The sequence below is a fragment of the Setaria viridis genome, chromosome 8 (genome assembly GCF_005286985.2).
Source record: "Setaria viridis chromosome 8, Setaria_viridis_v4.0, whole genome shotgun sequence".
NCBI lineage: Eukaryota > Viridiplantae > Streptophyta > Magnoliopsida > Poales > Poaceae > Setaria > Setaria viridis.
The window spans coordinates 40,572,874-40,638,917 of record NC_048270.2 but is presented as its reverse complement, the minus strand read 5'-3'; the positions used below and the strand labels follow the sequence as shown (position 1 = coordinate 40,638,917).

General features: G+C 45.6%; 4 protein-coding genes and 2 long non-coding RNA genes across 6 annotated transcripts; all 6 read right to left on the bottom strand.

Moving 5' to 3' along the window:
* Nucleotides 1-5,469: 5,469 nt before the first annotated feature.
* Nucleotides 5,470-7,557, bottom strand: LOC140220332 (uncharacterized). The gene has a single exon (XM_072290352.1). It carries the CDS (start codon nt 7,555-7,557, stop codon nt 5,470-5,472), a length of 2,088 nt encoding a protein of 695 aa, XP_072146453.1.
* Nucleotides 7,558-11,235: 3,678 nt separating this feature from the next.
* Nucleotides 11,236-15,740, bottom strand: LOC140223657 (uncharacterized). Its single transcript, XR_011899015.1, has 4 exons — nt 15,603-15,740; nt 13,181-15,035; nt 12,485-12,556; nt 11,236-11,547 (listed from the first exon to the last, which is right to left on the bottom strand). It is a non-coding gene; the product is annotated as an uncharacterized lncRNA (long non-coding RNA).
* A 1,235-nt stretch (nt 15,741-16,975) lies between these two features.
* LOC140223656 (uncharacterized) lies at nt 16,976-19,219 on the bottom strand. The gene is made up of 2 exons (XM_072295719.1): nt 17,225-19,219; nt 16,976-17,151 (listed from the first exon to the last, which is right to left on the bottom strand). The coding sequence occupies exons 1-2, from the start codon at nt 19,126-19,128 to the stop codon at nt 17,127-17,129; spliced, it is 1,929 nt and encodes a 642-aa protein (XP_072151820.1). The 5' UTR covers nt 19,129-19,219; the 3' UTR covers nt 16,976-17,126.
* Nucleotides 19,220-40,585: 21,366 nt separating this feature from the next.
* On the bottom strand, nt 40,586-42,673 carry LOC117834683 (uncharacterized). The gene has a single exon (XM_034714212.1). It carries the CDS (start codon nt 42,671-42,673, stop codon nt 40,586-40,588), a length of 2,088 nt encoding a protein of 695 aa, XP_034570103.1.
* A 3,678-nt stretch (nt 42,674-46,351) lies between these two features.
* On the bottom strand, nt 46,352-50,856 carry LOC117833992 (uncharacterized). The gene is made up of 4 exons (XR_004635642.2): nt 50,719-50,856; nt 48,297-50,151; nt 47,601-47,672; nt 46,352-46,663 (listed from the first exon to the last, which is right to left on the bottom strand). It is a non-coding gene; the product is annotated as an uncharacterized lncRNA (long non-coding RNA).
* A 1,235-nt stretch (nt 50,857-52,091) lies between these two features.
* On the bottom strand, nt 52,092-54,335 carry LOC140223654 (uncharacterized). Its single transcript, XM_072295715.1, has 2 exons — nt 52,341-54,335; nt 52,092-52,267 (listed from the first exon to the last, which is right to left on the bottom strand). Exons 1-2 carry the CDS (start codon nt 54,242-54,244, stop codon nt 52,243-52,245), a joined length of 1,929 nt encoding a protein of 642 aa, XP_072151816.1. The 5' UTR covers nt 54,245-54,335; the 3' UTR covers nt 52,092-52,242.
* Nucleotides 54,336-66,044: the final 11,709 nt, after the last annotated feature.

The window sequence follows — 66,044 nt, the reverse complement described above, 5'->3', positions numbered from 1 at the left end:
CGGCCGATGTCCCCTTGAAGGAGGGATCGGATACTAGCAAGTTTGGCTCGGACGTCGTCAGGAATGGAGCTCAAGGCGACTTGGCGGGAAGCGACTTCTTCATCGTCGGAGAGGGCAACCGCAAAAGAGAAGAGACTGTTGTCGGGGGTGTCTTGTTCCTGAAGATAATAAAAAGGAAAAATGAATCGGCTGGGAGTAAGAGCAAATCGGCTGAGCAAAGCCGGAATGTAACTTACCGCTTTGAAAAGAATTTCTTCATGTTGCATTTGGGAAGCCGTCACACCTTGCTCAGGGGCTTGCGCCATGGGTTCGTCAGAAGAGGAAGATTCCACAACGATCGGTGCGTTGCTTGGACTAGCTCCCTGAGAAAAGACCGGTGGTTGAGGAGCACTTGGTGTGCCGATGACCTGTGTCAGAGAATTGAATAAGTATATTATGCAAATATCAGGGAAAATCGGCGAAATAGTGCTATACCTCAACGGACGGAAGCGGGGGCGCGTCAATGGCCGACTGGGCTGCTGCCGATTGTTGAGTGTCCATGGGAATACTCTGTACAGTCTAAGATAAGGGGGGTTAATATCAGAACAACAATCGGGAGGAATGAAGCTTGGGTTTACCTGAATGGCCTCTAACAACAATGATGCGGCGGCTGCCCCAGCTTGTGCGACGGCTTGGGTATCGGCATCTTGGATGACCTGAGAGGGTGGTGCGGCCGGAGTCTCTGCCAATACGAGCACAGGAGGATCCGCCGATTCTATACGAGCTTGGACTCGGCGACTGGTCTTCTTGGTGATCCTCTTCTAGACTTGTTTCGATCGGCCGGCAATCACGTCTACGGACGGAGCATCATAGCCGATGAGAGGATAAGTGGTGTATGGATGATGATGCCCTATTATCCGACCACTCCGGCTGTGTGTTGGGGGCGTGCGATTCTCGGCCTGAAAAAAAATAAGTAGAACCATTAGTATTCAATCACGTTAAGAGGAGTAAAAATCGGCCAAGGAAAATACCTCGGCGTTCGGGTCGATGTTGGTTGGATCCAGGAGGTTGCAGTATGCCGATGCCGAATTGCAGAAGAGAAATTGCTTCCAATCGGCCCACCAGAGTTTGAACGACTGGACAGCAAAGGGAGCTACTAGCCAGTTGTTCGGGTCAATGGTACTGGAGGCCGGAATCCGGTCTCGTAACCGACTGTAATCCAGACCAGATGTGAGCTCATCTCTATACTTGATTCGGCCAGCAAAATACACTTGAATCGGCAGCTGACCCATGCCGAACTGACGTGCTGCAACGGAAGGGTTGTAGAACTCATACGTAGGGGCATCCTTCCCCGAGAAGAAGTTGGCTGGCAAGATTCCTAGCTTGATTAACTCATCATAGAGCTCTTCATCAAATCAGCCAGTGGTCGAGTCAAAGCAGGTTGGGAGTTCAAAGACCGGGTCATCCCGCTGATAGGGGAACCAAATGGTTGCATCTTCATTAAAGCCGTTATAGAAGCATCGAAAGTACTCGGCTACCTTTGTAGCAGAATACGTGCAACCTGGGAAAGTTGATGTCGCTTCACCAAAGGACATGCATCGGCGACGTTCGGTAGGGTCTTCTGCCGATTCGATGTTGGGGAACATCATACGGTCCACCCTCTGCTGAGTGATCTCGCTCATGTAAAGGTTCAGCCATAAGTTGATGAACCACCAGGGTCCGCCTGGATTTCTGATTGGCTCTCCCTTGGATAGTCTGATGCCGATTTGATGGAGCATGTGGTACGCCGCTCCTAGCAAATGTTTCCCAAGAGGGACATGGTTTCCCCTGGACAGTGCCTCAGCTAAAGCCTGGGTATTGGTTGACGGGCCGGCGGCTCTTCCACAAAAGAAATGTTTTTCTAACCACATCATCAAGAAGGCCGTATGTTCCCTATTCTCAACAGATCCGGTTCTTTTATTGCTTCTGATGAATCCCTTCCACCCGCCGATTCCCCTTGTGTCCAGCCGATGTGACGTTGCGGCTAAAAGGTGGAAAGGTGTGTCCGGGGAAGAAATGTCAAGGCCGGTCAACAGGACCACATCGGCCAGTGTTGGGGTCATAGGTCCGTGCCCAAATAAGAAGGCATTAAGTGCATCAGACCAAAAATAAGAAGCCGCTATTACCAACGGCTCATTTTTCTCCATCTGGGACAAGGACAGGTTAATGCACTGGCCGATTTTGAGCTCTTCCCATGAGATGCTCTTCGACGCGGCTACCCGTTGGTACCACTCCCTCCAACCTGGGGTTTCATTCGGCCAGGACCTAAAAGTACCCAACCATTGATCTAAGTCCATGTCGGACAGTTTGAAGGGTATCCTGTGGGTTTCCAAATTGATAAGCTCTATTGGATCTGGGTTCCCCATAGGTCTGAGACAAATAAGGCTGGGATTTCCCGTAAGATGGATGGTAATGCGATGCCTAACTGCCTAAAAAAGGAAAGGGGGGTGTAAAAAAAGTAAGAAACAGATCTAAAGTAAATACATTGCCGATAGAAGAAGGATTCGGTATTAACCTCTGGGATGAAGTTCTGTGTGGTCGGCGTGGTCGCCGGTGCAGATACAGACGATGAGGCCGTGATAGGGATCGCCATTGGGATCTCCGATGAAGCTCCTTCTTCTGCGCTGGAGAGTTGCCGGAAGGAGCCGCCATTGGAGGAGAAGGGAAAAGTAACAGGAGGATGGGGCTAGAAGGCTTCGGCGGCGAGGGAAAGATGCTGAAGAAAGAAGAGGGCGCGCGCGCTGGGAAAGAGAGACGTGAGCTTGAAGATGAAGTGCGGGGTGAAGCGCTATTTAAAGGATGCCTGAAGGAGGGTAAAAATGGAATTTTTACCGCGCCGGCGTTTCGAGTTTTTCGGGAGTAGTGGTTGTCGTGGGCGCCCGTTTCAAAAAGGTTGTAATCATCAGCTGGAAGACCGCGAAACGGAAGGATATTTTCATTGCGGCTGTTTCGGAGGGGAGGTTATAAAGAATTTCGAAGTGAAAAACTATGTTTTACTCCGAAGCTGGGGGGCATGTGTTGACGCCAGATTTCGTCACTAGTAAAATCGGCGCCAAGAAGAGAGGGAATCGGAGAAGCACAGTTGGGAATCGGTCGAATGGTGGTACAGTGCGAGATCGGCCGGTGACTTCTGTCTCGCTTCGGATTCGAACGGGCTGGGGTCCCAATCGGTTGCCTTCTGCCGATAAGGATTCGGCCGATTAGGAGCTTGGCTTAATTGGGCCTGTATGGGCTTGGAAAGGAATAAAAGGATAAGGGGGAGATCAGCCCATGAAGCATAGAGTAACCAACCTAGCACAAATCGTGTTTGTAAATATTCGTTTTCTGTTTGAATTAGGGATAGAATTCTAGTCGGTTAAGAAGTCATCTGTACGGGGCTATAAATAGCTACCTTTGTAAATCTGTAATCATCAACAAATCAATACAACCAACTACTTTTTCCTCGCACTTACTTTCAAGCAGGCGACTTCGCCAAATACTTTCTCTTTTCACGAGTTCGTACGGGTTGGCAGGGCTGCATCAACTTGATCTCCGGCCGATCTTGTAAGTTCCGCTTATCGAGTAAATCCTAAGCTTTAACTTCGGGCGCATCGCTGTTGTTTCGTTTAGATTTATTCACTAGTTATTGATATTTATTAGAATTATAGGTTTTACCTGTCTTTCTAGTCTTATCACCAGTTATCCAGCTAGGAATCGTAGTCTCGGCTTTCCTTACGTTCTGCTATTTTATATATTGCCGATTAGATCTATTCCTAGTGTCGTTACCCTAGCATTGTGCCGATTACTCCAGCAGTTTTCTTTCTACAAGGCTACAGTGATCGGCTGCCCTATAGCCGATTTGTTTATTACGGCAAAATCGGCCGATTCGCTGATAAGCTTTCTCGAGATCGGAAACTTAGCCGATCGCGATTTCTGGACCTGACACGTATTCTTCCTTGCCAATCAACAGGTCAGATTGGCTGGCACGCCGCGCGAACCGCACCAGGGCAATCACCCGAACAGGAGTTAAGCAGATTCTCCCGGGTCGTGTGTCAGATGCTGAGGATTCGGTTGACCGATTTCTAGCGCCAACAGCATCATACGTAACAAGTTGTGTGAAACCTTCTCAATTTTTTACGCAGCCTCCACATATGATATCATGAGATCTTGACAAATCTCGTGATTTTCAGACTTCGGGAGATCATATGGCGTACACTATGCACGACCTGGTGCTTGACCTGGCAACATTAATTGTGGGTGATGAGTTAATTGTTTCTGATGTTTAGTTTTGTAGTAGTGAAGTACTGGCCCATGGCACAGTGAACAAAGGTGTAAAGAGGTAGTTAATTAAAGATTAAGTCCATTCAGTCTCAGGATTAGGTGTAGACTTCTGTGAGGTCAATGTATCAAATTTCAGTTTGGTTATAAAGTGATCATTCTATCACATGATGCATAGGCTCAAGGTCTTGCAAGTTGTGCTAAAGTTGCAAGTGGGTACGAAAGGAACATGCTAAAATTCCCTTCAGACATGGAATCATAAACAAGTTCTAGATGGAATTATAACACACGAGCACTCAGATGCTTTGCTGACCTTACTAGTGTTGCATAGCTATTGTGACCTTTTCCAGTCCATTTGGGGAAGAAAGCTGCATCGGGGGACAATTGTGTGTTGTTCTTTGTGTTTCCACCTCATATCACGGGTGTGCACTAGTAGATAGCTGCCCGAGACAGCAAGTTTTTCACTATGAAAAAAGGTGGCAATTGGCGTCCACTAGTAAAGGACTCACCTTCCATGCGCCCCCTTTTATCCCGGTTTAAAGTTTGCTCGTGACTAAGGGGGAGGCGCCACATTAGGCTAAAATGGGGTGGAGCTTTAGTCCTGGTTGGTATTGATGATAACCGGGACTAAAGAGGGGGCTTTAGTTTCGGTTGTAATGACTATAGTAATTCTTTCCCTATATTTTTGCAACATAATACTAGCAATCGTAATGACTATAGTAATGACCACCTAAGACGCACGCACGTCCAACAACCTGAACATGCACTCTTTGTAACACCCCATCCTCCAAAGCCGCACCGCCCATCCCTTCTGAGGGGCGGGCACGCGTATACATAGTACTCTGTTTACACTTTCGTCCTCGCTTCATGTAAAAGGGTTAACCTAAAGGTGCTATGGCTGGTTGACGAAGGCTTATAAGTTGGCTCCACCCTTGATAAACTAGCAATGTGGTACTAAACATGCGCACCTGTACTCATGGGCCACACTGGGCCAACCAAATTGGGTCGGGTGTCACACTCTTCTTAAGCAAACTTGCGGTAATTACATACTCCGACCCTGACCAAAATCCGACAACAGACACCACATGAAAAGAGATACAGACACACGACATGGATACAGATACAGACCCAACATGGAATGTTACAAGCACTAGATATATATAAGGACTGCTACGTGTGCACTTGTTGCAGAGGTCACACAACATGCTTTGGCTCTGTAGGGCCTCGCTTCAGCACACCGGCATGCGTGAGCAGCGCCCAAATGTGCGTGATGAACTCCCCTCCTTTTGGAAGAACTTCCAGGTGCACCCGGGCATCATCAGACGGTGAGATATACAGCATCATCTCCGCCCAGAAATCAGAGAGGACCTTCCACCGCAATTTCGAGTCTTGTATGCCTTCAATCTGCCTTGCAAGCTGAGCGCCCTTTGCAAGAAGCGGAGCTTCATCGTCATTACCGTCATTGGTGCTAATCTTCAATAGTTTCTTACACCTGCTCTCCAAATCATTGGCCCCTTCGAGTAGCCCGCCTAGTCGCTGCCATTGGTCGCCTTCTTTATCAATTGACTGATCAAGTATGGCTTCCGATATAGAGTGGTGGTCAGGTAAGAGGTCAGGTGCGAAAGCAAGCAGATGCATGCAGTACTTCGATAAAGTGGAGGCTGTTCTAACCGCCTTTGCTTTTTTGCCTTGTTTATCCAGCTGGTGCTCACTCAGTGTTGTAGCAATGTGCCAGACAAGAATGGTGCGAGTCACCGCTCCGACGGTAGCATTAGCATCACATGCCCATGAGAGGCCATGGACGCCATTCTTTTGCAGCGATGTTACGCCGTTCGTCAGGACTCCATTGCTTGCTAGTAGGGAATCAATGATGGCTTTCTTCACATCTTCGGACAGCTTCACTGAATTCTTGCTTCCCTTCATGGCCTTGTCCAGCAAGCCCAGTGTACCATAATGGAGACAACTCATAAGCTTACTTCTGCGGCCAAGATTTTCCAGGAAACAGTACTGCCCAAGTCTGCCCTTCCATGGGCGAAACGCCTTCAACATCAAGAGAAGACGTATGATCATCTCGGAGAAACAGCTTGTTTGGAAATAAGGTGCGGCGACGTAGCTCCGTATCAGTGCCACCTTAAACCAACCTGAGGCTATGTACAGGTACAGCTGGTATACCTCCAGGAATGCCAAGACAACCATTATGACTATGGTTTCAGACATCAGACTGCGCTTGCCATGATTACTGCGATAACGGTCGTCCTGATACTTGACGTCCAGGCAGGCTACTGTGAGCCACGAGCATAGGGCAATCATGATGACAGGCAGACAGAGAGCCAGGTATTTACCCTTTTGGTAAAGGTAAGAGTACCTTGTGTAATACATGTCATGGACAAAAACAAGCTCCTCCTCAATAACCCTGAAGGCCCGCAGATGTGGCTCGTCCCCGGCGAGAAGGCCTTTGAAGACGAAGTCATGGGTTTTCTGAAGCTCTGCCTTAGAGAGCTTGAACCCATCAAACCTTCGGTTGAGCATCTTTGAGAGTGCCATAGAGAGGCACAAGTCCTTGAGCGCATTACCCCGATCATCGGTGAGCAGATTCCCCTTGCACTGCCAGATCTGGTCCACGGTGGTAACCTTCAAGTCTTCCTGCTCGTACCATGGTGTGCGTCCACGCCGGTTGATGCAGTGTTTCTCTCCAGCGACCATGTACCGGCAGCCTTCCATGGTCACTGGATCGAAGGGCACCACCTTATACCGCATGTATTCGGTGATCACCCTCATGTTCTTGCCGAGGTAGGACTTGCTCACCATCCTCATGGATGCTATCATCACATATGACTTGAGGATGATAACAAACAGGATGGCCGAGAGCGGGTACCACAGGTAGTGCGCATCGTCCTGCTGCTCGAAGTCAAAGGCAAACAATATAATGATATACACCAGCAAGACACCTTTAAAGAGTTGTTTGACGTAGATGCTCTTCCAGCTGTTGATGTCGTTGAGGCGGCAAGCCGTGAGGCTGTCCGTGCTGCTGAGGAGCAGAAGCAGGAACACAGCCCACACGGTGAAGTCCATGTAGTAGATATCGGAAGACTGCATCCGCCCAATGGTGTAGCCCACCAAAGGGTAGGAGAGAGTGTAGACTCCCATCACGATATGATGGAGGAGGCCGTGGCTCAACGGCCGGCGTAACGGACCAAGTATATGCAAGAGGAACATGGCCACAACGGCCAGGTACACAAAAGCTTCCACAACATCTGTATTATCGTCGGCACAATGCCGCATGGGCGAATCGTCGCTTGGTTGGGGACTCGGTGCCAAAACCATGGCGGTGGAGTGGGCGAGCCTAGTTCTCTACCTCACTCTAGTGAAGAGAGTACACAGTTTGGAGTCCCGGAGAGCCCTGAGGTCGTATATATAGAGCTCAAGAAAAAGCATAGCTTGGTGCGTGGTGGTTGATCCGGGGGCGGGGACTCTGTCGAACCACATCCGGTGGTGGTTGATGCACACTTAGCCAGAGCTCTTAATGATGTTAAGGGAGCTAGCTAGCTCGATCAGTAGCTCTGCAGCAACAACATAGCTAAAGATTAAAGTCTTTCAACTTAGTTAATTAAATAAACTTGCTCATGGCACAAGTTGAAGCCACCCTTCAACTTGAAGAGATGCGTGGAGCATTGATTCCAAAACGCTCAATTTGTTAACGCTGTACTTGCTCGTGGAAAAATGCAATGAACCTAGGTATAGGTGGTACTTAACCTTGTGATTAGGTGTAAACTAACCATAGATCAAGGTATCAAATTCAGTTTGGTTACATAAAGTGCTACCTATAGTGGCATTCGATCTATCGCATGCATGATTTGGGTATAGACTTGCGAGGCTCACTGATCGGAGGCTCTCGTAGCGACTCAGGGCTTGAAGACTTCACCGTGCAGGTAGTTTCGTTAGAGTGACCATGACTAGACATGCCTTTTGGAGACTATATGGACAAAGCTAGATTTAATCTGATGATATTACAAAGATGTAATAAAGTACTATACACACACACACACAAAATATTGATGATTTTGGCGTTCGAGATGTCTTTACCGACCGTTGTATATGCACGATGACTTAATATTTTTATCACTTCAACAACCTTATACATACAAAACTATCCGTATGTCCATCAATCATTCCAAGACGTAATACTATATGTGCCATTAATCAAACTGCAAATATAATACCATATTGAACCAGTACTGATGGGGTGGTATTTAAAGGTTAAGTCGATTCAGCCTCAGGATTAGACGACGACTTCTGTGAGGTCAATGTATCAAATTTCAGTTTGGTGCTATAAAGTGATCATTCTGTCGCATGATTAGGTTAAAGGTCATACAGGTTGTGCTAAAGTGTGGCAAGTGGGTATATATGGAATGAACATCCTAAAATTATCTTCAGTGTCATGGAGTCTTAAACAAGTAGTAGAAGGAATCATAACACATGAGCATTAATTGTATTGCTTTGCTGACCCTACTAGTGTTTACTAGCTATATATCAAGGTCCATCCACAGATATACTAGGATCCAAATAGGGTTACTATCATCCGCCTCGTGGATATTACCCCAGGAAAGTTCGCACGAAGCAAATATATCAATAGGGTCTCCGACCCTCACAGTCGTCAATCTGTGCTGACCAGACCTGGGACTATGCGAAGGTTCATTTTAGACTTAACACGAAAACTCACACCTTTTGGTGTTTTTCATAAAAATCATTGTTTAGTGGAATGGCTGAGGCAACATGTCCATACAATAAGTCCACATTCCAAGCAGTGCCTCTTTCAGACAAAGCATGTGGAGCATTTGGACTTGGAAAAGGTCAAAAAGAGGAGAGCAAACAAGCAGGGATCACTGATAGCAGCAAGGATACTTGAGTTTTGGACTAGAGATGAGTGCTTAGTACCTTGCTAGTGGAATGAGCGCCCGGCTAAGACGAAGACGTTGACTTGGTGAAGTCATCAACGATTATTTGCAGAGCAGTTGCTTTTTGAAAAGCAACTGTGCCTGTACCTTACTTAATATATGCATAGAATTGCGAGGCCCACGGATCGCGTGCGCTAGTATGGCTCCGGAATCGAAGACCAAAAACACTCTTGCACGTTGCCAAAAGTGCCAAGTAAGCATGAAATTACCATGCTAAGATGCCCTTCACTCATTTGAATGTTAAACTGATTAATGTTACAGTGACACGGTGACTAAAAGACATACCTTTTGGAGACGCCTTGTTTTGCCGGCACCGAAAAAATTTAAACACAACGTTAATTACCGGACATATATACATTAATTTGGTTGCATCATCCAGAGACGGCATGCTGACATCACACATGCATGCTTGTGTAGTATACTAGCTAGTATTGTGTGGTAAGCATACTTATCTTTCCAGTAGGGCATGTGATGGTGACTCGTGCACATGAGCACTCGATTTCTTTCCACCCCACTTGGCGAAGACAAGCTGCAGGGGGTGGCCATGACCACTCGATTTTTATCCTTGAACGTGGCAATTGGCATCTATTTAATTAAATTTGCACTAAAAGCACCGTTCGGCAGGACTTTTTGCACATCGAACAAGACGTGTACGGACAATAATAAAACTTGTGTATTAAGCTCTCCTAAAACGAGAGTTTGTAAAGCCAACTTGATCACGTGCTTAATTATCAGGCAAAGACTTGGGAGGTCCACGGTACTAGGTCGTCGAATATAGAGAATGAGTACGTTTATATACACTTTCTTCAGTGAACGATGATGAGGAGACCGTGCGACCGTATCGACACAAGAACTTCCAAGAGCAAAACCATATATAATACACGCCATGGAAAGATATATGTATACATGAAATGGTACTCCCCCGCACAAATGTCTTTCCTGTATTCTTGAAAACAAAACGCAATAAGCAACAACGTTAGGCCACATCACTAACTAATGGAATCTATATTTTTCCTTTTAAATCACACTACTATATAAATGGACATCACTCCTCGTTCAGGAATGTGAACCGGTAGTGCATACGAGGAATCAATACCTTGGGGGTATTACTCGCAGTTCTACAACTGGGTATGAAAGGTAGTATCTCTCCCAGTTTATAGCAAGAGTAGGGGGTGTGATGCACCACACACTACTGGGGAATCCACCTTTAGTACCAGTCTCAAACCTGGTTGGACAACTTGTACTAAAGGGGACCCTTTAGTATCAAGCCACATAACTCGTACTAAAGTGCTCATTTAGTACCAGTTGGTTGTGGGGACCTCCCTCTGGATCAGTAGCTGATATAATCCTCATCACAGATTAGCATCAAAATAATAAAAGATGCATAAATTTATGGAAAAATATTTTTTCACCACTCCACGGTCAGAATAAATTTAGAACTAGAATGTCTAACTTGTATAATGAAATCAAGGTTGAGTACACTTATGGTTGGTACTTAGCATTGAAATTATATAAAATGAAAGGATAGTCAAGGAATGGGACACGAGGTTTGGTTTTATCAAGAAACTCATTTTATGCAAGTTGAGGTGAGTTTTGGGAGAAGCAAAGAAAAAAACACTTCTAGAGGAAGCACAGAGACTTCACCTGTTAACCAAACATAATCTTTTGACTTTGAAACTGGTATGGACCTTGGATGCTGATCGACATCTGGAGGACAAGGATTTGTTGGGACAACTAGTGCCACCAATGATCCTGAAGGACTTGAGTCTAGAAGGTTATAGTAGTCCAAGCTTTCCTGACTGGCTCATGGCAATTTTTCATCATCTCCCTTATCTTACTTGTATTAAATTGGTGGATCTGCCGACATGTAGCAACCTACCACCACTTGGACAATTGCCGTACCTGGAGAGCCTGCTTCTCTGGAATTTACCCAACGTTACAAAAATTGAAAGGGGTATCTGTGGTGGAAAAGGAGCGTTCCCCTAATTGGCAAAGTTCACAGTGGTTTTTATGCAAGGATTGGAGGAGTGAAATACTGTCACACCTGATTTTAAGGACAAAACCGAGTGCTTTCAATATATGTGCACCAGGATCAAGTTACACACATGTATGATAATAGTGAATAACAAAGACAGTGCTAAAACGAATAAAGGGAGTATTAAACATTATTACATGACCAAAAGTCTCAATAAGACATAAGCCTAATTATTACGCAGTGGAACTCCAAAGACGATGACGACACCACAGGCAGCTGACTGAAGAACTGTACGCCTAGAACTCCTCAAAGTCGTGAGATACTCCTCCAAATTAGCTTGGTCTGAACAGCGGTTTTGCAAGGGTGAGTACACTTATGGTTGGTACTCCACAAGTCGTGAGGAATAGTGTAGTGTAAGGCCAATCAAGGTATGGCTAAGGTGTAATTAGCATTAGCTTTTAATTAAGTTGGTCAAATTTTATTAGCAATTAGCTAAATATAAGTTTATACCACCCGAAATTAAACATGAGCATAAATAAAGTCAACAACATATGCATAAAATGACAACAATTTAAATCTATCTTCCGATAATATTATCATGTGAGGGTCCAGCCGCTCTTAACCGTGAGCACGGCTGATCGATCAGTTTTACACTCTGCAGAGGTTGTACATCTTTACCCACAAGTCACGTAAAAGTTCAAAAGAACTTTGGACCCAACCATGCGGTGTTTGCAAGGCACCATACTACACTTCCGAGGTGTGATTGCATAGGGACGCTACGAGGCCTTTACAAAGATTCATTAATCGGTGGTAACCCGCTAAGGTTTCGGTGTCTGGCGTGCACAACCTATCATAGGCTGCTAATGCAACAACTCAGTCCCCCCTCTTGCCTCATCACGAGTAAGATTACCCCAGACTAAGGTTTCTAATTATTCAGCCAAGACCAGAGCCATTTAGTCTTGTGGTAACACTGTTTTCCCGGGTGGTTCTCCATGTTCCGATTAAACATTTGTGATATTGTATTAACGGAAGGTACAACAGAAGTAAAGCAAGATTAAATGTTGAATTCAGTTAAACCACCATATCCCAAGTAAGCTCTAAGCATAAGCTACCCAACATAAAAGTAAACCTGGTTGGTTAAGGCAAAAGTAAATTAAATCTAGTCGAACCTTATTTGGGACCCATCAATTGAATCTTAACATGTGCATAGCATGGTTGTTGAGTACGAGAAAGTAAAAGTGTATAGGACTAAAAAGTAGTGATCAAGGGTACGACTTGCCTTCTTGGCCTTGCTCTTGCTGTTCGTACTCCTCGAAAGCTTGATCTCCAAATCCCTTGAACTGCTGAACGTCTACACGCGTCACACGAGCACATACAAGCAAACAAATACAATACATAAGAAAACAGTACACCAATCATAATTAAAAAGAGAAAACATGTTTGAAAATCTATTCTACGCATTAAAACGAACACACGGATATAAAGAACGTTAAAAACGAAGCTATAAAGCAAAAGATATGCTTAAAACAAGATGCAGGGGCATAACTGCGAGAAAAATTGAGATTACAAGGATCTGGTTTTAAATAGTTTTGAGCTGCGGGAGGATATCAACGCAAAACGCAGAAACTGCAGGGGTTAAAGTGCAAAAGCGCGGCTGCTGACTCGGCTGAATTGATGTGGACCGTCGGATGGCGATCCGGCGGCCGGCAGCTGCTGCGCTGACGTCAGCGACGGCGAGCGGCGGCGGAAAACGGCAGTTCGCCGGAATCGCCCGGGAACGCGCGACTGGGTGCAGATTTGAGCGAGGATTAGACCAGCAAATAGAAACGAGAGCAATGAACTCATTTGGGATGCCGACGGTGAGGACTTGGCGACGGCATAGGCTCTGGCAAGAACTTGCGGCAAGGAAAACAAATAAAATAAAACAAAACGCAAAACGCAGGGATGCACGGGCGATGTGTAGCCGGGTCTTCACCTTCCCGCGGAGCTTCTGGTGGAGGTGAGGACGACGAAGGGGTGACGGCAGCGCGCACAGAGGAGCTCGAGCGTGGCGGCAGATGCTTCGGGTGGCGGCGCAAGGAAGCTGTAGATGCGAAAAAGCTTGCGGTTTTGGGGAAAAAGGAAGTGGCGGCGGCCTTTTGTACCAGCCCTGGCGAGTGGGTCCGCATCGAGTCGGACGCGGGCGCGGCACGCACACGGTCCGGGCTTGAGTCCGATTCAGAGAAGCGGCGCTGGAGGAACGCGAGCGATTTTGCATGCGAGCGGAAGAAAACGCTGCGAGGAAGATGACTGCGGGCCCTGCTTGTCTGCGGCAGGAGGAGAGCTGCGAGCGAGAGGAACCTGGTCACGAGCTGGGCCGTTGCCTTCGAACTGGGCCGAGGCAAGCTAGTTGGCCTGCTGCTGCGGAAAGGTGCTGGGCCACGAGCAGGGCACAGCGTCGGGCCAGAAAGGAGCTGCTGTTTCCGAAGCAGAAACAGGAACTGACGGAAAGCCAGAAATCAATCGGAGACTGAAACTGAATGCCCCAGACTCTGAACTTCGGAAAAAACAGGACAACCAGCCAACTGACAGAAAAATAAAAAAAAACTTAACAACCCAAAAGCAGTACACAACCACAAAACCAGGCCACAAGACTGAAAAAGCTTGATAGGAACATCTGGCGACTGACAACCAAAAAGCTACAGAACTGCAACTGAAGAACTAGAGAACAGATAATTAACTGATTGAACTCTGAAACTGAAACACCCAAGAGCAGGAAGCTGACTGACAGAAAATTCAATACAGCAACCCAAGGTGAAACACAAATCCTTCTTCAAGCATTCAACAAAGAGATATGCAACAGAATGAATGCCCAATAAAATCCTATATTTCATTATTAAATTAGAAAAATGCTTGGATGTCTAGAAAAATGCAAAAATGACCTTACATGCCTTAAACAAGCAAATTGTTTCTAGCAAATTTTAATAAAATGCAAAGTTGTAATTTTTGGGTGTTACAAATACAACGTGCCCTGGCAAAGATGGCGTGGAGGAGTTCATGTTCCCTATGCTAGATGTACTCGGGGTATTTGAATGTCCAAAGTTGAGGTTGAAACCATGCCCACCCAAATGTCGTCAGTTCATAATATCAGAAATCGACCATGTTATATCTTCACTGGAGGTGGTACAAACCAGCAGCCATCGCTGCAACTCTACTCCAACCACACCACCAGCTTGACTATCAGCACGACAAGCCAGCACTAGAGTTTCAGGCTGTTTCACCACTTCCCTGCCCTCCGGAAGTTGAATTTCTCGTTCTGTTCAAATCTGATGAGCTTGCCGGAGAGCATACAACAACTCTCCTCCCTTCAGTCACTCGAGTTGAAATATTGTCGCAGCATATCAGCACTGCCAGAATGGCTCAGCAACATCTCCTCTCTCAAAACACTCATGATTACTCGTCTTTGCCTACATGTATAGACCTAACATGCATCGGAATATTAATTATTGAGGCAGCCCGATGGACAATCAATTTCTAAGCTTGGGGAAGGATGAGGACGTGGAAGTCGTCGTGGACTAAGAGTAGTGGATAAGGACGACACGAGGACGACCGAACAGTGGTGCGAGGACGAGCGAGCAGCCGGCAGCATGGGCACACCAAGGCACTCACCTATTTTCTTTTTACAAAACTATCAATGGACACGTCGTTTATAACTGAATAAATCAGGTTCCACCATAAAGAATCTTTTCAGCTGACTATACGCTCAAATCGCTGCGAGGACGAGCGAGCAGCTGGCGGCATGGGCACGACATGCATGCAGAAGGGTGGAGCGTCCCCTTCGAGCAGCAATTCTGCATGATAGGTTAAAATGGCTCAATAAATCAATCAAATCATGAATAGGAAATACACTGTAATCAATCACTAGCAGCCAGGAGAATGAAAATTAAAGGACTGCATGCATCCGAAGTTTATTGTTGACAGCAGCTTGTGTGCTTCCGAAATTTGCCAGGAAGTTAGGAATAGTACCACAGAGATTCTTGAAGGAGAGGTCTAAATATGCTAAAAAAACACTGGAGGGACCGGGTAGCTTGCAGTTGCCATTGTATTAAAATCCTCTCCATTCTACCTCACATTTACTCTCGATTCTCCCTCACATTCTACCTCAAAATCCTCTCCATTTTCTACTTCACATTTTAGCAACTATACTATCCATCTCCATTCTACACATCAAGTTGTTTTAACTCATACTAATCATATATAACAATCAAACTATCCATTACATCCTAGCTCAAAAACATGTATAAATACAAATCCTCTTCATTCTCCCTCTTTCTAGCAAGCAAACTCATTCTTCTCCCTCTCGAAAATATAAAACAAAGCAAAACAACAATAAATAAACGGAGGATGAAGTAGCTAACCTTCACAAAACTTTGGATGAGTGAAATCTCCATGGAAGTGAGGAAAAATATTCGGGCAGCACCTCCCCTAGGCTTGCTTCGGGAAGCGTCTTTGTGGAGTGGACTGGCTCGGGCTGGAAGAGGAAGAAAGGCCTCTATCTTAGATTTTATGGGGGGATGAGCTTTTATCCTAATTTAAATTCCAACCAGGATAAAAAGGAACATCTTTTGTCCCGGTTGGAAGTTTACTCCCGGTTGAAGCCTCCAACCGGGATAAAAGCACCACCCTTTTATCCCAATTAGAATTACAAACCGGGAGTAAACCGGTTGGAGCTTCCAACCAGGACAAAGCGCTACCCTTTTGTCCCTACCAACCGGGAGTAAACGTTTACTCCCGGTTGGTTATTCCAACCATGACAACAGGGTGGCGCCGTCGGTGGCTGGATAGCTGTTACAACTGGGACTAAAGGGTCACCTTTATTTAGTCCCGGTTGCAAATATCAACCGGGAGTAAAACTCCGTCCCATTCCAACCTACCGTGACGCGTCCCCTTTTGTCCTGGGCCAACTTTAAACCGAGATAGAAGGGGGCGCATGGAAGGAGAGTTCTCTACTAGTGTCTTCTAATTGAATAAATATGTGCACATTGTTGGCCAATTTAGTCTGCGTAGAGAACAAATGATTATGCATGGAGAATGCATTAGTCTATAAAGTGAAAAGATAATTTTACACCGCGAATGTCCAGATCACCTACAATAAGTTCATGTCGCGAACAAGAAGTCCACGTCGGGAATGATGACAAACATGATCCTCCTGCACAAGCGGAAGGTGAAGGGCCATATTCAGACGCCAATCCAGCTCTGACCCTAGGTCCCATATAGCTGCTAGAAAACAGTGAACCAATGCACATAGGTGGTTGGCTGAAGGCCCAAGATACCAAGGTCCGGCGCTTGAAAGCTTGTTCCACGAACATGTGTACGAGGCCTACACAGCCCTCAGTGGATTCGCTGATGGAACCAGTACGTACGTGCTTCGAATCCAAGTGTGCATGAAACCTCATGCCGGTGTGGTAGGGTCAATCTCTGCTACAACAGGACCTGCTCGATTCACAGACGAACAAATACAACTGAGAGGGAGTGGATTTTGTGCTGCGATGAAGCTGCAGCGTTTTCGGATTTCTTACTGTTTATTATTTGTGCAACATAACTAGCAATCGTAACACGATTCTCACCAAAATCTGACAACAGACACGACATGAAAAGAGAAAACAAACTCGACAGACTTATTAGACATGGATGTATTGACTGATGCGTGTGCACTTGTTGGATAGATCAGACAACAACATCCTTTGGTTATCATCTAGGGCCTCGCTTCAGCACACCAGCATGCGTGAGCAGTGCCCAAAGATGCGTGATGAACTCCCCTCCTCTTGCAAGAACTTCCAGGTGCTCCCGGGGATCGTCGGATGGCGAGACGTACAGCATCATCTCAGCCCAGAAATCAGATAGCACCTTCCACCGTTTTGTGGAGTCTTGTATGTTATCAATCAGTTGCCTTGCAAGGTGAACGCCCTGCGCAACGAGCCTTGTTTCATCACCAACACATTCAACATCAGTAGTGCTAATTTGCATTAGTATGTCACACCTGCCCTCGATCTTCTTGTTCTTTCCCTTTATCTTCTTGTTCTTTCCCTTGATCTTCTTTTCCTTGGCCTCTTTGAGTAACTTGCCTGCTTCGTCGATTGACTGATCAAGTATGGATTCCGATATGGAGCTGTGGTCAGGCAAGAGGTTAGGTGCAACAGCAAGGAGATGCATGCAGTACTTGGATAATGTGGAGGCTGTTTTGACGGCATCTTCTTCTCTGGCTTTTTTATCCAGCTGGTGCTCGCACACCGTTGTAGCAATGTGCCAGACCAGGATGGTGCGAGTCACTGCTCCGTCTGTTGCAGTAGCATCACATGCCCATGCTAGAAGACCATGGACGCCATTGTTTTCCAATGATTGTAACCCTCCCGTCAGGTAGCCCTTGCTTAGCAGTAGGGAATCAACAACGGCTTTCTTCACCTTTTCGGACAGCTTGACTGATTTCTTGCTTTCCTTCTTGGCCTTGTCCACCAGGCGTAGTGTAGTATGATGGAGACAATTCTTAACCCTGCTTTTGCGGCCAAGTTTCTCGAGGAGACAGTACTGGCCAAGTCTGCCGTTCCATGGGCGAAACGCCTTCCATATCAAGAGAAGACGTATGATCATCTCAAAGCAACAGCATCTTTGCAGAAAAGGAGCGTTGACGTAGCTCCGTATCAGCGCCACCTTGAACCAACCTGAGGCTATGTACAGGTACAGCTGGTATGCCTCCAGGACTGCCAAGACAACCATTATGACAATGGTTTCAGGCAACAGACTGCGAATGCTATTATTACTGCGATTACTTATATAGCGGTCGTCGTCGAGATACTTGACGTGCAGGCAGGCCACTGTGAGCCACGAGCATAGGGCAATCATGATGACAGGCAGACAGAGAGCCAGGTATCTACCCTTTTGGTAAAGGTAAGAGTACCTTGTGTAATACATGTCATGGACAAAAACAAGCTCCTCCTCAATAACCCTGAAGGCCCGCAGATGTGGCTTGTCCCCGGCGAGAAGGCCTTTGAAGACGAAGTCATGGGTTTTCTCAAGCTCTGCCTCAGACAGCTTGAAGCCAGCAAACCTTCGGTTGAGCATCTTGGAGAGTGCCATAGAGAGGCACAAGTCCTTGAGCACCTTTCCCCGATCACCAATGAGCAGATTCCCCTTGCAGTGCCAGATCTGTTCCACGGTGGTAACCTTCAAGTCGTTCGGCTCCTTATACCATGGCATTTGTCCAGGCCGGTTGAAACATTGTTTCTCACCGGCGACCATGTACCGGTAGCCTTCCATGGTCACAGGATCGAGGGGCCCCAGCTTGCTGTTGTGAGCTATATACTGCATGTAATCGGCGACCACCTTCACGTTCTTGCCGAGGTAGGACTTGCTCACCTTCCTCATGGAAGCTATCATCACATATGACTTGATGACGATAACGACCAGGATGGCTGTCAGCGGGGGCCACAGGTATTTCGCATCCCCCTTCTTCTCCATGTCCTGGCCAAACCTTAGCATGATAGACACCAGCAAGAATCCCTTAAAGAGTTGTTTGATGCAGATGCTCTTCCAGTTGTCGATGTCGTTGAGGCGGCAAGCCGTGAGGCTATCCGTGCTGCTGAGGAGCAGAAGCAGGAACACAGCCCACACGGTGAAGTCGTTGAAGTAACAAGTGGTAGACTGCATCAGCCCAATGGTGTAGCCCACCAGCGGATAGGAGAGCGTGTAGACTCCAATCACGATGTGATGAAGGAGACCGTGGCTAAACCGCCGGCGTAATGGACCCAGTATATGCAAGAGGAACATCGCCACAACAGCTAGGAAGACCAAAGCTTCCACACCAGCTGTATTATCCTTACGGCAACCTTTCGAGGGAGGGGAACTTGGTGAGGGACTTGGTGCCCAAACCATACCGGCAGTAGCCATGGTTTCCTCCCCCACAATCTAATCAGAGTGGACTAGCCCCAGTTCTCTACCTCACTCTAATTAAGAGAGTACATGGTTTGGAGTCCAGAGATCCCTGAGGCCGCATATATATAGCTAGCTTAAGAAAAAAACATAGCGTCTGTAGACCATATCCAATAGAATGAAAGCCTTCTGGTAAAATCACGGTATAAATTTTTACGTGAAAAATTTACCTAGACTAAGAGGACCTTTAGTCTTAAATAATTAGTCCCAATTAAATTTTAAGACCTGTGCGTCTCTCCAACCGGAACTAAGGATCACTTCCACCAGTGGGCCTAAGAGATTGCTACTTTTGTTTCTTCCTTAACTGAAGAATGAAATTCCAAATGCTTAAATGCATATATCACCGACGAGTGCTATGGGCATCATGTCGACACGTCGACCGTACTAGTTAAGCTCCACATTGGAGCATAAGTGATGAAATTACTCATCATACCTCGAGTAGAAACCTCTGCAGGAACCTTCGTCAGTTCGTTCATGCTGGCAGAAAAGCAAAACTAGTAGGACTGTTGAAGGTTTGCCCACATATACCAAAATAATCATCCGTGGGCTGTTGACGACCTACCATCTAGCTAGACGCTGTTGTGGCGGGCACGAATGCATGATGGATATACGGATATGGCCCCAGCTCTATATCTTCCAAACTGCAGCCACGTGCTTTCAGTTATTTTAAGCAACTGGCAACAGTAAACAAGACATGGATATTATGATCGAGCTACCTTATAGTAACACAGTAGTATCAAAATGGCCAAGCATCACCAGGGTAGGATCCGCATGCTAGGTAGCGAGATGAAGATTCCGATACACTTGCTTTCTTCTCAGCGGAAGAAATTAAATTCAGTGAACACAAATAATACATAATGTGTGCATCATCGGGGCACGATGAAGGCGTACCACGGAGACGATCGACTAGCTTTGATCGTAAGGGCCCGCCTTGATTCGTTGCTTTAATTTTGGTCGAGGAGAACCACCAGCATGTTGCGCCATTATTCTATGGCAGTTGCTTGCGGGTCGCTACGCGTCCAAGACCTTGTTTAGTTGGTAAAATTGGGAGGTGCCAAATTACTGTTATAGCACTGTAGCACACTGTAGCGTTTCGTTTGTATTTGTGAATTATTATCCAAATATTGACTAATTAGGCTCAAAAGATTCGTCTCGCAAAGTACAACAAAACTGTGCAATTAGTTTTTAATTTCGTCTACATTTATTACTCCATGCATGTACCGCAAGTTTGATGTGATGGGGAATCTTCTTTTTGCATAGTGTCAAAGTTGGAAGTTGGGGATGAAGTAAACAAGGGGCAAGTGCGCCGGCCCCTTAATTTCAGGCCTTTCAAGGTTCTATGCTTGGTGGGGCTCTAGCTACTGTACGCTGTACTACAGTGCTGCATTGTAGCACATGCTGGTCCCTCCCTTTAAAGTTAATTGTCTGTTCTGTTGACCGACCTAGAGGCTAATTATAGCTTTCGATTCTTGCAAATGGAAATATATAATCACACAAATAAAGCTCCACCGCCGGCGTAACGGACCCCGTGTATGCAAGAGGAACATGGCCGGGAACAGGAAAGCTGTCACAACAGTTGTATTATCCTTGGTGGGAGGAGACTCGGTGGGAGACTTGGAGGAAAAACCATGCTGGGAGCGGCCATGGTTTCCTCCCTCCACAATCTTATCAGAGTGGGTGAGCCCTACTAATTCTCTACCTCACTCTAATGAAGAGAGTACACACAGTTAATTTGGAGTAGTCCCTGCAGAGCCCTGAGGCCGTATGCATGGATATAGCTTAAGAGAAAAACCATCGCTTTGAAGTTCCGCCTACAGGACAGATTAAACACAAGGAATATCCTTCGCAGAAAATGGAGAATTCTTGATGATTATAGCTGTGCCCTGTGTAGTTCTGGTATCGAGGAGACCTCAAATCACCTCTTCTTCACATGCTCTTTTAGCCAATGGTAAAATCACGGTAGACCAGTCAAATTGTTTGCTACTTTTATTTCAAGCAAACCAGCAAGGTGGCCTGCGCAAATATCCCAATTTGACGTGTTTTAACATTAAGCAAAAGACTAATTACGAGCATTACTGCGGACCAGATTGAATATAAAACTTTATCTGTTCTTTTTGTATTTGGAAATCAACTGCACAAGCATATCCCAATTTGACGTGTTTTAACATTAAGCAAAAGACTAATTACGAGCATTACTGCGGACCAGATTGAATATAAAACTTTATCTGTTCTTTTTGTATTTGGAAATCAACTGCACAAGCATAAAGTTGTTATGAATCCGTGTGCTAGGTAGCGAGATGAAGATTCCGATACACTTGCTTTCTTCTCAGCGGAAGAAATTAAATTCAGTGAAGCCAAATGCATAATGTGTGCATCATCGGGTCACAGTGAAGGCGTACCACCGAGACGACCGACTAGCTTTGATCGTAGGGCCTGCCTTGATTAGTTGCTTTTGGTCGAGGAGAACAACCCGTGATGGAGTTGGTTGCCATTCTATTGCAGTTGCATGCGGGTCACTAGTCACTACTCGTCAAAGTGTCTCCCTTAATTTCAGGCTTTCAGGCTTTGCAAGATTCTATGCAAGGTGCGTGGGGCTATAGCTACTGTACGCTGTACAGTGCTACACTGTAGCACATACTAGTCCCTTCCTTTAAAGTTAATTGTCTGTTCTATTGACTGACCTGTTGGCTAATTATAGCTTTCGATTCTTACAAATGGAAATAGTCACACAAAGCTGAACTATCGGCGTAACGGACCAGTGTATGCAAGAGGAACATGGCCACAATGGCCAGGAACAGGAAAGCTGTGACAACAGTTGTATTATCCTTGGTGGGAGACTTGGTGGGAGACTCGTTGGGAGACTTGGTGGAAAAACTATGTTGGGAGCGGCCATGGTTTCCTCCCTCCACAATCTTATCAGAGTGGGTGAGCCCTACTAATGCTCTACCTCACTCTAATGAAGAGAGTACACAGTTTGGAGTCCTGCAGAGCCCTGAGGCCGTATGTATATAGCTTAAGAGGGAAAAAACATCGCTTTGTAGTTCCGCCTCCAGTATAGATTAGACACAAGGAATATCCTTTGCAGGAAATGGAGAATTCTTGATGATTATAGCTGTGCCCTTTGTAGTTCTGGTGTCGAGGAGACCTCAAATCACCTCTTCTTGACATGCTCTTTTGGCCAATGGTATTGGCGTCTAATCCACATTTATTCCATTTGTACAGAAAGTATCTAACCAAAAGATTAATTATGTGCATTACTGTATCCAAGATTGAATGTAAAATTTTATTTGTTCTTTTTGTTTTTTTCGTGCTAATTTTTTTACTTCCTTATTGTGCATACTGATATTCACTACGCCAAAAATGATTTTTTAGTGACGGTTAAAACGTCACTGTAGACCCACCAGCAACCATGAGCCAACACAAATAGGACTCTGTGCTGGCGGGTGGATTACTATGCTAGCGGTGGTTAGGTGGCCCGCCAGCACAGCGAGTTTTGGAATAATAAAAAAGGCTGGTCGTCGTTGCTGCCACGCCCGTCGCCCGTACGCCGCCGCAGGCTATCGTTGCTGCCGCATCTGGACGCCCGTCGCTCCCTCACCCGTACGCCGCCGCACGTCCGCTCGAGGCAGCCATCATCGATGCCGCATGTCAGCTCCGTACTGGGCAGCCGTGCAGCGCCTGCTCAGAGGTGCATGTGAAAACGCTGGAGGAGACCATCGGCCGACGCACAAACCACGATGGGATACATGGACCCCGTCTTCTTCCAGTGAGCTCACCACGGGAGAGAGAGGGGAAGGGATAAGGACGCTTGAGATATTATTCCTTAGGAGAGATGTGGAAAAAATATTATTACTGGCGGGTGACATTATTGCCCGCCAGCACAATAACCCACAGTGGTTATTGTGCGGGCAGGTGCTCTCCGTTAGCACAGGAAACTACTGTGCTGGCGGGTGACAATCACGCCTGCCAGCACAATAATTTGCTGGTGCCACTACAAATCGATTCTGGCATAGTGATTATTACGAGGTAGCTTATGGAGAGAGTATGTATCAAAATGGCTAACAAGAAACGATGTTGTATTTGAAAAATGGCAATAAAAAACTTTTTTCTCGGCTGACGCAAATTTTGGGCTCAGTTGCACCGCAGTGACCACCGGAAAGAGTTGCTGATTGGTGGTGTCGGTAATGAAGTTCTTTGGCTCCGATGTATTTATAGACCTTTTAGTTAATTTCAAGATTTGTTATTATAGCTTTTTAGTTTCAAGATTTGTTATTATTTGGTGGTGTGGGCAACTAATGTCTTTTTTGTCATGATATTTGCCAGTGGTCATATCTAGTGTTTAAACACTACGTATAATAATTGTGGATTTGCTCCTTCTCACTTGTGAGAGGCGGAGCTTTCAGGCATTATCTAAAAAAAGAGTTCTACAGCGTAGATGTCTATTTACTTTGGCACTTAATATCAAATTGAACAGGGAGTAAAAAGTTGCAAGTACGCTAGCAAGCAAAAATAAAAGAGAAAACATATATACATGCCTTACTACCTAGCTTGCTAATCAATTCTTTGGAAAGTGGCTACTGTTAGAGAAATGACCTTCCACCCTCAACAAAGATCTCGGTCAGTTTTGGACCCCGTACTAAAGAGGCTTTAATCCCTAATCTTAATTTCGTGGTCGGTAGAGACACCTTCGTGGTAATGGAGACCCCTTTGGTCCCAGTTGACCGGGACTAAAGGGCCACCTCTAGGATTAAAGGGTCCCCCACGGGTGAATACATAAGGATAGCACCCCCTACTTAGTCAGATGTGTTGTGTAGGTGAGATGGTAAGGAAGCTACACATGAGGCAAGAGGTTGCGGGTTTGAATCCCATGCATCGCGTACGCGCATATTTCACGTGAAAATTTTACCGGGACTAAAGAGTCCTGAATAATTAGCACATATACCAAAATAATCATCCGTGGACTGTTGACGACCTATCATGGGCATGCAAATTGATCAATTTGCCACTTGTGTACAAGCTAGACGCTGTTGTGGCCGCCATGAATGCATGATGGATATACGATATGGCCCAACTATATATCTTCCAAACTGCAGCCACGTGCTTTCAGTGATTTTAAGCAACTGGCAACAGTAAACAAGGCATGGATATGACTCCTTTGGTCTCTTGCATGGCCTACTTTTGGCAGACTGTTAGTGGAAGCTAGGTTGGCAACATGGTTCCGAAGAATCCTCAGATTTCTTCATCTCAAAATATTTTTGATCCGTCGACAAATTTTCTGAGGTATGGCCGTGGCCTAGCAGGTAGATTGCACGCTCATCTTTCCACAGTTCTAGCATATATACTTCCAGGATGGTGCTTGCGATCGAATTCAGCAAGGTACACCATTTCAGTACGCATAGTACTTCCCGGATCCAAATGTAACTCATTTTAGACATCAAGGCAGTACCAAAAGTGGGTCTTTCAAAAAAAAACTACAAAAAGTGGGCATGAAAATGTCTATGCTCTTAATTACGTACTCTTTTAACAAGTAGTTAATTACTGAAGTCCATGGGACATGGGAGTCTCAGAAATAAAAATTAAACTCATTTAGCAGGCCAATATAAAGAAATTAAAGGATTGGATTTGGTATAGATCGGAGCGAAGATATATCGTGGACGGACTAAGACTGCATTTTGGACTATGTTTAGGGTGAAGTCATCATGGGATTTCATGCTTACATCACCCAACGCATGGATAATATATTGTGTGGTCACAAGAAGCTGTGTGCACATGGTTGCTTTGCTTACCATATTCCATTCCAGTCCACTTTTCTTTTTCTGATAAAGACAGATAGCCCATCTGTGTGTTCCTTATCCTTCCGTCGATCTCAATATCACGGGTGCACAGAGGAGGTAGCCGCCGGGACAGACCAACAACCAAGGCGGCTGGTGGCCAACAAGAGCAAGTGTGACTTGGAAAAAATATTGGAGTAGTGCTGCTTAGATTTCATTTTGTATTCATTTTATTGTTTAACAAATTGTATTCATTTAATAAAAAATAATTTTTTGTTTAAGTTAAACAGAGAATTATATTATTCATTTTAAAAAAGAAATTCTCCATTTCACTTAAAAGATAATTGTTTTTTACAGCATTCTCTGTTCACAAGTTGAGCACAAATAATAAGGGAAAGAGGTATTTAGCGTGATAACATAGGAATCTTCACCCGTTTTGAATGAGAACAAATTAAGTTAGCTTTGATGATATTACAAAGATGTAATCAGGTCGTATATATCGAAGACTGATGACCCTTCGTGGCGTTTGATACTCATCGACTATTGTACCATGCATGACGACGACTTAAAATTCCATCACTTCAGCGGCCATGAGTAGTTGAATTGATTAATATGTCGGGCCGAATCATTGTCTAGTTTGAGATGTTTGAATCGGTATTAATTGATCTTAACATCGTGATGTGGTAATATCGAAGTTCAGTTTTGTAGTAGTGGTTCACATAAGGAATCGTATGTGTGAATGGTATTTTTACATGAGGTTCCTTCAGTGACCCGCATAATAAAACTTCTAAAAAATTGTCTTTATGTATATTTTTTATAAGTTGAGTTCGGAAATAAAATTTTTTGGAGGGATATATCATGTCTATCACCATCTCTAGTAACATTCATAAAGTATTTGCAATGCTGTTTGGTATACACGTTTGGAATATAAACCACTATACCAAGTTATACTTCACCAATGATGATGTCACAATGGTGTACATTCCAAATGTACATGTATCGAAAAAGTTTGCAAGAATTTCACAAAGTTTATTAGAAATAGGGGTCGATATAACATCTTCCTTCCCAAAGTTCCAATATATTGCCAAACTGAAAGTAAACAATAGCTCAAGCGAAGTCCTCCTTCCTTATGTGGCGGCGCAGCTAGAGCTAGGAATGGACATCATCTTTCGTCTTCGTTGTTTCTTTCACGTCCAACAATCGAATGACTACAACCCAAAGTACCCTTCTCACAGAAGCCCAAACTAACTAGGCCCATTAACTACTTATTGATTGATGTTTATTGGTGGTGGACAATAAAAGCAAACTCCCATTAATCTTAAAATGATATTGGGACATCCCAATAACTAGTTATTGGAAAATGGTCATTGCATTGGGTGGCTTTCGCAGATTCTTTTAACAGACTATTTCTAAGTTCGTGTTGTCTGTGTTCTAATTATTTTCCGTACGTAATCTTTCTATGATGATGATATGATATACTATATATAGATATTTGCTAATAAGTAAACCGGGTATCCTCACAGTTTATACACTTGTAAATATAGGACTTAATTTTATTATAATATGTAGAAATTAGTTGACATCCGTAATAAATATACACTACCGGATATAGTAGCTTTGCCAAGTATTAGAGGCACTCGGCAAAGCCACAAAAACACTCGGCAAAAGCTTTGCCGAGTGTAGCAGTTGGCAAACAGCACACGGCGTTAATTTTGTTTGCCGAGTGTTACTTATCGGGCACTCGGCAAAAATAAACTCTCGGCAAAAAAAAGTTAACGGGATGGTACAGTGACGGTGATTTTATCGAGTGCACGACGGAAAAACACTCGGTAAAGTTCAGAAACTTTGCCGAGTATCAAGCCCAAAACATTCGACAAAAAAGTGCGCAACGACCAGATTTTTATGGTTACTTTGCCGAGTGTCAAGGACAATACACTCGGCAAACTAAAACACTCTCAAAAAAGGTTTCGAGAGTAACAGAAATTGGCCTTTTTAACGAGTGCTTTGCCTTAACACTGGGCAAAGCCTCTCTTTGCTGAGTGTTACACTTGGCAAAGCGACCAATACATCCCTTTTTTAGGGTTCGGTCACGTATAACGGACCCCCACTCAATAACCATCACATGCATAATTCACAATAAACCATCACAGACATAATTCACAATAATCATCACAGGCATAATTCATAGTAAGCATCACAGGCATAATTCAACATCATGGGTATAATTCATAGTAAGCATCAAACAAGACACAAATACAAATGTAAGTCATAACTAAGTCACAAGTAATCACTGCGGAGGCCCTGGGAACCACTACGACAAATCCGGGTCTTGAGGTTGAGTATTCGATGCCAACGATTTATTCTGCACAAAGGAGAAGATATTGCATGTGTGAGACAAGATTGATATTTATATGTCATGCACGTAATATCTAAGGTTTCTAAAACGGAAGTAATGTGTCTAGAAACTATTTTGAGCTAGCATATCATTATTCCATTATTTCATATGGTTATAGCTCAAATTCAATTGATATCAATTAAAATTCTATAATTGCAGTTAATAAATTAAAATTATCAAACAGATTCAAAAAATTACCAAAATTTGACATGAACCAATCTAGGTTGTCTATTCACTATAAAAAAAAGTTTTGAAGTCAAATCCCAATTTGACCGTCACTTTGAATCGAAATCTTACCGGATCCTTTTCCACGCTACGATTCTTCTTCGGAGATGCTCTGGTTTGTAAGCATCTGTTGACGCCAGATTTCATCACTAGTAAAATCGGTGCCAAGAAGAGAGGGAATCGGAGAAGCACAGTTGGGAATCGGTCGAATGGTGGTACAGTGCGAGATCGGCCGGTGACTTCTGTCTCGCTTCGGATTCGAACGGGCTGGGGTCCCAATCGGTTGCCTTCTGCCGATAAGGATTCGGCCGATTAGGAGGTTGGCTTAATTGGGCCTGTATGGGCTTGGAAAGGAATAAAAGGATAAGGGGGAGATCAGCCCATGAAGCATAGAGTAACCAACCTAGCACGAATCGTGTTTGTAAATATTCGTTTTCTGTTTGAATTAGGGATAGAATTCTAGTCGGTTAAGAAGTCATCTGTACGGGGCTATAAATAGCTACCTTTGTAAATCTGTAATCATCAACAAATCAATACAACCAACTACTTTTTCCTCGCACTTACTTTCAAGCAGGCGACTTCGCCAAATACTTTCTCTTTTCACGAGTTCGTACGGGTTGGCAGGGCTGCATCAACTTGATCTCCGGCCGATCTTGTAAGTTTCGCTTATCGAGTAAATTCTAAGCTTTAACTTCGGGCGCATCGCTATTGTTTCGTTTAGATTTATTCACTAGTTATCGATATTTATTAGAATTATAGGTTTTACCTGTCTTTCTAGTCTTATCACCAGTTATCCAGCTAGGAATCGGTAGTCTCGGCTTTCCTTACGTTCTGCTATTTTATATATTGCCGATTAGATCTATTCCTAGTGTCGTTACCCTAGCATTGTGCCGATTACTCTAGCAGTTTTCTTTCTACAAGGCTACAGTGATCGGCTGCCCTATAGCCGATTTGTTTATTACGGCAAAATCGGCCGATTCGCTGATAAGCTTTCTCGAGATCGGAAACTTAGCCGATCGCGATTTCTGGACCTGACATGTATTCTTCCTTGCCAATCAACAGGTCAGATTGGCTGGCACGCCGCGCGAACCGCACCAGGGCAATCACCCGAACAGGAGTTAAGCAAATTCTCCCGGGTCGTGTGTCAGACGCTGGGGATTCGGTTGACCGATTTCTAGCGCCAACACACTTTTGGCACGCCCGGTGGGACCAATACAACCGCCATCATGTCGAAAGCTGCTGAAGTCTCCGAAGAAAACGTAATCGAGGTGACAGAAGCAGATCTGAAGGACGACCAGAAGGAAGAACTGGACAAGTATACGGCACAGTTCCGGAAAGCTTGCCTACAATCTTTCAGTCGCTCCAGAAGCGGGGAGACTATCAAGAAGACTCCGTTCCCTGCTCCCCGCCAGATCACGATTTCTGAGGACTCGGACAAAATGGCCGATATGATTCAACAATCCATTTAACACGCCTTCGTTGATCAGTCCCCAGTACTTTCAAATATGGTGCACAACGCCGTTGTCAACTCCTTCGCTGGTGGGATACCTCAAGGATACAGGGGACCGGCGTATTTTCAGCCGATTCCACCAAACCAGAATTATTCGAATTCGGTTTCACAGCCGATCCAATTTTCTGTCGGGGGTTCAGGTGCTTCCTCATCATCAGCTCCTATGGGGTATCACTCCATCCAACTGTCTTCTGCACAATTCCCTCCAGTTAGCCCATCACCCTGGGGGGCACCTTCAGCCACGGCCGGTCAGAATCAATCGGCCAGTCAAGCAAGCCCTCCATTCCAGGCATCTTTCCAGGCGGCCAATCGGCCGACCATACCGCCATACCAGCCTGTCGCTCCGGAGGTCAACAAGACAGCAGAGCTCATGCTATATGATGAAACAAGTGGCTCATTCAAACAGCCGACCTTTACTACGCAGCCGGCTTTCACTCAGATACCACCTGCTTTCACTCAACCTCCGTTCATTCCACCTCCGGTTTACCAGCATGTGCCAATACCTCAGCCAACGGTTCACCAGCAACAGCCAGATTGGTCTGCACGTATTGCGGAGGTGATGCAAGAACAATTCGGCTTAAAGCCGAAAGTACAAACTTATACCTACAGAACATCATACCCATCTACATATGACCTTTTGTTGTTCCCCCATCGGTATAAAGTTCCTAACTTCACTAAGTTTTCGGGGATGGATGACACTTCGATCGTAAAGCACGTGAACAGATTCATCATCCAATGCGGAGAGGCAGCTACGCAAGATGCCCTACGGGTACGGTTGTTCTCATCATCTTTGTCTGGTTCGGCCTTTCAATGGTTCACGACATTGCCGCCAAACTCGATTATCACATGGGCCGATTTGGAAAGACAGTTCCACAAATACTTCTACGCCGGGGTGCATGAGATGAAACTGTCCGATTTGACCAGCCTCAGGCAAAGAAGTGACGAGCCGATATCCTCGTATGTACAGAGGTTTCGGGAAATCAGAAACAAGTGCTATTCCCTGGCTCTAAACGACGCGCAGTTGGCCGATATAGCTTTTCAAGGCCTTCTGCCCCACATCAAAGAAAAATACGCCTCACAGGAGTTTGAGAGTTTGAGCCAGATTGTCCACCGATTGTCTGGACAGGAGGTACGTTCCTTCGATCCACGGAGGAATTTCCAGAAGAAAGTGGCGTTCCTGGAAGAGTTAGAGGATGAGGAAGACGTTGAAGTCGGACTCGCGGAGTGGATCAAGGGAAAGAAGCCGATATCATGCCCATTCGGCAAAAAGGAGCCGGAGGTATTCGGTTTTGACACGACAAAGGCCGATAAAATATTCGACCTTCTCCTCCAGGAAGGACAGATTAAACTCTCGCCGTACCATACAATACCTTCTGCCGAACAACTAAAAAAGATGAAATACTGCAAGTGGCACAATGCCACATCCCATGATACTAATGAGTGCAAAATCTTCAGGCAGCAGATACAGTCAGCCATTGAGCAGGGCAGACTTAAATTTGAAGTGCCGACAAAATCGGCCAAGCCAATGAAGATCGACCAGCACCCCTTCCCCACCAACATGGTTGATACGGGAAAGAATTCACTCCAAACAAAAGTGCTGACGTCCGAATCGGCTAAAAAGAGTGGCGCCGTCGACCCCAGAAATCAAGTTACGCCTGAAGATGTCAAGGGGAAGCGGCGGATGAAAGATGACGATGGCGAATCAGAAGAGCCACGCATTACTTCCCAGTTCCTGCTCCAGAAGTACCAACGTCAGCATGAACGCTCAAGATCCCGGGAAGAAGCGATGCGACGGCACGAAGAACATTGGAGGTGCCCGTTCTTCATTCACTGTTGGGAAAACAACCTCAGGCTACCTTCGGCCGATAATTGCCCAGAATGCAACGGTCCATATCGTGGCAATCGGCCGTTCAACAGGTCTCGCTCCAGAGACGGAAGGCCAGAACCGATCAGCAGGAATTGGCGCAGCCAAGATGACCAGCGCCCTCCCGTGCGTGATCGGCTGGGGGGCAGAAGTGACCGATATGATCGGTCGGAAGATAGACGCCATGACAGGCAGGGGGGCAGGACTGATCGGCATGACCGGTCAGAAAACAAGGCCAACGTTCACAGCCGGCTCGAAGAGATGGCCGATGCTCGGGTGATAGATGAAAACCCGTTAGGACGTGAACCGGAGTGGGAACGCGCCAAGTCAGGGGGCAGACCAATAAACCCCAGGTGGTGTCCCGATGGATTGACCAAGTCTCAAAAACAAAGAATCCAACGCCTCCGCCAATGGGAACAGCAAGAAGAGGAACAACAAAGCATGACGGACAAGAAGGAAGGAAGGCCTCGGGTGTGGCGCCCCAAAAGAAACGATAAAGGAGACGACGAATCGGCGGGTGACGAATCGGCAGCCGAGATCGGCATGGTTTTCATATTGCCGATGGAATTCATGACTCCCGCCGACCAACAGGATATATCGGCGCTAGAAGAACAGACGGCACAGTTGGCTTTGGAGCCAATGATGGCCACATTCGAGAAGCCCGAAGATAGCGAACGACAACACATGAAGGCGTTGTTCCTTAAAGGGCATGTTGACGGCCGCCCCCTCACTAGACTGATGGTAGACGGAGGAGCTGCAGTCAACATCATGCCATACGCCGTGCTCCGGAAGCTTGGAAAAAGCGACGACGACTTGACCAAGACGGACATGATGCTCAAGGACTTCGAGGGCAACGTGTCAAACGCTCGCGGCGCTCTCTGTGTCAACCTCACCATCGGCAGTAAGACCCTCCCTACCACCTTCTTTATTATTAATGGCAAGGGATCCTACAATATGCTGCTCGGCCGGGACTGGATACACGCAAATTGCTGCATCCCGTCAACAATGCATCAATGTCTCATACAATGGGTCGGCGATAACATCGAGGTGGTCAACGCCGATTCCGCATACAGCATCGCGGCAGCCGACACGCAGCAGTGGAGCTGCAAAACAGTCAGGTGCATATCCGGCAGAGTATGGGAGACCGATTTCCTGAAGGTCACCGATTTTGGCCTACAGCCGATCCGAGCAGTCGGCTCCGAAGACTCAGAATAGATGGATCAGTTTGCCCAAGAAGATGGGAAGCTAGGGCACGGGTTCACGTCGGCCGATTCATTAGAGATGATAGACTTAGGCGATGGTACCAAACCAAGACCGACTTATATTAGTGCAAATTTAGACCCAGAATACAAGTGTAAATTGACAAATTTGTTAAGAGAATTTAAGGATTGTTTTGCTTGGGAGTATCATGAGATGCCCGGTTTAGATCGATCTATTGTTGAACATCGGCTACCCATAAAACCAGGGTATCGGTCGTACCAACAACCTGCACGACGCTGCAATCCTAAGATTCTACCAGATATAAAAGCCGAAATAACTCGGCTAATCGAAGCAAAATTTATTCGGCAGTGCCGTTATGCCGAGTGGATCTCCAACATTGTACCAGTGTACAAGAAGAACGGCAAGCTACGCGTTTGCGTCGATTTCAGGAATCTTAATCAGGCCACACCGATGGATGGGTACCCCATGCCAACGGCCGATGTGCTGATCGACGCTGCCGCGGGGCACAAGATTATTAGCTTCATGGACGGCAACGCTGGGTACAATCAAATACTTATGGCCAAAGAGGACATACCCAAAACGGCCTTCAGATGCCCAAGTCACCTTGGCTTGTTCGAGTGGGTGGTGATGACTTTTGGCTTGAAGAATGCTGGCGCTACATATCAGAGAGCCATGAATTACATATTTCACAAACTCATTGGCATTCTGGTAGAGATCTACATCGATGATGTCGTAGTCAAGTCCAAAGGTCACGAAGAGCATCTGGCCGATTTACGAAGAGTGCTAGAGTGCACCAAGAAACACGGTCTTAAGATGAATCCCAATAAGTGTGCTTTCGGCGTATCCGCCGGACAGTTCTTAGGGTTCATGGTGCACGAACGAGGGATAGAGATCAATCGGAAGACCATAGCGGCCATCAACAAAGTTGTGGCCCCGCAAAACAAAACCGAACTGCAGTCTTTAATCGGCAAGGTGAATTTCATCAGAAGATTCATATCTAATCTATCTGGGCGGATTCAGGCGTTCACACCACTGTTGAAGTTAAAGCCTGACCAGGAATTTATATGGGGGGAGGAGCAGCGCAAAGCACTGGAAGATATCAAACAATACTTGGTCTCGCCACCAGTATTGGTTCCTCCTCAAACTGGTAAGCCGTTTAAGCTATACTTATCAGCCGATGAAAAAGCTATTGGGTCGGCTCTAGTCCAGGAGTTCGAAGGCAAGGAACGAGTAATTCATTATGTCAGTAGAAGACTTCTGGACACTGAAACAAGATACCCTCCGGTGGAGCGTTTGTGCCTATGTCTTTACTTCTCATGCACCAAACTCAGGCACTATCTACTGTCGGCAGAATGCGTGGTCGTATGCAAAGACGACGTAGTAAAATACATGCTATCGCTGCCGATCTTGAAGGGACGAATCGGCAAATGGATCTTAGCGCTGTCAGAGTTCGACCTGTGGTATGAATCGGCAAAAGCCGTCAAGGGTCAGGTCATGGCCGATTTCGTCGCTCACCACTGCGGACCGGAAATTGCCCTCGTAGAGCCGGCACCTTGGACATTATATTTTGATGGGTCATCATGTGGGGTCGGATCAGGAATCGGCATCGTGCTCATATCGCCTCGGGGGGCAAGCTATGATTTTTCTCTGCCGATAGAAGCCGCCGCTACTAACAATCAAGCGGAGTACCGAGCTGTGTTGAAGGGCCTACAACTTTTAAGGGAAGTCAAGGCCGATTCTGTTGAAATCTTCGGAGATTCCATGCTTATTGTGGATCAACTGACCGGAAGGTCTGAATGCAAAGACGATGTATTAAGAATTTATTACGAAGATTGTTTACAGCTCTTAAAAGAATTCAGATCGGCAGTAATCGAGCACATCCCAAGCGACCACAATGAGGGTGCCAACAAACTCGCCCAGCACGCATCTGGATATCGGCCAATTCTAGGCGCTATGGCTCTAGAACTCGCGGCCGATGACTGGCGAAAAGAAATTGCCGACTACCTGAAGGATCCGTCTAAAAAGGTGGAACGACGAGTACATTTTCATGCTACTAAATACGTGCTGCTCGAAGACGATCTGTTCTACCGAACGATTGACGGTGTTCTACTTAAATGCCTTGGGACAGAGGAGGCCAAGACTCTAATGGGAGAAATCCATGAAGGGGTATGTGGAGCACACCAATCGGCCCACAAGATGAAGTGGATGATCAGGAATAATGGGTATTACTGGCCAACTATCCTCGAAGACTGTTTCAAATATTAGAAGGAAGTGCCTAGGCCGGTGCTTATAAGAAAAAGAGGCGTAGAAATTTGGTAAGGATACGTCCCATCGGAAATAAGAAAGGCAATAAATAGGAAGGGCGTCGCGAAGGACGGTCAAAGCAGATAGTAAATGTTCGTACAAAATAGTCAATGTTTTATAGATTACCCAGAAGGGTATCGATAGCCGTGATTGCCCGACGCCGGATCTGATCGGCAGAGTCAAGGACCCGTTGGTCTTCATCCGCCGATCCGGGGACTTTCGATGCACTACGGTGGAGTTTTAGGGCCTCGTGGGCAAAGCGCTGCCTCTCCCGTGTCAAATCGGCAATGACAGAAGGGAGTTCTTGGAGCTTTTTCTCTTCGGCACTGATTGCCTTGGTCACTTGCTCCATCTCCTTGGCGAGCTCCACCCTTCGACGTTTGAGGCGGTCTATCTCACCGATGATCCCCGGGCGGGAGTCCTCCAGAAAATGGATACGCCGGTGCGCCTCTTGAGCTTGACGCTTGAACGCATTCTCCTCTTCACGAGTCTTTGCCAGCTTGGCGCGATCGGCCATGTGACGAAGGGCTCTGAAGACCGGGATCCTCATAGACTCAATGAATACCGCCGGCGCCAAGGCTTCCTCTGCCTCTTCTGGTACTCGCCCGCTGACGTCGCCGAAGAGCTGCCGAATCGGTGAAGCATCTTCGACTAATCGGCCGATGTCCCCTTGAAGGAGGGATCGGATACTAGCAAGTTTGGCTCGGACGTCGTCAGGAATGGAGCTCAAGGCGACTTGGCGGGAAGCGACTTCTTCATCGTCGGAGAGGGCAACCGCAAAAGAGAAGAGACTGTTGTCGGGGGTGTCTTGTTCCTGAAGATAATAAAAAGGAAAAATGAATCGGCTGGGAGTAAGAGCAAATCGGCTGAGCAAAGCCGGAATGTAACTTACCGCTTTGAAAAGAATTTCTTCATGTTGCATTTGGGAAGCCGTCACACCTTGCTCAGGGGCTTGCGCCATGGGTTCGTCAGAAGAGGAAGATTCCACAACGATCGGTGCGTTGCTTGGACTAGCTCCCTGAGAAAAGACCGGTGGTTGAGGAGCACTTGGTGTGCCGATGACCTGTGTCAGAGAATTGAATAAGTATATTATGCAAATATCAGGGAAAATCGGCGAAATAGTGCTATACCTCAACGGACGGAAGCGGGGGCGCGTCAATGGCCGACTGGGCTGCTGCCGATTGTTGAGTGTCCATGGGAATACTCTGTACAGTCTAAGATAAGGGGGGTTAATATCAGAACAACAATCGGGAGGAATGAAGCTTGGGTTTACCTGAATGGCCTCTAACAACAATGATGCGGCGGCTGCCCCAGCTTGTGCGACGGCTTGGGTATCGGCATCTTGGATGACCTGAGAGGGTGGTGCGGCCGGAGTCTCTGCCAATACGAGCACAGGAGGATCCGCCGATTCTATACGAGCTTGGACTCGGCGACTGGTCTTCTTGGTGATCCTCTTCTAGACTTGTTTCGATCGGCCGGCAATCACGTCTACGGACGGAGCATCATAGCCGATGAGAGGATAAGTGGTGTATGGATGATGATGCCCTATTATCCGACCACTCCGGCTGTGTGTTGGGGGCGTGCGATTCTCGGCCTGAAAAAAAATAAGTAGAACCATTAGTATTCAATCACGTTAAGAGGAGTAAAAATCGGCCAAGGAAAATACCTCGGCGTTCGGGTCGATGTTGGTTGGATCCAGGAGGTTGCAGTATGCCGATGCCGAATTGCAGAAGAGAAATTGCTTCCAATCGGCCCACCAGAGTTTGAACGACTGGACAGCAAAGGGAGCTACTAGCCAGTTGTTCGGGTCAATGGTACTGGAGGCCGGAATCCGGTCTCGTAACCGACTGTAATCCAGACCAGATGTGAGCTCATCTCTATACTTGATTCGGCCAGCAAAATACACTTGAATCGGCAGCTGACCCATGCCGAACTGACGTGCTGCAACGGAAGGGTTGTAGAACTCATACGTAGGGGCATCCTTCCCCGAGAAGAAGTTGGCTGGCAAGATTCCTAGCTTGATTAACTCATCATAGAGCTCTTCATCAAATCAGCCAGTGGTCGAGTCAAAGCAGGTTGGGAGTTCAAAGACCGGGTCATCCCGCTGATAGGGGAACCAAATGGTTGCATCTTCATTAAAGCCGTTATAGAAGCATCGAAAGTACTCGGCTACCTTTGTAGCAGAATACGTGCAACCTGGGAAAGTTGATGTCGCTTCACCAAAGGACATGCATCGGCGACGTTCGGTAGGGTCTTCTGCCGATTCGATGTTGGGGAACATCATACGGTCCACCCTCTGCTGAGTGATCTCGCTCATGTAAAGGTTCAGCCATAAGTTGATGAACCACCAGGGTCCGCCTGGATTTCTGATTGGCTCTCCCTTGGATAGTCTGATGCCGATTTGATGGAGCATGTGGTACGCCGCTCCTAGCAAATGTTTCCCAAGAGGGACATGGTTTCCCCTGGACAGTGCCTCAGCTAAAGCCTGGGTATTGGTTGACGGGCCGGCGGCTCTTCCACAAAAGAAATGTTTTTCTAACCACATCATCAAGAAGGCCGTATGTTCCCTATTCTCAACAGATCCGGTTCTTTTATTGCTTCTGATGAATCCCTTCCACCCGCCGATTCCCCTTGTGTCCAGCCGATGTGACGTTGCGGCTAAAAGGTGGAAAGGTGTGTCCGGGGAAGAAATGTCAAGGCCGGTCAACAGGACCACATCGGCCAGTGTTGGGGTCATAGGTCCGTGCCCAAATAAGAAGGCATTAAGTGCATCAGACCAAAAATAAGAAGCCGCTATTACCAACGGCTCATTTTTCTCCATCTGGGACAAGGACAGGTTAATGCACTGGCCGATTTTGAGCTCTTCCCATGAGATGCTCTTCGACGCGGCTACCCGTTGGTACCACTCCCTCCAACCTGGGGTTTCATTCGGCCAGGACCTAAAAGTACCCAACCATTGATCTAAGTCCATGTCGGACAGTTTGAAGGGTATCCTGTGGGTTTCCAAATTGATAAGCTCTATTGGATCTGGGTTCCCCATAGGTCTGAGACAAATAAGGCTGGGATTTCCCGTAAGATGGATGGTAATGCGATGCCTAACTGCCTAAAAAAGGAAAGGGGGGTGTAAAAAAAGTAAGAAACAGATCTAAAGTAAATACATTGCCGATAGAAGAAGGATTCGGTATTAACCTCTGGGATGAAGTTCTGTGTGGTCGGCGTGGTCGCCGGTGCAGATACAGACGATGAGGCCGTGATAGGGATCGCCATTGGGATCTCCGATGAAGCTCCTTCTTCTGCGCTGGAGAGTTGCCGGAAGGAGCCGCCATTGGAGGAGAAGGGAAAAGTAACAGGAGGATGGGGCTAGAAGGCTTCGGCGGCGAGGGAAAGATGCTGAAGAAAGAAGAGGGCGCGCGCGCTGGGAAAGAGAGACGTGAGCTTGAAGATGAAGTGCGGGGTGAAGCGCTATTTAAAGGATGCCTGAAGGAGGGTAAAAATGGAATTTTTACCGCGCCGGCGTTTCGAGCTTTTCGGGAGTAGTGGTTGTCGTGGGCGCCCGTTTCAAAAAGGTTGTAATCATCAGCTGGAAGACCGCGAAACGGAAGGATATTTTCATTGCGGCTGTTTCGGAGGGGAGGTTATAAAGAATTTCGAAGTGAAAAACTATGTTTTACTCCGAAGCTGGGGGGCATGTGTTGACGCCAGATTTCGTCACTAGTAAAATCGGCGCCAAGAAGAGAGGGAATCGGAGAAGCACAGTTGGGAATCGGTCGAATGGTGGTACAGTGCGAGATCGGCCGGTGACTTCTGTCTCGCTTCGGATTCGAACGGGCTGGGGTCCCAATCGGTTGCCTTCTGCCGATAAGGATTCGGCCGATTAGGAGCTTGGCTTAATTGGGCCTGTATGGGCTTGGAAAGGAATAAAAGGATAAGGGGGAGATCAGCCCATGAAGCATAGAGTAACCAACCTAGCACAAATCGTGTTTGTAAATATTCGTTTTCTGTTTGAATTAGGGATAGAATTCTAGTCGGTTAAGAAGTCATCTGTACGGGGCTATAAATAGCTACCTTTGTAAATCTGTAATCATCAACAAATCAATACAACCAACTACTTTTTCCTCGCACTTACTTTCAAGCAGGCGACTTCGCCAAATACTTTCTCTTTTCACGAGTTCGTACGGGTTGGCAGGGCTGCATCAACTTGATCTCCGGCCGATCTTGTAAGTTCCGCTTATCGAGTAAATCCTAAGCTTTAACTTCGGGCGCATCGCTGTTGTTTCGTTTAGATTTATTCACTAGTTATTGATATTTATTAGAATTATAGGTTTTACCTGTCTTTCTAGTCTTATCACCAGTTATCCAGCTAGGAATCGTAGTCTCGGCTTTCCTTACGTTCTGCTATTTTATATATTGCCGATTAGATCTATTCCTAGTGTCGTTACCCTAGCATTGTGCCGATTACTCCAGCAGTTTTCTTTCTACAAGGCTACAGTGATCGGCTGCCCTATAGCCGATTTGTTTATTACGGCAAAATCGGCCGATTCGCTGATAAGCTTTCTCGAGATCGGAAACTTAGCCGATCGCGATTTCTGGACCTGACACGTATTCTTCCTTGCCAATCAACAGGTCAGATTGGCTGGCACGCCGCGCGAACCGCACCAGGGCAATCACCCGAACAGGAGTTAAGCAGATTCTCCCGGGTCGTGTGTCAGATGCTGAGGATTCGGTTGACCGATTTCTAGCGCCAACAGCATCATACGTAACAAGTTGTGTGAAACCTTCTCAATTTTTTACGCAGCCTCCACATATGATATCATGAGATCTTGACAAATCTCGTGATTTTCAGACTTCGGGAGATCATATGGCGTACACTATGCACGACCTGGTGCTTGACCTGGCAACATTAATTGTGGGTGATGAGTTAATTGTTTCTGATGTTTAGTTTTGTAGTAGTGAAGTACTGGCCCATGGCACAGTGAACAAAGGTGTAAAGAGGTAGTTAATTAAAGATTAAGTCCATTCAGTCTCAGGATTAGGTGTAGACTTCTGTGAGGTCAATGTATCAAATTTCAGTTTGGTTATAAAGTGATCATTCTATCACATGATGCATAGGCTCAAGGTCTTGCAAGTTGTGCTAAAGTTGCAAGTGGGTACGAAAGGAACATGCTAAAATTCCCTTCAGACATGGAATCATAAACAAGTTCTAGATGGAATTATAACACACGAGCACTCAGATGCTTTGCTGACCTTACTAGTGTTGCATAGCTATTGTGACCTTTTCCAGTCCATTTGGGGAAGAAAGCTGCATCGGGGGACAATTGTGTGTTGTTCTTTGTGTTTCCACCTCATATCACGGGTGTGCACTAGTAGATAGCTGCCCGAGACAGCAAGTTTTTCACTATGAAAAAAGGTGGCAATTGGCGTCCACTAGTAAAGGACTCACCTTCCATGCGCCCCCTTTTATCCCGGTTTAAAGTTTGCTCGTGACTAAGGGGGAGGCGCCACATTAGGCTAAAATGGGGTGGAGCTTTAGTCCTGGTTGGTATTGATGATAACCGGGACTAAAGAGGGGGCTTTAGTTTCGGTTGTAATGACTATAGTAATTCTTTCCCTATATTTTTGCAACATAATACTAGCAATCGTAATGACTATAGTAATGACCACCTAAGACGCACGCACGTCCAACAACCTGAACATGCACTCTTTGTAACACCCCATCCTCCAAAGCCGCACCGCCCATCCCTTCTGAGGGGCGGGCACGCGTATACATAGTACTCTGTTTACACTTTCGTCCTCGCTTCATGTAAAAGGGTTAACCTAAAGGTGCTATGGCTGGTTGACGAAGGCTTATAAGTTGGCTCCACCCTTGATAAACTAGCAATGTGGTACTAAACATGCGCACCTGTACTCATGGGCCACACTGGGCCAACCAAATTGGGTCGGGTGTCACACTCTTCTTAAGCAAACTTGCGGTAATTACATACTCCGACCCTGACCAAAATCCGACAACAGACACCACATGAAAAGAGATACAGACACACGACATGGATACAGATACAGACCCAACATGGAATGTTACAAGCACTAGATATATATAAGGACTGCTACGTGTGCACTTGTTGCAGAGGTCACACAACATGCTTTGGCTCTGTAGGGCCTCGCTTCAGCACACCGGCATGCGTGAGCAGCGCCCAAATGTGCGTGATGAACTCCCCTCCTTTTGGAAGAACTTCCAGGTGCACCCGGGCATCATCAGACGGTGAGATATACAGCATCATCTCCGCCCAGAAATCAGAGAGGACCTTCCACCGCAATTTCGAGTCTTGTATGCCTTCAATCTGCCTTGCAAGCTGAGCGCCCTTTGCAAGAAGCGGAGCTTCATCGTCATTACCGTCATTGGTGCTAATCTTCAATAGTTTCTTACACCTGCTCTCCAAATCATTGGCCCCTTCGAGTAGCCCGCCTAGTCGCTGCCATTGGTCGCCTTCTTTATCAATTGACTGATCAAGTATGGCTTCCGATATAGAGTGGTGGTCAGGTAAGAGGTCAGGTGCGAAAGCAAGCAGATGCATGCAGTACTTCGATAAAGTGGAGGCTGTTCTAACCGCCTTTGCTTTTTTGCCTTGTTTATCCAGCTGGTGCTCACTCAGTGTTGTAGCAATGTGCCAGACAAGAATGGTGCGAGTCACCGCTCCGACGGTAGCATTAGCATCACATGCCCATGAGAGGCCATGGACGCCATTCTTTTGCAGCGATGTTACGCCGTTCGTCAGGACTCCATTGCTTGCTAGTAGGGAATCAATGATGGCTTTCTTCACATCTTCGGACAGCTTCACTGAATTCTTGCTTCCCTTCATGGCCTTGTCCAGCAAGCCCAGTGTACCATAATGGAGACAACTCATAAGCTTACTTCTGCGGCCAAGATTTTCCAGGAAACAGTACTGCCCAAGTCTGCCCTTCCATGGGCGAAACGCCTTCAACATCAAGAGAAGACGTATGATCATCTCGGAGAAACAGCTTGTTTGGAAATAAGGTGCGGCGACGTAGCTCCGTATCAGTGCCACCTTAAACCAACCTGAGGCTATGTACAGGTACAGCTGGTATACCTCCAGGAATGCCAAGACAACCATTATGACTATGGTTTCAGACATCAGACTGCGCTTGCCATGATTACTGCGATAACGGTCGTCCTGATACTTGACGTCCAGGCAGGCTACTGTGAGCCACGAGCATAGGGCAATCATGATGACAGGCAGACAGAGAGCCAGGTATTTACCCTTTTGGTAAAGGTAAGAGTACCTTGTGTAATACATGTCATGGACAAAAACAAGCTCCTCCTCAATAACCCTGAAGGCCCGCAGATGTGGCTCGTCCCCGGCGAGAAGGCCTTTGAAGACGAAGTCATGGGTTTTCTGAAGCTCTGCCTTAGAGAGCTTGAACCCATCAAACCTTCGGTTGAGCATCTTTGAGAGTGCCATAGAGAGGCACAAGTCCTTGAGCGCATTACCCCGATCATCGGTGAGCAGATTCCCCTTGCACTGCCAGATCTGGTCCACGGTGGTAACCTTCAAGTCTTCCTGCTCGTACCATGGTGTGCGTCCACGCCGGTTGATGCAGTGTTTCTCTCCAGCGACCATGTACCGGCAGCCTTCCATGGTCACTGGATCGAAGGGCACCACCTTATACCGCATGTATTCGGTGATCACCCTCATGTTCTTGCCGAGGTAGGACTTGCTCACCATCCTCATGGATGCTATCATCACATATGACTTGAGGATGATAACAAACAGGATGGCCGAGAGCGGGTACCACAGGTAGTGCGCATCGTCCTGCTGCTCGAAGTCAAAGGCAAACAATATAATGATATACACCAGCAAGACACCTTTAAAGAGTTGTTTGACGTAGATGCTCTTCCAGCTGTTGATGTCGTTGAGGCGGCAAGCCGTGAGGCTGTCCGTGCTGCTGAGGAGCAGAAGCAGGAACACAGCCCACACGGTGAAGTCCATGTAGTAGATATCGGAAGACTGCATCCGCCCAATGGTGTAGCCCACCAAAGGGTAGGAGAGAGTGTAGACTCCCATCACGATATGATGGAGGAGGCCGTGGCTCAACGGCCGGCGTAACGGACCAAGTATATGCAAGAGGAACATGGCCACAACGGCCAGGTACACAAAAGCTTCCACAACATCTGTATTATCGTCGGCACAATGCCGCATGGGCGAATCGTCGCTTGGTTGGGGACTCGGTGCCAAAACCATGGCGGTGGAGTGGGCGAGCCTAGTTCTCTACCTCACTCTAGTGAAGAGAGTACACAGTTTGGAGTCCCGGAGAGCCCTGAGGTCGTATATATAGAGCTCAAGAAAAAGCATAGCTTGGTGCGTGGTGGTTGATCCGGGGGCGGGGACTCTGTCGAACCACATCCGGTGGTGGTTGATGCACACTTAGCCAGAGCTCTTAATGATGTTAAGGGAGCTAGCTAGCTCGATCAGTAGCTCTGCAGCAACAACATAGCTAAAGATTAAAGTCTTTCAACTTAGTTAATTAAATAAACTTGCTCATGGCACAAGTTGAAGCCACCCTTCAACTTGAAGAGATGCGTGGAGCATTGATTCCAAAACGCTCAATTTGTTAACGCTGTACTTGCTCGTGGAAAAATGCAATGAACCTAGGTATAGGTGGTACTTAACCTTGTGATTAGGTGTAAACTAACCATAGATCAAGGTATCAAATTCAGTTTGGTTACATAAAGTGCTACCTATAGTGGCATTCGATCTATCGCATGCATGATTTGGGTATAGACTTGCGAGGCTCACTGATCGGAGGCTCTCGTAGCGACTCAGGGCTTGAAGACTTCACCGTGCAGGTAGTTTCGTTAGAGTGACCATGACTAGACATGCCTTTTGGAGACTATATGGACAAAGCTAGATTTAATCTGATGATATTACAAAGATGTAATAAAGTACTATACACACACACACACAAAATATTGATGATTTTGGCGTTCGAGATGTCTTTACCGACCGTTGTATATGCACGATGACTTAATATTTTTATCACTTCAACAACCTTATACATACAAAACTATCCGTATGTCCATCAATCATTCCAAGACGTAATACTATATGTGCCATTAATCAAACTGCAAATATAATACCATATTGAACCAGTACTGATGGGGTGGTATTTAAAGGTTAAGTCGATTCAGCCTCAGGATTAGACGACGACTTCTGTGAGGTCAATGTATCAAATTTCAGTTTGGTGCTATAAAGTGATCATTCTGTCGCATGATTAGGTTAAAGGTCATACAGGTTGTGCTAAAGTGTGGCAAGTGGGTATATATGGAATGAACATCCTAAAATTATCTTCAGTGTCATGGAGTCTTAAACAAGTAGTAGAAGGAATCATAACACATGAGCATTAATTGTATTGCTTTGCTGACCCTACTAGTGTTTACTAGCTATATATCAAGGTCCATCCACAGATATACTAGGATCCAAATAGGGTTACTATCATCCGCCTCGTGGATATTACCCCAGGAAAGTTCGCACGAAGCAAATATATCAATAGGGTCTCCGACCCTCACAGTCGTCAATCTGTGCTGACCAGACCTGGGACTATGCGAAGGTTCATTTTAGACTTAACACGAAAACTCACACCTTTTGGTGTTTTTCATAAAAATCATTGTTTAGTGGAATGGCTGAGGCAACATGTCCATACAATAAGTCCACATTCCAAGCAGTGCCCTCTTTCAGACAAAGCATGTGGAGCATTTGGACTTGGAAAAGGTCAAAAAGAGAGAGCAAACAAGCAGGGATCACTGATAGCAGCAAGGATACTTGAGTTTTGGACTAGAGATGAGTGCTTAGTACCTTGCTAGTGGAATGAGCGCCCGGCTAAGACGAAGACGTTGACTTGGTGAAGTCATCAACGATTATTTGCAGAGCAGTTGCTTTTTGAAAAGCAACTGTGCCTGTACCTTACTTAATATATGCATAGAATTGCGAGGCCCACGGATCGCGTGCGCTAGTATGGCTCCGGAATCGAAGACCAAAAACACTCTTGCACGTTGCCAAAAGTGCCAAGTAAGCATGAAATTACCATGCTAAGATGCCCTTCACTCATTTGAATGTTAAACTGATTAATGTTACAGTGACACGGTGACTAAAAGACATACCTTTTGGAGACGCCTTGTTTTGCCGGCACCGAAAAAATTTAAACACAACGTTAATTACCGGACATATATACATTAATTTGGTTGCATCATCCAGAGACGGCATGCTGACATCACACATGCATGCTTGTGTAGTATACTAGCTAGTATTGTGTGGTAAGCATACTTATCTTTCCAGTAGGGCATGTGATGGTGACTCGTGCACATGAGCACTCGATTTCTTTCCACCCCACTTGGCGAAGACAAGCTGCAGGGGGTGGCCATGACCACTCGATTTTTATCCTTGAACGTGGCAATTGGCATCTATTTAATTAAATTTGCACTAAAAGCACCGTTCGGCAGGACTTTTTGCACATCGAACAAGACGTGTACGGACAATAATAAAACTTGTGTATTAAGCTCTCCTAAAACGAGAGTTTGTAAAGCCAACTTGATCACGTGCTTAATTATCAGGCAAAGACTTGGGAGGTCCACGGTACTAGGTCGTCGAATATAGAGAATGAGTACGTTTATATACACTTTCTTCAGTGAACGATGATGAGGAGACCGTGCGACCGTATCGACACAAGAACTTCCAAGAGCAAAACCATATATAATACACGCCATGGAAAGATATATGTATACATGAAATGGTACTCCCCCGCACAAATGTCTTTCCTGTATTCTTGAAAACAAAACGCAATAAGCAACAACGTTAGGCCACATCACTAACTAATGGAATCTATATTTTTCCTTTTAAATCACACTACTATATAAATGGACATCACTCCTCGTTCAGGAATGTGAACCGGTAGTGCATACGAGGAATCAATACCTTGGGGGTATTACTCGCAGTTCTACAACTGGGTATGAAAGGTAGTATCTCTCCCAGTTTATAGCAAGAGTAGGGGGTGTGATGCACCACACACTACTGGGGAATCCACCTTTAGTACCAGTCTCAAACCTGGTTGGACAACTTGTACTAAAGGGGACCCTTTAGTATCAAGCCACATAACTCGTACTAAAGTGCTCATTTAGTACCAGTTGGTTGTGGGGACCTCCCTCTGGATCAGTAGCTGATATAATCCTCATCACAGATTAGCATCAAAATAATAAAAGATGCATAAATTTATGGAAAAATATTTTTTCACCACTCCACGGTCAGAATAAATTTAGAACTAGAATGTCTAACTTGTATAATGAAATCAAGGTTGAGTACACTTATGGTTGGTACTTAGCATTGAAATTATATAAAATGAAAGGATAGTCAAGGAATGGGACACGAGGTTTGGTTTTATCAAGAAACTCATTTTATGCAAGTTGAGGTGAGTTTTGGGAGAAGCAAAGAAAAAAACACTTCTAGAGGAAGCACAGAGACTTCACCTGTTAACCAAACATAATCTTTTGACTTTGAAACTGGTATGGACCTTGGATGCTGATCGACATCTGGAGGACAAGGATTTGTTGGGACAACTAGTGCCACCAATGATCCTGAAGGACTTGAGTCTAGAAGGTTATAGTAGTCCAAGCTTTCCTGACTGGCTCATGGCAATTTTTCATCATCTCCCTTATCTTACTTGTATTAAATTGGTGGATCTGCCGACATGTAGCAACCTACCACCACTTGGACAATTGCCGTACCTGGAGAGCCTGCTTCTCTGGAATTTACCCAACGTTACAAAAATTGAAAGGGGTATCTGTGGTGGAAAAGGAGCGTTCCCCTAATTGGCAAAGTTCACAGTGGTTTTTATGCAAGGATTGGAGGAGTGAAATACTGTCACACCTGATTTTAAGGACAAAACCGAGTGCTTTCAATATATGTGCACCAGGATCAAGTTACACACATGTATGATAATAGTGAATAACAAAGACAGTGCTAAAACGAATAAAGGGAGTATTAAACATTATTACATGACCAAAAGTCTCAATAAGACATAAGCCTAATTATTACGCAGTGGAACTCCAAAGACGATGACGACACCACAGGCAGCTGACTGAAGAACTGTACGCCTAGAACTCCTCAAAGTCGTGAGATACTCCTCCAAATTAGCTTGGTCTGAACAGCGGTTTTGCAAGGGTGAGTACACTTATGGTTGGTACTCCACAAGTCGTGAGGAATAGTGTAGTGTAAGGCCAATCAAGGTATGGCTAAGGTGTAATTAGCATTAGCTTTTAATTAAGTTGGTCAAATTTTATTAGCAATTAGCTAAATATAAGTTTATACCACCCGAAATTAAACATGAGCATAAATAAAGTCAACAACATATGCATAAAATGACAACAATTTAAATCTATCTTCCGATAATATTATCATGTGAGGGTCCAGCCGCTCTTAACCGTGAGCACGGCTGATCGATCAGTTTTACACTCTGCAGAGGTTGTACATCTTTACCCACAAGTCACGTAAAAGTTCAAAAGAACTTTGGACCCAACCATGCGGTGTTTGCAAGGCACCATACTACACTTCCGAGGTGTGATTGCATAGGGACGCTACGAGGCCTTTACAAAGATTCATTAATCGGTGGTAACCCGCTAAGGTTTCGGTGTCTGGCGTGCACAACCTATCATAGGCTGCTAATGCAACAACTCAGTCCCCCCTCTTGCCTCATCACGAGTAAGATTACCCCAGACTAAGGTTTCTAATTATTCAGCCAAGACCAGAGCCATTTAGTCTTGTGGTAACACTGTTTTCCCGGGTGGTTCTCCATGTTCCGATTAAACATTTGTGATATTGTATTAACGGAAGGTACAACAGAAGTAAAGCAAGATTAAATGTTGAATTCAGTTAAACCACCATATCCCAAGTAAGCTCTAAGCATAAGCTACCCAACATAAAAGTAAACCTGGTTGGTTAAGGCAAAAGTAAATTAAATCTAGTCGAACCTTATTTGGGACCCATCAATTGAATCTTAACATGTGCATAGCATGGTTGTTGAGTACGAGAAAGTAAAAGTGTATAGGACTAAAAAGTAGTGATCAAGGGTACGACTTGCCTTCTTGGCCTTGCTCTTGCTGTTCGTACTCCTCGAAAGCTTGATCTCCAAATCCCTTGAACTGCTGAACGTCTACACGCGTCACACGAGCACATACAAGCAAACAAATACAATACATAAGAAAACAGTACACCAATCATAATTAAAAAGAGAAAACATGTTTGAAAATCTATTCTACGCATTAAAACGAACACACGGATATAAAGAACGTTAAAAACGAAGCTATAAAGCAAAAGATATGCTTAAAACAAGATGCAGGGGCATAACTGCGAGAAAAATTGAGATTACAAGGATCTGGTTTTAAATAGTTTTGAGCTGCGGGAGGATATCAACGCAAAACGCAGAAACTGCAGGGGTTAAAGTGCAAAAGCGCGGCTGCTGACTCGGCTGAATTGATGTGGACCGTCGGATGGCGATCCGGCGGCCGGCAGCTGCTGCGCTGACGTCAGCGACGGCGAGCGGCGGCGGAAAACGGCAGTTCGCCGGAATCGCCCGGGAACGCGCGACTGGGTGCAGATTTGAGCGAGGATTAGACCAGCAAATAGAAACGAGAGCAATGAACTCATTTGGGATGCCGACGGTGAGGACTTGGCGACGGCATAGGCTCTGGCAAGAACTTGCGGCAAGGAAAACAAATAAAATAAAACAAAACGCAAAACGCAGGGATGCACGGGCGATGTGTAGCCGGGTCTTCACCTTCCCGCGGAGCTTCTGGTGGAGGTGAGGACGACGAAGGGGTGACGGCAGCGCGCACAGAGGAGCTCGAGCGTGGCGGCAGATGCTTCGGGTGGCGGCGCAAGGAAGCTGTAGATGCGAAAAAGCTTGCGGTTTTGGGGAAAAAGGAAGTGGCGGCGGCCTTTTGTACCAGCCCTGGCGAGTGGGTCCGCATCGAGTCGGACGCGGGCGCGGCACGCACACGGTCCGGGCTTGAGTCCGATTCAGAGAAGCGGCGCTGGAGGAACGCGAGCGATTTTGCATGCGAGCGGAAGAAAACGCTGCGAGGAAGATGACTGCGGGCCCTGCTTGTCTGCGGCAGGAGGAGAGCTGCGAGCGAGAGGAACCTGGTCACGAGCTGGGCCGTTGCCTTCGAACTGGGCCGAGGCAAGCTAGTTGGCCTGCTGCTGCGGAAAGGTGCTGGGCCACGAGCAGGGCACAGCGTCGGGCCAGAAAGGAGCTGCTGTTTCCGAAGCAGAAACAGGAACTGACGGAAAGCCAGAAATCAATCGGAGACTGAAACTGAATGCCCCAGACTCTGAACTTCGGAAAAAACAGGACAACCAGCCAACTGACAGAAAAATAAAAAAAAACTTAACAACCCAAAAGCAGTACACAACCACAAAACCAGGCCACAAGACTGAAAAAGCTTGATAGGAACATCTGGCGACTGACAACCAAAAAGCTACAGAACTGCAACTGAAGAACTAGAGAACAGATAATTAACTGATTGAACTCTGAAACTGAAACACCCAAGAGCAGGAAGCTGACTGACAGAAAATTCAATACAGCAACCCAAGGTGAAACACAAATCCTTCTTCAAGCATTCAACAAAGAGATATGCAACAGAATGAATGCCCAATAAAATCCTATATTTCATTATTAAATTAGAAAAATGCTTGGATGTCTAGAAAAATGCAAAAATGACCTTACATGCCTTAAACAAGCAAATTGTTTCTAGCAAATTTTAATAAAATGCAAAGTTGTAATTTTTGGGTGTTACAAATACAACGTGCCCTGGCAAAGATGGCGTGGAGGAGTTCATGTTCCCTATGCTAGATGTACTCGGGGTATTTGAATGTCCAAAGTTGAGGTTGAAACCATGCCCACCCAAATGTCGTCAGTTCATAATATCAGAAATCGACCATGTTATATCTTCACTGGAGGTGGTACAAACCAGCAGCCATCGCTGCAACTCTACTCCAACCACACCACCAGCTTGACTATCAGCACGACAAGCCAGCACTAGAGTTTCAGGCTGTTTCACCACTTCCCTGCCCTCCGGAAGTTGAATTTCTCGTTCTGTTCAAATCTGATGAGCTTGCCGGAGAGCATACAACAACTCTCCTCCCTTCAGTCACTCGAGTTGAAATATTGTCGCAGCATATCAGCACTGCCAGAATGGCTCAGCAACATCTCCTCTCTCAAAACACTCATGATTACTCGTCTTTGCCTACATGTATAGACCTAACATGCATCGGAATATTAATTATTGAGGCAGCCCGATGGACAATCAATTTCTAAGCTTGGGGAAGGATGAGGACGTGGAAGTCGTCGTGGACTAAGAGTAGTGGATAAGGACGACACGAGGATGACCGAACAGTGGTGCGAGGACGAGCGAGCAGCCGGCAGCATGGGCACACCAAGGCACTCACCTATTTTCTTTTTACAAAACTATCAATGGACACGTCGTTTATAACTGAATAAATCAGGTTCCACCATAAAGAATCTTTTCAGCTGACTATACGCTCAAATCGCTGCGAGGACGAGCGAGCAGCTGGCGGCATGGGCACGACATGCATGCAGAAGGGTGGAGCGTCCCCTTCGAGCAGCAATTCTGCATGATAGGTTAAAATGGCTCAATAAATCAATCAAATCATGAATAGGAAATACACTGTAATCAATCACTAGCAGCCAGGAGAATGAAAATTAAAGGACTGCATGCATCCGAAGTTTATTGTTGACAGCAGCTTGTGTGCTTCCGAAATTTGCCAGGAAGTTAGGAATAGTACCACAGAGATTCTTGAAGGAGAGGTCTAAATATGCTAAAAAAACACTGGAGGGACCGGGTAGCTTGCAGTTGCCATTGTATTAAAATCCTCTCCATTCTACCTCACATTTACTCTCGATTCTCCCTCACATTCTACCTCAAAATCCTCTCCATTTTCTACTTCACATTTTAGCAACTATACTATCCATCTCCATTCTACACATCAAGTTGTTTTAACTCATACTAATCATATATAACAATCAAACTATCCATTACATCCTAGCTCAAAAACATGTATAAATACAAATCCTCTTCATTCTCCCTCTTTCTAGCAAGCAAACTCATTCTTCTCCCTCTCGAAAATATAAAACAAAGCAAAACAACAATAAATAAACGGAGGATGAAGTAGCTAACCTTCACAAAACTTTGGATGAGTGAAATCTCCATGGAAGTGAGGAAAAATATTCGGGCAGCACCTCCCCTAGGCTTGCTTCGGGAAGCGTCTTTGTGGAGTGGACTGGCTCGGGCTGGAAGAGGAAGAAAGGCCTCTATCTTAGATTTTATGGGGGGATGAGCTTTTATCCTAATTTAAATTCCAACCAGGATAAAAAGGAACATCTTTTGTCCCGGTTGGAAGTTTACTCCCGGTTGAAGCCTCCAACCGGGATAAAAGCACCACCCTTTTATCCCAATTAGAATTACAAACCGGGAGTAAACCGGTTGGAGCTTCCAACCAGGACAAAGCGCTACCCTTTTGTCCCTACCAACCGGGAGTAAACGTTTACTCCCGGTTGGTTATTCCAACCATGACAACAGGGTGGCGCCGTCGGTGGCTGGATAGCTGTTACAACTGGGACTAAAGGGTCACCTTTATTTAGTCCCGGTTGCAAATATCAACCGGGAGTAAAACTCCGTCCCATTCCAACCTACCGTGACGCGTCCCCTTTTGTCCTGGGCCAACTTTAAACCGAGATAGAAGGGGGCGCATGGAAGGAGAGTTCTCTACTAGTGTCTTCTAATTGAATAAATATGTGCACATTGTTGGCCAATTTAGTCTGCGTAGAGAACAAATGATTATGCATGGAGAATGCATTAGTCTATAAAGTGAAAAGATAATTTTACACCGCGAATGTCCAGATCACCTACAATAAGTTCATGTCGCGAACAAGAAGTCCACGTCGGGAATGATGACAAACATGATCCTCCTGCACAAGCGGAAGGTGAAGGGCCATATTCAGACGCCAATCCAGCTCTGACCCTAGGTCCCATATAGCTGCTAGAAAACAGTGAACCAATGCACATAGGTGGTTGGCTGAAGGCCCAAGATACCAAGGTCCGGCGCTTGAAAGCTTGTTCCACGAACATGTGTACGAGGCCTACACAGCCCTCAGTGGATTCGCTGATGGAACCAGTACGTACGTGCTTCGAATCCAAGTGTGCATGAAACCTCATGCCGGTGTGGTAGGGTCAATCTCTGCTACAACAGGACCTGCTCGATTCACAGACGAACAAATACAACTGAGAGGGAGTGGATTTTGTGCTGCGATGAAGCTGCAGCGTTTTCGGATTTCTTACTGTTTATTATTTGTGCAACATAACTAGCAATCGTAACACGATTCTCACCAAAATCTGACAACAGACACGACATGAAAAGAGAAAACAAACTCGACAGACTTATTAGACATGGATGTATTGACTGATGCGTGTGCACTTGTTGGATAGATCAGACAACAACATCCTTTGGTTATCATCTAGGGCCTCGCTTCAGCACACCAGCATGCGTGAGCAGTGCCCAAAGATGCGTGATGAACTCCCCTCCTCTTGCAAGAACTTCCAGGTGCTCCCGGGGATCGTCGGATGGCGAGACGTACAGCATCATCTCAGCCCAGAAATCAGATAGCACCTTCCACCGTTTTGTGGAGTCTTGTATGTTATCAATCAGTTGCCTTGCAAGGTGAACGCCCTGCGCAACGAGCCTTGTTTCATCACCAACACATTCAACATCAGTAGTGCTAATTTGCATTAGTATGTCACACCTGCCCTCGATCTTCTTGTTCTTTCCCTTTATCTTCTTGTTCTTTCCCTTGATCTTCTTTTCCTTGGCCTCTTTGAGTAACTTGCCTGCTTCGTCGATTGACTGATCAAGTATGGATTCCGATATGGAGCTGTGGTCAGGCAAGAGGTTAGGTGCAACAGCAAGGAGATGCATGCAGTACTTGGATAATGTGGAGGCTGTTTTGACGGCATCTTCTTCTCTGGCTTTTTTATCCAGCTGGTGCTCGCACACCGTTGTAGCAATGTGCCAGACCAGGATGGTGCGAGTCACTGCTCCGTCTGTTGCAGTAGCATCACATGCCCATGCTAGAAGACCATGGACGCCATTGTTTTCCAATGATTGTAACCCTCCCGTCAGGTAGCCCTTGCTTAGCAGTAGGGAATCAACAACGGCTTTCTTCACCTTTTCGGACAGCTTGACTGATTTCTTGCTTTCCTTCTTGGCCTTGTCCACCAGGCGTAGTGTAGTATGATGGAGACAATTCTTAACCCTGCTTTTGCGGCCAAGTTTCTCGAGGAGACAGTACTGGCCAAGTCTGCCGTTCCATGGGCGAAACGCCTTCCATATCAAGAGAAGACGTATGATCATCTCAAAGCAACAGCATCTTTGCAGAAAAGGAGCGTTGACGTAGCTCCGTATCAGCGCCACCTTGAACCAACCTGAGGCTATGTACAGGTACAGCTGGTATGCCTCCAGGACTGCCAAGACAACCATTATGACAATGGTTTCAGGCAACAGACTGCGAATGCTATTATTACTGCGATTACTTATATAGCGGTCGTCGTCGAGATACTTGACGTGCAGGCAGGCCACTGTGAGCCACGAGCATAGGGCAATCATGATGACAGGCAGACAGAGAGCCAGGTATCTACCCTTTTGGTAAAGGTAAGAGTACCTTGTGTAATACATGTCATGGACAAAAACAAGCTCCTCCTCAATAACCCTGAAGGCCCGCAGATGTGGCTTGTCCCCGGCGAGAAGGCCTTTGAAGACGAAGTCATGGGTTTTCTCAAGCTCTGCCTCAGACAGCTTGAAGCCAGCAAACCTTCGGTTGAGCATCTTGGAGAGTGCCATAGAGAGGCACAAGTCCTTGAGCACCTTTCCCCGATCACCAATGAGCAGATTCCCCTTGCAGTGCCAGATCTGTTCCACGGTGGTAACCTTCAAGTCGTTCGGCTCCTTATACCATGGCATTTGTCCAGGCCGGTTGAAACATTGTTTCTCACCGGCGACCATGTACCGGTAGCCTTCCATGGTCACAGGATCGAGGGGCCCCAGCTTGCTGTTGTGAGCTATATACTGCATGTAATCGGCGACCACCTTCACGTTCTTGCCGAGGTAGGACTTGCTCACCTTCCTCATGGAAGCTATCATCACATATGACTTGATGACGATAACGACCAGGATGGCTGTCAGCGGGGGCCACAGGTATTTCGCATCCCCCTTCTTCTCCATGTCCTGGCCAAACCTTAGCATGATAGACACCAGCAAGAATCCCTTAAAGAGTTGTTTGATGCAGATGCTCTTCCAGTTGTCGATGTCGTTGAGGCGGCAAGCCGTGAGGCTATCCGTGCTGCTGAGGAGCAGAAGCAGGAACACAGCCCACACGGTGAAGTCGTTGAAGTAACAAGTGGTAGACTGCATCAGCCCAATGGTGTAGCCCACCAGCGGATAGGAGAGCGTGTAGACTCCAATCACGATGTGATGAAGGAGACCGTGGCTAAACCGCCGGCGTAATGGACCCAGTATATGCAAGAGGAACATCGCCACAACAGCTAGGAAGACCAAAGCTTCCACACCAGCTGTATTATCCTTACGGCAACCTTTCGAGGGAGGGGAACTTGGTGAGGGACTTGGTGCCCAAACCATACCGGCAGTAGCCATGGTTTCCTCCCCCACAATCTAATCAGAGTGGACTAGCCCCAGTTCTCTACCTCACTCTAATTAAGAGAGTACATGGTTTGGAGTCCAGAGATCCCTGAGGCCGCATATATATAGCTAGCTTAAGAAAAAAACATAGCGTCTGTAGACCATATCCAATAGAATGAAAGCCTTCTGGTAAAATCACGGTATAAATTTTTACGTGAAAAATTTACCTAGACTAAGAGGACCTTTAGTCTTAAATAATTAGTCCCAATTAAATTTTAAGACCTGTGCGTCTCTCCAACCGGAACTAAGGATCACTTCCACCAGTGGGCCTAAGAGATTGCTACTTTTGTTTCTTCCTTAACTGAAGAATGAAATTCCAAATGCTTAAATGCATATATCACCGACGAGTGCTATGGGCATCATGTCGACACGTCGACCGTACTAGTTAAGCTCCACATTGGAGCATAAGTGATGAAATTACTCATCATACCTCGAGTAGAAACCTCTGCAGGAACCTTCGTCAGTTCGTTCATGCTGGCAGAAAAGCAAAACTAGTAGGACTGTTGAAGGTTTGCCCACATATACCAAAATAATCATCCGTGGGCTGTTGACGACCTACCATCTAGCTAGACGCTGTTGTGGCGGGCACGAATGCATGATGGATATACGGATATGGCCCCAGCTCTATATCTTCCAAACTGCAGCCACGTGCTTTCAGTTATTTTAAGCAACTGGCAACAGTAAACAAGACATGGATATTATGATCGAGCTACCTTATAGTAACACAGTAGTATCAAAATGGCCAAGCATCACCAGGGTAGGATCCGCATGCTAGGTAGCGAGATGAAGATTCCGATACACTTGCTTTCTTCTCAGCGGAAGAAATTAAATTCAGTGAACACAAATAATACATAATGTGTGCATCATCGGGGCACGATGAAGGCGTACCACGGAGACGATCGACTAGCTTTGATCGTAAGGGCCCGCCTTGATTCGTTGCTTTAATTTTGGTCGAGGAGAACCACCAGCATGTTGCGCCATTATTCTATGGCAGTTGCTTGCGGGTCGCTACGCGTCCAAGACCTTGTTTAGTTGGTAAAATTGGGAGGTGCCAAATTACTGTTATAGCACTGTAGCACACTGTAGCGTTTCGTTTGTATTTGTGAATTATTATCCAAATATTGACTAATTAGGCTCAAAAGATTCGTCTCGCAAAGTACAACAAAACTGTGCAATTAGTTTTTAATTTCGTCTACATTTATTACTCCATGCATGTACCGCAAGTTTGATGTGATGGGGAATCTTCTTTTTGCATAGTGTCAAAGTTGGAAGTTGGGGATGAAGTAAACAAGGGGCAAGTGCGCCGGCCCCTTAATTTCAGGCCTTTCAAGGTTCTATGCTTGGTGGGGCTCTAGCTACTGTACGCTGTACTACAGTGCTGCATTGTAGCACATGCTGGTCCCTCCCTTTAAAGTTAATTGTCTGTTCTGTTGACCGACCTAGAGGCTAATTATAGCTTTCGATTCTTGCAAATGGAAATATATAATCACACAAATAAAGCTCCACCGCCGGCGTAACGGACCCCGTGTATGCAAGAGGAACATGGCCGGGAACAGGAAAGCTGTCACAACAGTTGTATTATCCTTGGTGGGAGGAGACTCGGTGGGAGACTTGGAGGAAAAACCATGCTGGGAGCGGCCATGGTTTCCTCCCTCCACAATCTTATCAGAGTGGGTGAGCCCTACTAATTCTCTACCTCACTCTAATGAAGAGAGTACACACAGTTAATTTGGAGTAGTCCCTGCAGAGCCCTGAGGCCGTATGCATGGATATAGCTTAAGAGAAAAACCATCGCTTTGAAGTTCCGCCTACAGGACAGATTAAACACAAGGAATATCCTTCGCAGAAAATGGAGAATTCTTGATGATTATAGCTGTGCCCTGTGTAGTTCTGGTATCGAGGAGACCTCAAATCACCTCTTCTTCACATGCTCTTTTAGCCAATGGTAAAATCACGGTAGACCAGTCAAATTGTTTGCTACTTTTATTTCAAGCAAACCAGCAAGGTGGCCTGCGCAAATATCCCAATTTGACGTGTTTTAACATTAAGCAAAAGACTAATTACGAGCATTACTGCGGACCAGATTGAATATAAAACTTTATCTGTTCTTTTTGTATTTGGAAATCAACTGCACAAGCATATCCCAATTTGACGTGTTTTAACATTAAGCAAAAGACTAATTACGAGCATTACTGCGGACCAGATTGAATATAAAACTTTATCTGTTCTTTTTGTATTTGGAAATCAACTGCACAAGCATAAAGTTGTTATGAATCCGTGTGCTAGGTAGCGAGATGAAGATTCCGATACACTTGCTTTCTTCTCAGCGGAAGAAATTAAATTCAGTGAAGCCAAATGCATAATGTGTGCATCATCGGGTCACAGTGAAGGCGTACCACCGAGACGACCGACTAGCTTTGATCGTAGGGCCTGCCTTGATTAGTTGCTTTTGGTCGAGGAGAACAACCCGTGATGGAGTTGGTTGCCATTCTATTGCAGTTGCATGCGGGTCACTAGTCACTACTCGTCAAAGTGTCTCCCTTAATTTCAGGCTTTCAGGCTTTGCAAGATTCTATGCAAGGTGCGTGGGGCTATAGCTACTGTACGCTGTACAGTGCTACACTGTAGCACATACTAGTCCCTTCCTTTAAAGTTAATTGTCTGTTCTATTGACTGACCTGTTGGCTAATTATAGCTTTCGATTCTTACAAATGGAAATAGTCACACAAAGCTGAACTATCGGCGTAACGGACCAGTGTATGCAAGAGGAACATGGCCACAATGGCCAGGAACAGGAAAGCTGTGACAACAGTTGTATTATCCTTGGTGGGAGACTTGGTGGGAGACTCGTTGGGAGACTTGGTGGAAAAACTATGTTGGGAGCGGCCATGGTTTCCTCCCTCCACAATCTTATCAGAGTGGGTGAGCCCTACTAATGCTCTACCTCACTCTAATGAAGAGAGTACACAGTTTGGAGTCCTGCAGAGCCCTGAGGCCGTATGTATATAGCTTAAGAGGGAAAAAACATCGCTTTGTAGTTCCGCCTCCAGTATAGATTAGACACAAGGAATATCCTTTGCAGGAAATGGAGAATTCTTGATGATTATAGCTGTGCCCTTTGTAGTTCTGGTGTCGAGGAGACCTCAAATCACCTCTTCTTGACATGCTCTTTTGGCCAATGGTATTGGCGTCTAATCCACATTTATTCCATTTGTACAGAAAGTATCTAACCAAAAGATTAATTATGTGCATTACTGTATCCAAGATTGAATGTAAAATTTTATTTGTTCTTTTTGTTTTTTTCGTGCTAATTTTTTTACTTCCTTATTGTGCATACTGATATTCACTACGCCAAAAATGATTTTTTAGTGACGGTTAAAACGTCACTGTAGACCCACCAGCAACCATGAGCCAACACAAATAGGACTCTGTGCTGGCGGGTGGATTACTATGCTAGCGGTGGTTAGGTGGCCCGCCAGCACAGCGAGTTTTGGAATAATAAAAAAGGCTGGTCGTCGTTGCTGCCACGCCCGTCGCCCGTACGCCGCCGCAGGCTATCGTTGCTGCCGCATCTGGACGCCCGTCGCTCCCTCACCCGTACGCCGCCGCACGTCCGCTCGAGGCAGCCATCATCGATGCCGCATGTCAGCTCCGTACTGGGCAGCCGTGCAGCGCCTGCTCAGAGGTGCATGTGAAAACGCTGGAGGAGACCATCGGCCGACGCACAAACCACGATGGGATACATGGACCCCGTCTTCTTCCAGTGAGCTCACCACGGGAGAGAGAGGGGAAGGGATAAGGACGCTTGAGATATTATTCCTTAGGAGAGATGTGGAAAAAATATTATTACTGGCGGGTGACATTATTGCCCGCCAGCACAATAACCCACAGTGGTTATTGTGCGGGCAGGTGCTCTCCGTTAGCACAGGAAACTACTGTGCTGGCGGGTGACAATCACGCCTGCCAGCACAATAATTTGCTGGTGCCACTACAAATCGATTCTGGCATAGTGATTATTACGAGGTAGCTTATGGAGAGAGTATGTATCAAAATGGCTAACAAGAAACGATGTTGTATTTGAAAAATGGCAATAAAAAACTTTTTTCTCGGCTGACGCAAATTTTGGGCTCAGTTGCACCGCAGTGACCACCGGAAAGAGTTGCTGATTGGTGGTGTCGGTAATGAAGTTCTTTGGCTCCGATGTATTTATAGACCTTTTAGTTAATTTCAAGATTTGTTATTATAGCTTTTTAGTTTCAAGATTTGTTATTATTTGGTGGTGTGGGCAACTAATGTCTTTTTTGTCATGATATTTGCCAGTGGTCATATCTAGTGTTTAAACACTACGTATAATAATTGTGGATTTGCTCCTTCTCACTTGTGAGAGGCGGAGCTTTCAGGCATTATCTAAAAAAAGAGTTCTACAGCGTAGATGTCTATTTACTTTGGCACTTAATATCAAATTGAACAGGGAGTAAAAAGTTGCAAGTACGCTAGCAAGCAAAAATAAAAGAGAAAACATATATACATGCCTTACTACCTAGCTTGCTAATCAATTCTTTGGAAAGTGGCTACTGTTAGAGAAATGACCTTCCACCCTCAACAAAGATCTCGGTCAGTTTTGGACCCCGTACTAAAGAGGCTTTAATCCCTAATCTTAATTTCGTGGTCGGTAGAGACACCTTCGTGGTAATGGAGACCCCTTTGGTCCCAGTTGACCGGGACTAAAGGGCCACCTCTAGGATTAAAGGGTCCCCCACGGGTGAATACATAAGGATAGCACCCCCTACTTAGTCAGATGTGTTGTGTAGGTGAGATGGTAAGGAAGCTACACATGAGGCAAGAGGTTGCGGGTTTGAATCCCATGCATCGCGTACGCGCATATTTCACGTGAAAATTTTACCGGGACTAAAGAGTCCTGAATAATTAGCACATATACCAAAATAATCATCCGTGGACTGTTGACGACCTATCATGGGCATGCAAATTGATCAATTTGCCACTTGTGTACAAGCTAGACGCTGTTGTGGCCGCCATGAATGCATGATGGATATACGATATGGCCCAACTATATATCTTCCAAACTGCAGCCACGTGCTTTCAGTGATTTTAAGCAACTGGCAACAGTAAACAAGGCATGGATATGACTCCTTTGGTCTCTTGCATGGCCTACTTTTGGCAGACTGTTAGTGGAAGCTAGGTTGGCAACATGGTTCCGAAGAATCCTCAGATTTCTTCATCTCAAAATATTTTTGATCCGTCGACAAATTTTCTGAGGTATGGCCGTGGCCTAGCAGGTAGATTGCACGCTCATCTTTCCACAGTTCTAGCATATATACTTCCAGGATGGTGCTTGCGATCGAATTCAGCAAGGTACACCATTTCAGTACGCATAGTACTTCCCGGATCCAAATGTAACTCATTTTAGACATCAAGGCAGTACCAAAAGTGGGTCTTTCAAAAAAAAACTACAAAAAGTGGGCATGAAAATGTCTATGCTCTTAATTACGTACTCTTTTAACAAGTAGTTAATTACTGAAGTCCATGGGACATGGGAGTCTCAGAAATAAAAATTAAACTCATTTAGCAGGCCAATATAAAGAAATTAAAGGATTGGATTTGGTATAGATCGGAGCGAAGATATATCGTGGACGGACTAAGACTGCATTTTGGACTATGTTTAGGGTGAAGTCATCATGGGATTTCATGCTTACATCACCCAACGCATGGATAATATATTGTGTGGTCACAAGAAGCTGTGTGCACATGGTTGCTTTGCTTACCATATTCCATTCCAGTCCACTTTTCTTTTTCTGATAAAGACAGATAGCCCATCTGTGTGTTCCTTATCCTTCCGTCGATCTCAATATCACGGGTGCACAGAGGAGGTAGCCGCCGGGACAGACCAACAACCAAGGCGGCTGGTGGCCAACAAGAGCAAGTGTGACTTGGAAAAAATATTGGAGTAGTGCTGCTTAGATTTCATTTTGTATTCATTTTATTGTTTAACAAATTGTATTCATTTAATAAAAAATAATTTTTTGTTTAAGTTAAACAGAGAATTATATTATTCATTTTAAAAAAGAAATTCTCCATTTCACTTAAAAGATAATTGTTTTTTACAGCATTCTCTGTTCACAAGTTGAGCACAAATAATAAGGGAAAGAGGTATTTAGCGTGATAACATAGGAATCTTCACCCGTTTTGAATGAGAACAAATTAAGTTAGCTTTGATGATATTACAAAGATGTAATCAGGTCGTATATATCGAAGACTGATGACCCTTCGTGGCGTTTGATACTCATCGACTATTGTACCATGCATGACGACGACTTAAAATTCCATCACTTCAGCGGCCATGAGTAGTTGAATTGATTAATATGTCGGGCCGAATCATTGTCTAGTTTGAGATGTTTGAATCGGTATTAATTGATCTTAACATCGTGATGTGGTAATATCGAAGTTCAGTTTTGTAGTAGTGGTTCACATAAGGAATCGTATGTGTGAATGGTATTTTTACATGAGGTTCCTTCAGTGACCCGCATAATAAAACTTCTAAAAAATTGTCTTTATGTATATTTTTTATAAGTTGAGTTCGGAAATAAAATTTTTTGGAGGGATATATCATGTCTATCACCATCTCTAGTAACATTCATAAAGTATTTGCAATGCTGTTTGGTATACACGTTTGGAATATAAACCACTATACCAAGTTATACTTCACCAATGATGATGTCACAATGGTGTACATTCCAAATGTACATGTATCGAAAAAGTTTGCAAGAATTTCACAAAGTTTATTAGAAATAGGGGTCGATATAACATCTTCCTTCCCAAAGTTCCAATATATTGCCAAACTGAAAGTAAACAATAGCTCAAGCGAAGTCCTCCTTCCTTATGTGGCGGCGCAGCTAGAGCTAGGAATGGACATCATCTTTCGTCTTCGTTGTTTCTTTCACGTCCAACAATCGAATGACTACAACCCAAAGTACCCTTCTCACAGAAGCCCAAACTAACTAGGCCCATTAACTACTTATTGATTGATGTTTATTGGTGGTGGACAATAAAAGCAAACTCCCATTAATCTTAAAATGATATTGGGACATCCCAATAACTAGTTATTGGAAAATGGTCATTGCATTGGGTGGCTTTCGCAGATTCTTTTAACAGACTATTTCTAAGTTCGTGTTGTCTGTGTTCTAATTATTTTCCGTACGTAATCTTTCTATGATGATGATATGATATACTATATATAGATATTTGCTAATAAGTAAACCGGGTATCCTCACAGTTTATACACTTGTAAATATAGGACTTAATTTTATTATAATATGTAGAAATTAGTTGACATCCGTAATAAATATACACTACCGGATATAGTAGCTTTGCCAAGTATTAGAGGCACTCGGCAAAGCCACAAAAACACTCGGCAAAAGCTTTGCCGAGTGTAGCAGTTGGCAAACAGCACACGGCGTTAATTTTGTTTGCCGAGTGTTACTTATCGGGCACTCGGCAAAAATAAACTCTCGGCAAAAAAAAGTTAACGGGATGGTACAGTGACGGTGATTTTATCGAGTGCACGACGGAAAAACACTCGGTAAAGTTCAGAAACTTTGCCGAGTATCAAGCCCAAAACATTCGACAAAAAAGTGCGCAACGACCAGATTTTTATGGTTACTTTGCCGAGTGTCAAGGACAATACACTCGGCAAACTAAAACACTCTCAAAAAAGGTTTCGAGAGTAACAGAAATTGGCCTTTTTAACGAGTGCTTTGCCTTAACACTGGGCAAAGCCTCTCTTTGCTGAGTGTTACACTTGGCAAAGCGACCAATACATCCCTTTTTTAGGGTTCGGTCACGTATAACGGACCCCCACTCAATAACCATCACATGCATAATTCACAATAAACCATCACAGACATAATTCACAATAATCATCACAGGCATAATTCATAGTAAGCATCACAGGCATAATTCAACATCATGGGTATAATTCATAGTAAGCATCAAACAAGACACAAATACAAATGTAAGTCATAACTAAGTCACAAGTAATCACTACGGAGGCCCTGGGAACCACTACGACAAATCCGGGTCTTGAGGTTGAGTATTCGATGCCAACGATTTATTCTGCACAAAGGAGAAGATATTGCATGTGTGAGACAAGATTGATATTTATATGTCATGCACGTAATATCTAAGGTTTCTAAAACGGAAGTAATGTGTCTAGAAACTATTTTGAGCTAGCATATCATTATTCCATTATTTCATGTGGTTATAGCTCAAATTCAATTGATATCAATTAAAATTCTATAATTGCAGTTAATAAATTAAAATTATCAAACAGATTCAAAAAATTACCAAAATTTGACATGAACCAATCTAGGTTGTCTATTCACTATAAAAAAAAGTTTTGAAGTCAAATCCCAATTTGACCGTCACTTTGAATCGAAATCTTACCGGATCCTTTTCCACGCTACGATTCTTCTTCGGAGATGCTCTGGTTTGTAAGCATCTGTTGACGCCAGATTTCATCACTAGTAAAATCGGTGCCAAGAAGAGAGGGAATCGGAGAAGCACAGTTGGGAATCGGTCGAATGGTGGTACAGTGCGAGATCGGCCGGTGACTTCTGTCTCGCTTCGGATTCGAACGGGCTGGGGTCCCAATCGGTTGCCTTCTGCCGATAAGGATTCGGCCGATTAGGAGGTTGGCTTAATTGGGCCTGTATGGGCTTGGAAAGGAATAAAAGGATAAGGGGGAGATCAGCCCATGAAGCATAGAGTAACCAACCTAGCACGAATCGTGTTTGTAAATATTCGTTTTCTGTTTGAATTAGGGATAGAATTCTAGTCGGTTAAGAAGTCATCTGTACGGGGCTATAAATAGCTACCTTTGTAAATCTGTAATCATCAACAAATCAATACAACCAACTACTTTTTCCTCGCACTTACTTTCAAGCAGGCGACTTCGCCAAATACTTTCTCTTTTCACGAGTTCGTACGGGTTGGCAGGGCTGCATCAACTTGATCTCCGGCCGATCTTGTAAGTTTCGCTTATCGAGTAAATTCTAAGCTTTAACTTCGGGCGCATCGCTATTGTTTCGTTTAGATTTATTCACTAGTTATCGATATTTATTAGAATTATAGGTTTTACCTGTCTTTCTAGTCTTATCACCAGTTATCCAGCTAGGAATTGGTAGTCTCGGCTTTCCTTACGTTCTGCTATTTTATATATTGCCGATTAGATCTATTCCTAGTGTCGTTACCCTAGCATTGTGCCGATTACTCTAGCAGTTTTCTTTCTACAAGGCTACAGTGATCGGCTGCCCTATAGCCGATTTGTTTATTACGGCAAAATCGGCCGATTCGCTGATAAGCTTTCTCGAGATCGGAAACTTAGCCGATCGCGATTTCTGGACCTGACATGTATTCTTCCTTGCCAATCAACAGGTCAGATTGGCTGGCACGCCGCGCGAACCGCACCAGGGCAATCACCCGAACAGGAGTTAAGCAAATTCTCCCGGGTCGTGTGTCAGACGCTGGGGATTCGGTTGACCGATTTCTAGCGCCAACACACTTTTGGCACGCCCGGTGGGACCAATACAACCGCCATCATGTCGAAAGCTGCTGAAGTCTCCGAAGAAAACGTAATCGAGGTGACAGAAGCAGATCTGAAGGACGACCAGAAGGAAGAACTGGACAAGTATACGGCACAGTTCCGGAAAGCTTGCCTACAATCTTTCAGTCGCTCCAGAAGCGGGGAGACTATCAAGAAGACTCCGTTCCCTGCTCCCCGCCAGATCACGATTTCTGAGGACTCGGACAAAATGGCCGATATGATTCAACAATCCATTTAACACGCCTTCGTTGATCAGTCCCCAGTACTTTCAAATATGGTGCACAACGCCGTTGTCAACTCCTTCGCTGGTGGGATACCTCAAGGATACAGGGGACCGGCGTATTTTCAGCCGATTCCACCAAACCAGAATTATTCGAATTCGGTTTCACAGCCGATCCAATTTTCTGTCGGGGGTTCAGGTGCTTCCTCATCATCAGCTCCTATGGGGTATCACTCCATCCAACTGTCTTCTGCACAATTCCCTCCAGTTAGCCCATCACCCTGGGGGGCACCTTCAGCCACGGCCGGTCAGAATCAATCGGCCAGTCAAGCAAGCCCTCCATTCCAGGCATCTTTCCAGGCGGCCAATCGGCCGACCATACCGCCATACCAGCCTGTCGCTCCGGAGGTCAACAAGACAGCAGAGCTCATGCTATATGATGAAACAAGTGGCTCATTCAAACAGCCGACCTTTACTACGCAGCCGGCTTTCACTCAGATACCACCTGCTTTCACTCAACCTCCGTTCATTCCACCTCCGGTTTACCAGCATGTGCCAATACCTCAGCCAACGGTTCACCAGCAACAGCCAGATTGGTCTGCACGTATTGCGGAGGTGATGCAAGAACAATTCGGCTTAAAGCCGAAAGTACAAACTTATACCTACAGAACATCATACCCATCTACATATGACCTTTTGTTGTTCCCCCATCGGTATAAAGTTCCTAACTTCACTAAGTTTTCGGGGATGGATGACACTTCGATCGTAAAGCACGTGAACAGATTCATCATCCAATGCGGAGAGGCAGCTACGCAAGATGCCCTACGGGTACGGTTGTTCTCATCATCTTTGTCTGGTTCGGCCTTTCAATGGTTCACGACATTGCCGCCAAACTCGATTATCACATGGGCCGATTTGGAAAGACAGTTCCACAAATACTTCTACGCCGGGGTGCATGAGATGAAACTGTCCGATTTGACCAGCCTCAGGCAAAGAAGTGACGAGCCGATATCCTCGTATGTACAGAGGTTTCGGGAAATCAGAAACAAGTGCTATTCCCTGGCTCTAAACGACGCGCAGTTGGCCGATATAGCTTTTCAAGGCCTTCTGCCCCACATCAAAGAAAAATACGCCTCACAGGAGTTTGAGAGTTTGAGCCAGATTGTCCACCGATTGTCTGGACAGGAGGTACGTTCCTTCGATCCACGGAGGAATTTCCAGAAGAAAGTGGCGTTCCTGGAAGAGTTAGAGGATGAGGAAGACGTTGAAGTCGGACTCGCGGAGTGGATCAAGGGAAAGAAGCCGATATCATGCCCATTCGGCAAAAAGGAGCCGGAGGTATTCGGTTTTGACACGACAAAGGCCGATAAAATATTCGACCTTCTCCTCCAGGAAGGACAGATTAAACTCTCGCCGTACCATACAATACCTTCTGCCGAACAACTAAAAAAGATGAAATACTGCAAGTGGCACAATGCCACATCCCATGATACTAATGAGTGCAAAATCTTCAGGCAGCAGATACAGTCAGCCATTGAGCAGGGCAGACTTAAATTTGAAGTGCCGACAAAATCGGCCAAGCCAATGAAGATCGACCAGCACCCCTTCCCCACCAACATGGTTGATACGGGAAAGAATTCACTCCAAACAAAAGTGCTGACGTCCGAATCGGCTAAAAAGAGTGGCGCCGTCGACCCCAGAAATCAAGTTACGCCTGAAGATGTCAAGGGGAAGCGGCGGATGAAAGATGACGATGGCGAATCAGAAGAGCCACGCATTACTTCCCAGTTCCTGCTCCAGAAGTACCAACGTCAGCATGAACGCTCAAGATCCCGGGAAGAAGCGATGCGACGGCACGAAGAACATTGGAGGTGCCCGTTCTTCATTCACTGTTGGGAAAACAACCTCAGGCTACC

Coding starts and splice junctions, on each gene's coding strand:
- LOC140223654 (XM_072295715.1), bottom strand. CDS start 54,244: ATGGCTACTGCCGGTATGGTTTGGGCACCAAGTCCCTCACCAAGTTCC. Junction 52,268..52,340: donor AACAAGAAGATCGAGGGCAG/GTGTGACATACT, acceptor CTCGTTGCGCAG/GGCGTTCACCTTGCAAGGCA.
- LOC117834683 (XM_034714212.1), bottom strand. CDS start 42,673: ATGCGGCATTGTGCCGACGATAATACAGATGTTGTGGAAGCTTTTGTG.
- LOC140220332 (XM_072290352.1), bottom strand. CDS start 7,557: ATGCGGCATTGTGCCGACGATAATACAGATGTTGTGGAAGCTTTTGTG.
- LOC140223656 (XM_072295719.1), bottom strand. CDS start 19,128: ATGGCTACTGCCGGTATGGTTTGGGCACCAAGTCCCTCACCAAGTTCC. Junction 17,152..17,224: donor AACAAGAAGATCGAGGGCAG/GTGTGACATACT, acceptor CTCGTTGCGCAG/GGCGTTCACCTTGCAAGGCA.